This window comes from Gallinula chloropus (assembly GCF_964237585.1).
Source record: "Gallinula chloropus genome assembly, chromosome: 2".
Taxonomy (NCBI): Eukaryota; Metazoa; Chordata; class Aves; order Gruiformes; family Rallidae; genus Gallinula; species Gallinula chloropus.
Genome location: NC_140086.1, coordinates 32,291,026 through 32,363,114, shown reverse-complemented (window position 1 = coordinate 32,363,114; position 72,089 = coordinate 32,291,026). Strand labels below are relative to the sequence as shown.

General features: G+C 40.7%; 2 protein-coding genes across 2 annotated transcripts in view; one reads left to right on the top strand and one right to left on the bottom strand.

Annotated features, from left to right (window-relative positions):
* Nucleotides 1-18,206: 18,206 nt before the first annotated feature.
* ZC2HC1A (zinc finger C2HC-type containing 1A) lies at nt 18,207-55,604 on the top strand. Its single transcript, XM_084279877.1, has 10 exons — nt 18,207-18,236; nt 31,955-32,028; nt 33,318-33,434; nt 33,646-33,781; nt 35,748-35,896; nt 36,882-36,984; nt 37,875-37,983; nt 47,717-47,836; nt 54,603-54,710; nt 55,367-55,604. Exons 1-10 carry the CDS (start codon nt 18,221-18,223, stop codon nt 55,551-55,553), a joined length of 1,119 nt encoding a protein of 372 aa, XP_084136003.1. The 5' UTR covers nt 18,207-18,220; the 3' UTR covers nt 55,554-55,604.
* Nucleotides 55,605-68,355: 12,751 nt separating this feature from the next.
* IL7 (interleukin 7) overlaps nt 68,356-72,089 on the bottom strand; it is a gene marked incomplete at both ends in the record, with an annotated part of 9,421 nt that continues 5,687 nt past the window's right edge. The window contains 3 exons of the mRNA XM_084260592.1: nt 68,356-68,508; nt 69,923-70,075; nt 70,863-70,949. Of these exons, the coding sequence (XP_084116718.1) occupies nt 68,356-68,508; nt 69,923-70,075; nt 70,863-70,949 (393 nt within the window). The remainder of the gene's footprint in view (nt 68,509-69,922; nt 70,076-70,862; nt 70,950-72,089) is intronic.

Sequence of the window (72,089 nt, the reverse complement as noted above, 5' to 3'; positions counted from 1 at the left end):
CCGGATGAGGCTTTTTTCATAATCTGGAGGCATACTAACAAAATCAATTTATTCCACTACTCAGACAGAGTAATAGGTTTTGACCACTTAAGATTTTAATTAGTTCAGAGCAGTGAAAGGCTCCTTTTCTTACTACTTGTTGCTTCAACCATTGCAGTTCATCAATAAAATGGCTGTATCTATAGCTATGCCTATTTTTATTTATATCTATATCTACATATAATCCTATGAATTATAGCTATATGGAGATATACTATAGCTATATGGAGATATATAGCTATATGGAGATATACAGCTATGATGATACAGATACATAGATAGATATTATAGGTATATATTGCATATTCCATATTCTGTATCTTTATAATCTAAAATGAATAGAACAGTACAGTTTACCCAAGCAGAACAATCACTTGACTCCCCAACTACAACCACATGGCAATTCAGTCATTTTTTCAGTTTCAACAACAGGAAAAGCAGAACAATTTTTCATGAGCATTATAATACCTGACTAGTCCAGGCAGGCTGACATTATGTTTGTCTTTGTTCAAATAGATGAACTATTTAATTCAAAGCTGTTTGCTTGATCACATGGCCATTATGGAGATGTAATGGCACGTTAGCATTTATGTTCCAATAAAGATATTACACCAAGCCTTTTGCAGATACATTACAGGAAAAGTAAGCAATTTTATCTTGAAAGCTTTCATGCTGTACTTTGACAGCCTGGGCTTTGAAATCTGTGATTTCTATGAACCAGTCTGTCAGGCTGCATCACAAGGAAGTACAAACTCACTGTACACAGTGAAGGTGCAGCACATAACCTTGAAGCTTCACACATGAAAAAGGTTAGCCCTTCCTTTCAGTTATCATCTTTTAGCCATAAGCTGATATCTTCACTCACCCTTACTAGAAAGCTGAAATAAATGTTGGAGGGGAGGGGTTTTGCACAGACATTGCTTTTGACTAAGCTCATTTAGTGTTTCTGAGTATGACAGCCACTGAATATGAGACTACCAAGGCCAGAACTGCCTCTTCAAAGCTTCATTCTTCCAGAAAGTTGTGTTCCTCCGCTTACAAACAGGTTTTCATCACTTTTGCCAGCTGATCTTTTAAAGTCAAAACTCAAAACCTTAAAAAAGGGACCTAAATATAGCTCAGGGTCTAGGTTCTGTTTCCCTTTGGGGTTGAAGGTGATATCTCTTCCTCCTTGTTGAAAGCCAGAAAAACTTTGGGGATTTTATTCTTTAAAAGGAAAGTATCTCAAACATACCTGAAATGGCCACAATCATGACAGTACCCTGTGGCTTTATCTAACATTTTTAGTCTTCCCAGGTATTGTAGTTTTACATGGCAGGGTTCTGGTGGAGAAGGGGGGCTGTAGGGGCGGCTTTTGCAAGAAGCAGCCAGAAGCTCTCTGCAGGCCCCAGAGAGCAAACACCAGCCGGCTCAAGGCTGGACCCACCACTGACCAAGGCCGAGCCCATCACCAATGGTCACAGCATCTCTGTAAATCACATTTAAGAGGAAAAAAAATGAAAGCAGATGCTTTTTGCCACCAGGGAAGGGAGTGAGGAGATGTAAGAAACTGTGCAGACACCAAGGCCAGTGAAGAAAGGGAGGAGGAGGCACTGCATGCGCCTGAAAGAGAGATTCCCCTCTCGCCCATGGAGAAGACCATCATGGAGTAGGTTTTACCCCTGCAGCCCATGAGAGATGATGGGGAGCAGAGATCCCACCTGCAGCTCATGGAGAGACCCCACACTGGAGTGGGTAGAGACATATGGAAGATGCTGTGACCCATATTGGAGCAAGCTCCTGGCAGGACCTGCAGCCTGTGGAGAGAAGGACCCACAGTGGAACAGGTTTGCTGAGGGGACTTGTGACTTGGGGGGACACCAGGCTAGAGCAGTCTGGGCCTGAGAGAGTGAGACACGTACATTCTATGGCTTCATCCCTTAGAAGTGACCCACACTGGAGCACTTGATGAAGAGCTGAAGCCCCATGGGAAAGGAAACATGTTGGAGAAGTTTGTGGAGGACTGTCTCCTGTGGGTGGAAGCAGGGGAAGAGTGTGAGGAATGTGTGTGTGTGTGTGTGTGTGTGTGTGTGTGTGTGTGTGCCACAAAAAGGAAAACAACTCATGAAGAACTGACCAAAACCCCCATCCCCATCTCCCCTCTGAGACACCTTGGGGGCAAGAAGGGAGAGAAATTATGAATAAAGTTAAGTCCCTGAAGAAGCGGGGAGGTGTTTTAAGACATGGTTGCACTTCTCATTTTCCTACTCTGTTTTCAGTGTGTGTGTGTCGCATATGGTTGGGGTTTTTTAATTCCGTGTTGAGTCTGTTCTGCCCATGGCGCTGATTGCGGAATGATCTCTCCATGTACTTATCTCGACTCCTAAGCCTCTCAATATATATTTTCTCCCCTGTCCAGCTGAAAAGGGGAGTAATAGAGCAACTTTGGTGGGCATCTGGCCTCCAGCCAGAGTTAAACCACCACACAAAGATTTATCAAAGGATATAACAACAGCGCCTGTTTCCCCAACAGTCTGAAAATTAAAGCTTTGATCCCTGACATCAAAGGTTCAGCATAAATAACATCCTTTGTCTAAGGCTTTGAATCTCCATCATCTACCTTCTAGCCAAGAAAGTATTCTGGTGTGGAGACTCTCAAGCCTTCCTTTTAAAGTGTTTCCTCACTGTGTAAAAATAAATTAAAGGCCTTACCTTCTCCCAGGTGAAAGAATGCCCCAACCATTAGACAGTTTACAATGGGTCCAAAACTTTGATTGTTTTCTTTAAGGAAAAATAGTAGGATTGATAAACTCATCTTCAAAGGAAACTACTCAAAGGGATTTACATGCTTAATAAGAGCAGTCAAGCCAAAGAAAAGAAAGGTACCCCCAAGCCCAAAGGGAGAGATTTACATCCTTGACAAGCAGGTTGCAAACACTGCCTTGTGCTATTCTTTACAGGCTTTTGTACAGGCACATGACTTCCGTAGAACTCATTTCTATGCCCATAACCCAGAGGAGTCTAGGCAATCTCAAAGGATGGATAATTGCAATAGTTTCATCCTCCTTATGAACACAGTCCAACATTTATTAACTCTCTTCAGCTCTCACAGGAGAGATCACAAGTCACGACTGATCTGAAATCTAGATGAGACCAACATTTTCCCTCCAAGAAGAATAACACTTCCTTAAATTATAGCTGTGAGTTAACCACTGCTTACCCATCCTACAGGTCTTTGCCTTTAGAACACAACCTGTCTTTTCCATGTCTGAAGTTGCTAGTTCATAAAAAATCCCAAACCATCCTTTATCAAGAGACACATACAAATGGATGAATATGATTTTGGGGCAGAGGAAAAAAAAAAAGAAATCTACAAAATTACTTGAGTTAGTCCTTTCCTGACCTGAGGAGCTGCTTTTACGTTATTCTGGACAAGTATCTTGAGAAGACTTTTAAAAATAAAGACCTATTCTTCACTATGAAAACATACTTGAAACAAGTAGAAAAAAAACAATACAGTTTATACAGCTGTTTAACAGAAAATTTACCTGGTATACACAGAAATAAGGATATATATATGACAGAAAAATATACCATAAACCTGCAACTATGACTCGAGAAACTGATGGTCAGACACTGAAATGGAGCAGTCATCTGAAGAAAGGCAAATCGCAAGTGGGAGTTTTCCCTTGATTCCATCTCTCTATAATACATTTTCCCTGAGTAGATGTGAGACTGCAAATTCAGTTCCTGTGATGTAAACCTACAGTAGCAATGCTGAAGCCAATATTACACTCATTTATAGGCTTTGAGAGCAGGAGTCAACTGTACCCTATAATTTCTGCATCAAGCCCATGCTGTAAATCAGCTTCATATTTCAGCAGATGTAAATCTCTGTATAGGTATATTTATTTCTAGGGTGTGTTTGCCAGATAATTTCTTGTTCAGGTCCACCAGAGGGGTTCCAGCACTGGACTGGAGTTCCCTTAATGCAAAATGTCTTTATCCTAAAAAAATTAACCTTAATGAATTCTGGCAAAGATATTTCAGAGTTTGGTTCTTTCTTTGAGCATTATGAATACAATATTTTTACTGCTTATAGCGTTAGATCTGCATGGCACTATCTGAGAATAGAAGAGTTCAGAAGACCAATGAATTGGAAACATAAATAAAAAAACAACCCTTCAAAAAAAAACTTCATTATTTTTATCCCACTTATATTTATTTGCCCTTCAGCTTTAAGACTGAGCTTTGAGCTTTCAGGTGTCATGAAGAGGGAATAACAATTACAACAATAACAACAGCAATGCAGAATTATAAGTACAGATTATTGAGTTGATATTTTTTTTATCATAGCTTGAGTTTGCAAAACTTCCTCACAAAATTGTCACTCACCCAAATAGAAACATAGTGTCAAGGGCAAAAAAGAAAATAAATCCCTGCATGCCTACAATTAATGCATGGCAAGTAATTAATGTATGTATCAGCAACAGACATCTTCTATATGCTTCCAAGTTTCATCCTCAGGACATATCCACCCTGGTGACTGACATACCCATGACCCCAGTTGATGCCACCTCTATACTTCACCCTCAACTTTTGTATACCGGGAGGGGGAAAAAGCTTTTCTACCTGAGACATGGTGCATTTTGGAACTTATTAGCTATATTTGCTGAGGTCAAGTGCTGTTTTCAGTACACCTGAATTTCTCATTGCACAAAACAGAGGCTTTTTAGGCCAGCAGATGCGATTACCTCCTAATGGAAATTATTACAGTGAGTGGGAATAATGAACTGATACACACAAAATTTTTACTTCCCTGTGGGGCAGAGGGGAACAAGGGCATGAACCTGGGTTGTCCAATTTAGATGTTCAGTTCTGTATTCTTGGAAGGTTAATCCCACGCTTACGAGACCCTACAGACCAGATGCTTTCTAAGATATGATGTCTGGTACATTGTGGAACATTTTCTTCTCCACTCAAAGTATGGAAAGAGAAAAATAACTTGGTCAACACAATGCACTGACCATTTAAACATAATTATACATGTGAGATCTGTTGGGTGAATTCCTCATGGTTTAAATGCTTTCCAAGAGTTGACAGAGGGTGTTTGGAAATGAAAACATTTACAAGAGCAGAGAACACACTAGACAGTCAGGCAGCATGCACAGAGATTTCAAAAACCTGATGTTCACCATGCTTCTGGTTCAATTTACAGCAGTATTTTTAAGAGTAGGGTAGGTCAGATTTCTTCTGCGAGGAAATGTCTTACTGGTTGAGTGGATACCTTTCCTCAGACTTTCCCAGCTGGTTCTTCTTTTTGAAGTTTTCCATTAGCAACTCCAGTTCTAGAGATGCTGAGTTTTATCTTCAGTCCTGCCGGCCACAGACAGTGTTACCTTTCTGCTCCAGCTGGGACCAGACCCCTCCAACAGCACGTGGGCTCTTGGCTTTCCATGGCAGCGCAGCAGACTGAAGCATCTTCCAAGACTTGTACAGTCATGTTAGAATTTTCTTTTCCTATATACTCATAGATGAATTTTCTTTCTTTTGCACTTCAGCTGAGCTATATAGAGTGAGAGTTTCAGAAAGTCATTTGTAGTTATCTTGCGTGTAGTGACATAGCAGATGGATGCCCATTAAGGCAATCACGGATTATGACAGTCTCTTCTTCCTCTTTTCTAAGAAAAGCATTTATTTTCAAGGTTCTCTTGACAGTATTGCATTAACTTAAAAAGCTTCTCCAGTAAATCAGTGCTCTGTACCCAAACCAATGAATGACTTATACTTCTGGAGGGGTAGCACTGCTGGTCAGGGAGAATGTCTTTTCAGGACAGAGGCTCTCAGGCACCAGAGGACTCCACCCATTACTGCAGCAGCAGAGACTTTGCTGTTACCACCTGTAAGGTTCCATTTGGAATGGGGCACCGCAGAGAGAGTTCTGATCTCCTCACACATCCTGACCTAACAAACTTGGAAGGACTGACTAATGAAAAAGCTATAATAGATTATTACAGGTACAATAATTGCAAATGGTGGTATGTGCTTTTCAGCACCCCTTAGTGAGATTTTGATAGAGAATGATAAAACTAAGTAATTAAGTCTTACTTGCTAATTAATGTAGTAACAGAAGACTCTGTAGCAATCCTTTCCTGTTTTACTAAAAAGTTCTGGAGTGAATGCCTTTGTTGTTTAATATAATAGTATAATAGCTTGCATAAGAAGGAAAATGAGCACTGTTTCAGGGCCAGCATTAATATTTTCAAAACAGTATTTGAACACATCACTGTGTGTCACCCTCTACTACTACTTAGTTTTCTAACTGACCTGAACCTTCATAAGTTCAGGAATTAATCTTTGAATACAGCACAAGGCATTATTGCACAACTCCCTCAGGCAAAATCTGCTTTGAAATGAAGGAGAGGCTTGCATCATAACTATAAGAAAGAATAATGCAAAAAACTGTAAGAATGTGAGGTCAGATCTTAGGCTGATGGTTTTGGATGCACATACTGAACACATGAAAGGATAAAAGAGAGCATTAACATCTACTAATAACACAGGGTAACATTTTTTCTATACCAATTATGTGGGTGTAACCTCCTTTAGCCAGAATGACAAGCACTGAGGTCAACATCTTTTAAAAACCAACACTATTCTTTTAGTTATTATTAAGTAAGAGGAAAAAAAAATCACATCTTGCAAAATTAAAGGCAGAGCCAAATACTAGATCAATAGTCTCATTCACCTCTTTAGAAAGTGAAAATAAAAAAATCCTCTAACAAATACATTTACCAAACTCCATAGCATCTCTGCATCAGTCACAATAGATATATAAACATATTTGGTTCCTTTATACAGGGCTAAAAAAATGCCATTAAAAAAAGAAAAGCATTTATAGGTATCTTTTTCTGCCTTGTAGTAGATAGATGAATAACCATAAACAGAATGATTAAAAGATAAAACTAGTATTTCTCACCTACTCTCTGGCATGGAGAAAAATCTACATCCTCTTATTATTAATATTCCTGAAATTATGGAGCTGCTGTGAGAAAAAGGCAGAACAATCTCGCTGTGTTGTTCTTATATTCGATGACAGTGCCTGCCCATATTGTGTCACTTAGCATTGCTTCATAGTTGGACAGTACTTTTCAATCTTTATTATTTAGTGTCCACCTGGACCAGCGAGTTCTTCCATTCACTGGTCATTTCCACTGGGCATTTAAAAGAACTGGAGTTAAAAGTGAACACTGGAAATGGAAGAATCTGGCTTTCTATAAATGAACCCAAAATAGTTTCCTTGCCAAGTCCTAGAATCAGGTCCTCTTGCACAGTTCCCTACACCTGTAGAAGACCTTGTTTCTGTCAAAGTAGCTCCCCATACAATTATTGAGAGCAGAATAAGGATATCACTCATCTGTAACACAGCAGAAAACAAATTCAGCCACTCTGCTGGTTTTGTACTATTTCAATGGCCTGCAGGACTCATGGACATTTCACAGCTAAACAACCTCTTCTGTTAAAATAGTGTTTCCTCAAACTAGAAACAGATGGGGTTTTAGAGCTGCAAACACAAACCTTGTGATGGGACCTGGAAAGAAATAAGTTCTCTTACACAAATTGGCCTGCATCAGGAACAGGGTGGCCAGCAGAAGTAGGGAAGTGATCCTTCCCCTGTTCCCAGAGCTGGTGAGGCCGCACCTGGAATACTGTGTTCAGTTTTGGGCCCCTCAATACAAGAAGGACATTGAGATGCTGGAGTGTGTCTAGAGAAGGGCTACAAAGCTGCTGAAGGGTTTAGAAGATAGATCTTATGAGGAACAGCTGAGGGAGCTGGGATTGTTTAGTCTGGAGAAAAGGAGCCTGAGGGGAGACCTCATCACTCTTGACAACTACCTAAAAGGTGGTTGTTGTGAAGTTGGGTTTGGTCTCTTCTCCCTGGTAGCTAGTGACAGGACAAGGAGAAATGGCCTGAAGTTGCATTAGGGAAGTTTAGGTTGGATATTAGGAAAAATTTCTTTACTGAAAGGGTTGTTAGATATTGAAACAGGCTGCCCAGGGAGGTAGTTGAGTCACCATCCCTGGAGGTGTTTAAAGGAAGAGCTGATGTACTTAGTGACATGGTCTAGTGTTGGGACTGGATAGATGGTTGGACTAGATGATCTTGAAGGTGTTTTCCAACTGAAACCATTCTATGATTCTAAGAAAGGGGAGAATTTGCCTTGAAACATGTGCATATGCTATTTCAACAGCAAGTGCAGGTGTCTGGATTCACAGTGCAAATAGGATCAATGCAGAGATCCTCTAAAATACTGTATCCAGTAGAATGCTGCATGCAGATCCCTATCTCCATAGATATGAAACAGGGACCTCAGCCCTTCTGCCAGAACTGAAAAATGTTACATGCAAAAATTGCTAGAGAGTAATTGTATATCACTGGCAAGAAAAAAACAAAGGATGTCAGTAGCAGCATTTGCTTCTAATTTTTGTTTCTGTTTATAGCAAAAATAATACTCATTTTGATAGAAATTACCAGATGTTTATGCATCAAGCAGATTAACTGAACTGGCTTATACACAGCTATAGGATAAAACACACAAAAGACGACTGATTAAAATAATGGATGATTAAACACATAGAATCATAGACTTAAAGAATCACAGACTGTGTTGGGCTGGAGGGGACCTCAAAAATCATCTAGTTCCAACCCCCTGCCATGGGCAGGGACACCCTCCACTAGACCAGGGTGCCCAAAGCCCCATCCAACCTGGGCTTGAACATTGCCAGTGAGGGGGCAGCCACAGTTTGTCTGGGCAGCCTGTGCCAGGGCCTCACCACCCTCACAGTAAAGAATTTATTACTTATATCTAATCCTAATATATCCTTTTCCAGTTTAAAACCATTACCCCTCACCCTATCATTACATGCCCTTGCAAACCATCCCTCTCCAGCTCTCAATCAACTGATGAAAACTGCACTTGAGACTTCTATGGAGGATTTATAGGGGATCACAAAACCAGGAAGACATAAAATGGTAGTTCAAATCCAGGGTCCAAGTTCTAAAACATTCAAGGTCTCAATGTAGGAAAACTGAAAAACCTAAGAGAAATCTACTAGTTCATAATACATTGTAGTTCTAACATGGAAATACTAGTGCAGACCCTGCCAGGAGCTGTACTAAACTTAGATGTTTGGAATGAGTTACAGAATCACAGAATGGCTGAGGTGGGAAGGAACCTCTGGAGGTCATCTGGTCCAACCTTCTGATCACAAAGAGGCACCAATAGCCAGTTGCCAAGGACTGCGTCCACGTGGCCTTCCAAGATCTCCAAAGACAGAGATTCCACAGCTTCTCTGGATAACCTGTGCTCAGTCACCCTCACTGGGAAAAAAGTGTTTCCTGATGTTCCAAGGTAACCTCCTGTGTTTCAGTGTGTGCCCATTGCCTCTGGTCCTTTCATTGGGTACCACTGAGAAGATCTCAGCTGAGTCTTCTTTGGCCCTTCCCTTCAGCTATTTCTACACATTGATGAGATGCCCAGAACCTTCTCTTCTCAAGGCTGAAAAATCCCAACTTTCTCAGCTTCTCTTCATAGGAAAGGCCCCTTCATGTCCCAATATGCCCAGTATGGCCATGTCTCTCCTGTACGGTGGTGTCCAGAACTGGACTCATCATTCCAGATGTGGCCTCCCCAGTGCTGAGCAGAGCAACAGGATTACCTCCCTTGACCTGCTGGCAGTGATTTGTCTAATGCAGCCCAAGACATCACTCATCTTCTTTGCCTCAAGGGCAAATGTACCAAGCCTTGAGGTAACCTGAAGCTGTAGGTCTGGTCAGTAGGGAGGGTATGTCTACGCTTAAATATGGGCTAAAGGATGAATTCAGCAGGTACACAGATTGCTGACTTGTGAGACACAAATCAGGCTTGCTTTGCAGTGACTCAGCCACGATGCCCTAAGGAAAACTCTGTCTGTCTGCGTACGCTGCATTTAGTCACATTTTATCTGAAGTGTAAATAGCCTTTCCTCCCAAAGCCTGGCTCAGCAGCCTCCACTTGGCCCAACTGCATACAGTGGTTTGTGTCTGACACCGCCCAGGCATAAGAACCCTGGGTACTCTGAGGTGCCCAAGAATCTCCTTTTACAAGGTCTAATCACATTTGTGTGTAGCTTTAGCTTAGGGATGTAGGGGAAAGGAGGTACAAGCAGTCAGATCTCTACTGACCGCTCTCCTGAATTTTGTTTGTGGTGTATAAATTGTGTGCAAGGGATAATACAGACATACCCATCCAAGACAGGTCAGAGATGTAAATAAGGAGCTGTCCTCATTTGGTTCTGCTTACAATACAGAAATCAGTGAGGGGAACAACAACCAGAGGGAAGCGATAACCTGGAACAGAAACTGAGGTGGCAGGAGTTCTTCTTGTAAGCAAAGCTTTGGGGACAAAAGCTTTAAAGTTTGGACAGAGGGCATAGGAAATAGCATAATTTGAAAGATTTAGAGAAAGTCAACCCAACAGTGACTGATTTTAGCATATTCAGAGGAGTAATAGAATTCAGTAAGGCTGAACCACTGTTTGCAAGATACCACTAAGCAATGTTTTCCTGTTCTACTGCTAATGAATATAGGCCCACAAAAAGCAAGAATTTCATTCTGATGGAAAACGGTTTTATTGGTCTTGAGACCAGAGGGAGGCAGCTGAAACCGCAGGAAAAAGAGTGTTATGTTGTGAACGTTTCAGGAGTGTAACAAGGCAGTATCCCAGAGCTGTAAAACCCTTGTGCTGGCTTAGTACCAGGTGGATGCACACAAAAATCACGCTCAAAAATGCAAATTTTGGCTTGAAGCTCAGTTTGATTTCCTTGTTTCTCCTTTTCAACGAATGAGTTCTCCAAAAGTATTTAAAGAAAAATCAAAGGAAGGAACCTATAAGGAGGGGGAAAACCAGCAGCACCTGCCAGCAAAACACCTACTTTTTGCTCTCACTACTGCTTAGGGTTGACCTCTGTGTAACTCCCATGTATTTTAATTCACAATACTCGACACCATCTGATACATTTAAGACCTAAATGCCCATCTCAAATGGACAGAAAAAGCTACTAAACAGAACACTTAAAACCCATTCGTGGGTTAAAGACCAAGAAGAGAAACAAAAGAGATGTGGTCCATTTTATCTTAACCTTATTTTACATATTATTTGTTGAGAAAATACAATTGAACCCTATGTAAAATCAACAGATTCTTCAAAAATATCATGGAAGTGGTATAAGGAAAACAAAACCAAAACAACCTGAAACACATACTGCAATCACAAAAAGCACTGTAATCAACATGGAATGCTGTCTTCTCAAAATCTCCCTTGGTACCCAGTATTAAATGAAAGCCAAGCTCACACGTTTTAAGTCTTTATTTTGCAAGTATTTAGCTTTCCTTATATGAAAGGAAGATGATTGTGACTAAGAGTCAGGGGACGTAATGTCAGCTCTTCATTCTGCTTGTGATTCTTTGTGTGATTTCACTTCCCTTTTCCATGTCTTACACTGGCAGTGTTGGTGACAGTTTGAGATCAAAAGATGTCCTTAGTTGCCAGTAATAGCTTCTGTATCCAAATGGGTTATTTTAGACTGAGCACCTTAGAGCAAAGGACTGCTTAATTCAAGCTTTGAGTTCAAAGTGTTTCTCATACTACTGGATAAAACCAGAAACTTCCACTCAATTTGTTTTAAGACCAGGTATGTAAATCTTTTAAATCAATATGAAATTTCCCAGTTAACCAAAGAAGTGATTGAAACATTCAGCTATGTCCAATCACATACTCTCTGCCAAATCAAATAATCAAAGGGTTTTGCACTTCTGAATTCCACAGCTGGATCAAGTAACACAGTATTTAAGAATATATTGTGAGAATTACTCAGAGCTAGCACATGAATTTCTGGTTGCTATGATTAAAATGGAAGTATGCTACAGCCCAGCGGTTCATTAGTTCAGTGTGATGCCATCAGTATGACAGGCCCATTGCTCAAAGTGAAACCCTCGACTAGTATGTCTGTGTTTCTTGTTGGAGCCTATGAATATTGGGTGACTTTTTATAAAGATGTGGAAAAAAAAACTTCACGCCAGATGGTAAATCCAAATTAAAAAACCAAATGCAATGTTGTATGAGTTCTTCATAATAGAACTTAGAGTAATTGTTCAAGTCACTCATGAGCAACTATTCATCACTGTGAATGATGTTTTACAATCTAGCCTGTGCCAAGTGAGTCTAGACTGTTCCATAAGTATTCACATCAATCTGGAAGCATCTGTGGAGTTGTATCATGGTGAAATTATTTTTTCTCCAAATATCTATCTACATAGCAAGCCAATGTGTACAGAGAAAGCCATCTCAGAGTTGCTCAGACTGAGAGCTACCTCATTTACCATAATAACTTTCAGTTTGTTGGCCACATTCAGCATACCAATCTGTACCTAGAACTACGTTTACTGCAGTACCCTATTGTATTGGGAGTTAGAGAAGATGAAGAGCCAATTTTCATGCTGCACCACACACAGATGGAATCGCTGATATTTCTTTATGCTAGAAAAAAGCATGGACCATGCGGATATCTGGCATTCAGGGGGAAAATAAAATCACATATCATGAGTCAGAGGGAATTCTCACCGTGGCTGTGCAGTGCTGGTAAGAGAAGATAAAGGGAGAAAAAGCAAAAAAACACATATGGACTGAGGTGGTGGCTTTGGAAGGAAAAATACTAAGATGCAATCACTGGGAGATATCTACAATTAGAACAGTCCCGAAGAATTAATTGATTGGCTCTTTTTGTTTAACTTAAGTAAAGCACATCCAACGTAGCACTTTGATCAGAGAAAAAGAAATGCGAATCTTAAACTAGAAGAAGCTCTAATGTTTTCCTTCTTTGCTATGTAAAATATGCACTGTATTATGTAAAAATGTTTTAAGAAGGAATTTTACCCTCATATTCCTAAGTACATATTCCCAAAAAGAACTGCAAATGTGCAAATTTAGTCCCATATCACAAGGTGGTAAGGGATGATATGCACTGTCTAGGTTTTTGTCCAAGAACAGAAGAATCACAAGATCACATTCTGGGACACAAAACAGCAAGAAGCTGCATACCTTGAGTGGTAAATAAAAAAGGAAACTGGTATGTCAAAATATTTTAAACAAAATCTAAGTTCAGTCAATAAATTCTATTCAATAAATTCTACAGTTTAATACAACCTTTTCCTCCACATAGGGAAGAAAAACACTACAAAATGACAAGTTATTATAAATATAGATTAAATTGTAATGACATTTAATTTTTCAATTAAAGGGGAAAAAAATATCTCCTAAAAGGGTGAAACCATCTCATCCAATCCACAGGACCATAGCACATATGTATAATTTTAATTTTAATTAGCATTTCACCATCTGTGTGGTCAGTTTGTTTGTACAATACATAGATGCAAGCAATTTTTACATGCCTAACTGGCAAAGTCCTTCTTCTATAGGGAAAAGAAACACATGAATTGCTTTGTGGAACTCCCTCATATAAAATGGCTTCACAAAATCAGCTTTGTAGCACTGCTTTGTTTCTCTGTAATCTCTCAGCTCTGGTTTCTGTCATGCCTTAGAAAACAAAGTATGTCCTAAACCAACAAGCTGAAGGGTGTAAGTGTGTTGGAAATGAAACACAGCCAGTGCAGGGGATTTACTAAACATTGCTGTTTGGCTTACATATCCTGTACTCCAACTTTCCCACTCAATAGTAGTTTTCAGAACTACCCTGCCAGCAGAACTGTGAAAACCAACACCCCAGCATCTGAAGCTGTTATGTGGGCTGCAAATGCCAATAGGCAGAGGTAAGAAAGCAGCACAGGTACTACATGATGCAGTACTACATTAACTGTGTCTCTAGTCAGGACTTGGAAGCAGAATGTATAGAAAAACTTACATGAATTGTGAAATTTGAAGGTTCAGCATAAAAAAAAAAAGCAGTCAGACAAGACTAGAATTTCATGCTCAATGCATACATTTGGAATTACTGAATTGGTCTTGTGAAGGTGCAGCTGGGGCAGTGAGGGGGTGATACACATGCAACCCTGTTGTAAAAGAGATAATGTAAGCAATTATGTAAAATGTAAGAATATAGAAGTAAAGATCTTAATAACCCTCCAGGTTCTTCAGTCCTGAAACAATCTTAAAGTTCTAGCAGTTTAGCATTTTCCACAGCTGCTATTTTGGTCCAGTCTCTAAATATCCATCTACCTGGGCGAGCAAAATGTCAGGATTTATTGAAAACGCAAGGGAGAAGAAAAGGTAACGTGCAACACACTGCATTTCTGTCAGACTGAAAAGCAACAAACAGGATTGCCTGCTTTTCTCATTCCATCTCTTTTATTCTGAAATGGCTGCTACAAAATCATGAAAGGACTTTTAAAGAATTTTAAAACCTTGCTTCTGTAAGACTCGTGTAATGAACCTAATACGGTTTCATATAGCACCTTAGAGACAACCCAATGCGATCCTGCACACTGGGCTGTATTTTAAATGCTGGGCTTCTGTGCTTCTGGATCAGAAAAAGATTAGGCATTTAAATGGGCATGAGATATTAAAAATAATAATAATAATCAGAGTTCAGGAAGGATATTTAACCGAAGTGGGAGATTAGTAACCTGCAATCTATTGCAAATTTTCAAACCTATTGCTGGAGAAAAACTCCTTATTTTGTCATTGTGTCCAACGGGCTGAGCTGAAGTAACTCCTGACTGTTCTTAAAAACAACACAATCAAGGGAGGTGTCCGTTCTGCCTTTCCCAAAGACTCCGGCTACGCAGTCTGATTTTGATGCAGGCATCCTTCCCTGTGCTGGCACAGCTGCTCACATAGCCAGAAAGATGCACTGATCAGCCAGGGGTGTGTTGGAGCTACCAAGTCCCCAGACTGCCTGAACACATGAACATCTGGGCCAACATAACGAGGAAGAGAAGAATGTCAGACTGAAGAGCAGGGAAACCATGGTCATCAGAGAAGGAGAAACAGTTTTGGTGGCGATGATGGTTTACTGATTAAGAACGTATGGCTTCACTCCAGCAGTAGAGTGTCCAGTAGAAAAAATTGTCTTTCTTTTGTTGCTTGCTACACAATTAAAGAATTACAGCCTTAGATAAAGTCACAGTCCCTGGCCGCCTCCTATTACTGGCTACTTGGCTTGAGAAAATATATCTAACAGCATGCACGGCATCCTAGAATTTGAACTACTCTTTTATCTGTGTTTTGGGCATTATTACATCACTTCCAGTTCAGACTCAGTTTTATAAATTGAGTAATTCAAGTTTGGAGAGATCAAAAACTGTTCACTCCAGCGCTGCTCACCACTTTTTGTAGAGGTCTTGTTCTGTCTAATTTGGGAGTCCCACAGCAAACAAAGCTATGAAAGTGTACTGAAAAAAAAACCCCTGGGTTGCTAAGAAGATTGATAGTGAAATCACACTGCTCTGATCCTGAATATAAATTGGCACTATTGCCCACATAAGAACAAAAGGCACTCTTGTAGTAATTCAACTGAGGAATTATTTTAGTAGGAGAGTAATGATTCTTGTCTGTAGTCCTCAATTAGTGTTAATTGTAAGAAAAGGCTTATTAGGAATATTTAAATTTTAAAGTCCCCCCTGTGCAAGCATATCTGAAATCCCAGAAGGTAGTTACAGTGCAAAGTGTATTAATTAAAACACCACTTTGGGAAATCCTTCTTTAATGTTCATTATTAACATGAAAGATAGTGAACAGGTTTGGATTTCCTATAAAGTTTTTAGTCACCATGACGGGGATTCAAATGATGAAGAAGAGCATTAGAAATGTTAATGAAATTCTGATCATTTTACAGGACTCAGTCCTTTCACAAGGCTTCTGCCCCAAAGGAAGGATTTGCACAGCTTCGCGAAGGCCCCGGGCAATGTACTGCCAAACTCTGGATCCCAGAGTCACTTTCTACAGTGATTCTAAAGTGAAGATTCTGAAATCAAAGTGTTCAAAGTGTAATAGTCTTTGGAGGCAAAAATTCCTATCATCATTGCTGCCTCTGCAAAACAACTGATATGGAAAAGGAGCTAAATATATATGGGTGCCTGCAAGCTTACCATCACATAGCACATGTAACCTAAGATGCATTAGCAGAAATATCCCCAGCAGAGCTGAAGAACTTTAAGTGATGCAGTTAAGATCACCTCTGATGGACAGTTTAAGATTCTGATCATAGATGAAATATGAACTCAGTTATGTCCTGCCCCAGTTTTTTAACAAAAATAACCATGAGTTTCAAAGAGAAACAATGAACTGGACAACACAAAAAAAATGGTCATCTAAAATGAAACCCTTCACTAAACTGAGAACATAAAAGTAACATTTATGCATATGGGTTTTTTTATAAAGGATTTGCCTGCTGAGACATTAAATGATCCTAGGCCTCTGGTTTTGATTTTGCAGTCCAAAACACCAGGCAAGGAAGTAAAGTTCTGATACGCTACCCTAATGGTGAGTCAAACAGCAAATGCCTGCTAGCTATGGGCTCATTAAAGTTTCATGTCAAAGACTTAATGGATAATTTGCAAAGTTTAGGACTCTGCAACATGGTGGCAAACTAGTTCCTTCAGGCACGGCCTGTAATTTTATAAGCATAAACTCTACAGATCAAAAGCAAATCTGAAATCTATTTTTAGCATGGCTCCAAACCACCCAGAAAAAATTGCTGCTAGAATTACCATAAATGTATTCTAGCTTTTGGTCTCAAAGGATGATTTCCATCATATATTAATCACAGTTTACATGATGGCTGTTTGGCATGAAGCATCTGGATCTGTTTGTCCCGTGCTAAGGGGGTGCAGAGAAGACGTCATCACAACCTCCAATTCACTTTAGGTTTTATCTATTTGTTTTGCTTTCTTTGAATTGCATTCTCAGATGTGCCATGATTAGAACAGTAACTGTGATTCTATGGACAAGCAAATCTGAATCAACCAACTTGTCTAGAATAAAAAGATAAATTATTTGCATGAGCCTGTAAAGACAGTAGTAATTTATGTAAAATTTACTGTGGTTTATACAGAAAAAACCTTTTTGTTGCTCATTGCATATTGCCACAAGAAAGACAAAGAGTTTAAATCAATTCTAAAATCACATCTTGAAGAAAAAAAAAAAATTCCTGCAATGGTTTTGTAGCTAAAGAAGTGGGGAGGCCTTGTAAAAGGAACAGAAGAATTTCAATATGTATTGGGCATTATTCATACTCAGTAGTTACCTGCAATTTAGTAGTAGCATTTTCCAAAACCAACCCTGTCACCCTGTAGCAGGAGATACTCGTAGATAGTAACTTGGTATTAGCATCGCTTTTGGTTTGGAAAACAACAGGAGGGAAAAAAAAGGGGAGGAACCCATTGCCTGCGATTATTTTCAGGACCTGAACCTGAAAACCATTTTTTTGGTGTGTTCTTCCTGCGATTGTCCGTAGCCTTCCTGCAAGCACGGGGCCGCCCATCCCCGCCTCATACCCCGCTGCCCCCCCGCACCCCGCCGTCCCGCCCGCAGGTGCCCCTCCCAGCCCGTGCCCAGGGGGTTTTTCCTTCCCCGCGCTTCACTGCGGCCCTCCTTCATGAGCAAGCGCTGCCCTCGGAGGGGAAAGATCCTGATGGCAGCATTAACGCTAGCGTTATAGCCCGCAGGTCACGTCAGGCTGGGGCAGGGCAGGGCTAAGCCTGGTTTTCGCTCTGTCCCGGTGCCCCCCTCCCTTGGGGACAGCGGCCGAGCGGGGCGCGGCCGAGGGGCGGCGGCACCACCGGGGCCTGGCGGGGCGGAGCGGGACTCGGGCCTCTCCGCCACGGGCGGCTGCTGGCGGCAGCGTCGGGTTTCGCGGCTGGGAAGGCGGGGTGGGGTGGAGCAGAGCGGAGGGGCCGGGAACCGGAGGACAGAGGCTGAGCCATCTGGGGAGAAGGCTCGGAGGCGAGCTGGACAACATCGCCAGCGCAGGCACTGCCCACAGGACAAGCCCGCCCGCCCCGGGGCTGGGGCTGTGGCCGTGAGGGGCCGCCCGGGCCCGCCTTCCCGCGCCGCCCAGCCAATGGGAGCGGTGGTTGTTAGCGGGCCGGGAGGTGGCGGCGTTGCCACAGCAGCAGCGGGGATAGTGGTGGCGGCTGGGGTGCGCTATGGAGGGGCTGGAAGGTGAGGGGTAGTGGTGTGTGTATGTGGGGGGAGAGGGGGGTTTCTTTCTTCGCCGAGGCAGCGAGAGCCTGGGGCGAGCCGGGAAAGGCCGAGTCGGGTCGCGCCTTTGTGCTGTGGCGGGGCGTGCTTGGGCGGTGGCGGCGGGAGCGGCGGTGGCCCGGGCGCCGCCTTTCCCGTTCTGGAGGCCCTCTGAGGCGGTGCGGTGGTCTCGCCCCGCTCCGCGGCCGGGAGTCCTGGAGGCCGGCAGGCCTGAAGTGAGGGAGTGCTGCAGAAGGGAAGCGGCGTGCTTTTGGGGTGGGAGGCGGAGGGCCCCAGCGCGGAGACCCGCCGGCCTGGGGGTGCCGCCGGGTGTGAGGCGGGCGGGGTAGCAGGCGCGGCGGGCAGGGCCGGCCTGGCCTCGCTCCGCTTTGTCTTAGGCGCTGCTGGGCTCTCCCGAACGAGCTGCGGGGTTGGGGGCTTTCCCCGCCGTCCCCTTCCTGCCGCAGCCGAACTGGGATGGCGGTGAGCCGGTTCGCTGCTCTGGCGCAGGCGGCGGGTGCCCTGGGCTGGGGACGGCGTTTTTGCCAGGCAGCGGTTTTTTGCAGACAGACGGCTAAGGTGGGTGTTGGTTAGAATACGCCTGTAATGCTGCAGAAACGTCCAGTGCATTGAAGGCTAGGTACCTATTTGCTGATAGAGTATGTGCAACTTCATTCTGTGCCAGTTGTGCCAATGAAAATATCATCACACTCCAGAGTATCCATCCTATTACAGCTTGTTATCTGAGCATTTTGGTAGGCCTGTCATTACTGTATTTTGCAAGCTGCTTTAACCATATTACTTAAGCAAGAGATACAGACCTGTTCTGAGTAACTATCACAAAACAGCCATTAAGTCTTCCATGCTCTGCTTGACCAGAGGTAACCTGACTGCTTAAAAAGGGGTGAGCACAAACTAGTCTTTGGTCGTTTTCCCTTCTGGCACATTTGGTGAAGGGAAGTAATTCTAACTGAATACCCACCTTCTGTTGATAGTATACAGTCATCAGACACTGTTCTTATACCTAGATACTTTGTCATGACTATAAATTTGGACAATGTGATTTGACATTAAAATCCCAAGAGTTTCTCTTTTATTTGATTTACTCATCTTTAAATTTGAAAGGTGATGTTGAGTGGCATAGCAGATAATGCTGTATCAGGCGCTCCTGACTGATGGCAGTTCTGTGCTAATCATGTGTTGGCTGTTCAGAAGGGGAAACCTTGCTTTAATATTGAGCCAGCTATATGTTTGATTGTGGTTGGGACTGCATATCATCAGCAGTCCGTCCATCAATTGATTTGGCTGTGAGCTAACTTAGCAAGGCCAGCTATGCCAGCTGTGTTGTATAAGCTCTAGCAGCTTTATAACAGAGGGTGGGAAGAAAGCAGATCTATAGACAATTGCAGAAGCCTGAAAAATGGTGTCATTCTTGCAGTAGAATTTTTTCAACTTTGTTAAAATGGTTTACATTTTGTGTTTTGGTGGTGGGAGGAAGAACTACTATATCATAGGTGAAATCTCATGCTTGTGAAACATTTCTTGAAAGTACTTTTAAAAGTTAGAGCTTATCAAAGCATTTTTCCATGATGTGAAATATTCCTTCTGAACAGTCCTTCTGAACACTCAAGATGAATTTTAGAATAGCACAGGTAGTAAGCTATTTCAAAAACTTCAAACATTCCTGCTTTGTGAACACTCATATCTCATAATGTTATCTAGCATTCTGGAATGCTAAAGTTCTTAAAAATATAGTAGTTTTCATTTTTGTGGGTCACTCTGTGCTATGTTTTTTTTTTTCTCTAAACAAATTGACACAACATAAAATACTTCCCTTTTTGCTTCAACACAGAAGCAAGTAGTTTTGCTTTTATTTACAGGTTTTCAGTTTAAGCTGTCTCTCTTGTTGCACATGGGGTTAAGCTCAGGTGAAGTTTTTGTAGAAAGATGCCTTCAAGACAGAGAAAATATAAGCAAAAGCTGTACCAGCAATAAATTATTTCTTTGGGTATTGTGCTTTTTCCAGTCATTGTTCCATTGGCAACTCAAAATGTTGCTGGTTGCCATTTTACATTACAGTTGTGTTTAGAAGCACAGTTGCAGAGTCATATCTATCTGACGTGGAAGTATGGGCTGCTTCTGAAATCTGGCTCAGCCTGCTCCCTCTCTGTGTTTGTGCTTGGCAAAATAATTTCCCAGAGCTGATTTCTACAGCAAGTCCTGGCAGTTGTGTGTGTGAGGGATGTGGCTGTGGTGGAGGGCAGGAGTTTCTTTTGGCAGCAGTCTGCTGGTGTGTTTTTATGACTGTGGAAGACCCCTCCCCAGGCTCAGAACACTTGGCCTGGACTTTCTGCCCTCAGAAGCTGGTGCTTTGCTTTTCTGAAGGTCAGCATTATAGATGCAAGATCTGGTTTATTTCTGTTTATTTAAGTATGCTATTAATAAAATAAGAAAGTCCACCCAGTTTATAATGATGCGTCCTGTAATGTGGAGAGTTGTGTGTGTATTAGTTGGCTTGTGAACCTGCATTAGTGGCATTTAAAAGGCTAAATAACATTTCCAGTCTCGCAGTTGCATTTTCTCGCTATGTGCAAGTTTAAATGGTCAGTGAAATGGCAGAGTAGGTTTCTGTGTGACTTAGAAGTTTCTTCTAAAATTTGCTTATGTTGCTTTTAGTAAGTTTGTTGCTTTATTTTATTTGCATATGAGTATTGTTATACTACTATATTGAAACTTAAAGACAAATTTATAGCTTTGGAGTTTTGTAAAAGACATCAGTGTGTATTTACAGTGACAAGTAACAAATGTTATGGCAAACCTGAAGTCAGTAGCTCCGTGTTTGTTACTTTGTAGCCTGTGGTGCTCTTTTTATATTTTCATTTAATTTACTGGTGAAAATACATAGAGCATTACAGCCTCTGTGCCTGAAAATGAGTGATTGCTAAAACGAGTTTGAAACACCTTTCCTGAGTAGTCCAGCGTGTGCTGACTCAGTACCTTTTTTGATGGCGTAGCGTGTGTTGGTTGCTTTCACTGCTGGATAGCAAGCAAAAAGCTGTCACTTGGGCACGTTTGTTGCTCGCTGTTTTGCTAGAAGGAGATGGAGGAGGGGATCCAAGCTCTGAATTCCTGACTTCATTTAAGCCGGAGCAGTCCAATGGTGGCGTTTGATCTGCTTCTCTCCGGTCTGTTGCTTTTTCTGGGAGGATGCCGGCAACAGCTGCTTGAGCCGACTAAATGCCGCTTCCCACACTTGTTCACAGCCCATCCCAGCGGGTCGGGACGGCCGCTGCCTATGGAGTAAAGGGCAGAGGGGCAGCTGTGTGCGAGGGCAAAAGCCCCGCCCTCTGTGGAAGGTAATGCAGCGCTTATCCAGCCCCAGCCTGCTCCTTCAGCCCTGCTCCAGCAGCCGGGGAAGGCTGGTTGAGGCTGGCAGGGGATGGATGACTGCTTGCTCAGGAAATAGCCTGCAGTCTCAAACCAAGAGCTTTCCCTTGTGGATGCCAAGTAGAGACTACTGTGATTAAGCATGTAGACTCTGAGCAGCCTGGGTGTGCCCTGGAGGTGTCCTAAGAATAAGGCTGTCTGTATACCATATTCTGCTGAGCTCTGTGCTGTAGTAGCATTTGTCTCTGGACCCTTCACTGTCACTGTTAATGTCAGAGACACCCTGCTCCACCCAAAACGCTGCATGCGTTCTAATTTGAGGCTTTATATTAGTAATGTGACTGTTGAAAGCAAGCACTTACGCTTGCTTTGACAGAATTTCTAAACAAGCTAGTGCCTAATCTTATTTTTTTCCCTTAATAGTGTAGAATTTTAATTTTTTTAAAACAAACATTAAGATTAACGTGTTTTTCCCTTTGGTGTTCATCTTTGTCTTGCCTCGCTGGATGCATGCAGCAGTTTCCTTACTTTGGCAGCCATTTTCTTAAGCTCCATTTGAGAGAGGCACCTGCCTTTTTGGAACACTTAAGCTTTTATTGTTTCTCTTTTTTAGTTATCTATCCAACAGAAGGAAGAGTTAATTTTACAGTACTGGTCTTAAATCAGCAACTTGGAAACTATTAAAGATTGAAATGCAAAACTAATATTAATGTGTGTTCTTTTTAAGAAGTTGTTTGTATCTGATCACCATTAGAACCCAATGATAAATACGACTTTGCATTCAGCTGCTGTATTTCACTACACATGCTTGCACCTCTATTACATGATCTAATTTTGATATTTAATTCACTATAACTGTGGTCAGTGTATTTAATTTTTCTAAGGCTTATAGGGATTTCTATTTTGTTAATGTTTATGTTTTGGGGAAGATAATTAAAGGAAAAATTCTGAAATTTAAGTTCAGGTTGATAATGATAGTGCAAGTACGTTATCAGAGTAAGTTTCACCTTTAAAGAAAAGGTAGTAATATTTGTAGGCAGGAGTTTAAGTGTTTCAGATTAGTTCCTTCATCCTAAGACTAACAGGCTTTACACGCTTTCTGTAGAATTCTTGCATTTTTTTCTTAAGCTGCAGAAACTAGGTTATTGTAGTAATTGAATTCCGTTGGTTGAATATAGTGGGAAGATGAGTACATTTTACTTGTGCACACCACCTCCCCCACCACCCCCCACCCCTCCCATGATGTGGTTATTGTCAAAAGCAGTTGTTGCATTTCAGTAAAATCAAGTTCCATGAGCATGTTTAAACAGTTGACTGGAGCGGGGGAGGATTTGACTTACTTTTTAAATTCCAGGTGGGGTGCAAACTAGGAATCAATATATTATAAATTAAGTTTATTATCAGAATTGTTTTAACACATTTTATCGTTAGCCAAGTTATATTCTGATAACAAGCAAACTTGGATTGGGATTGCTCTGTCCACTTACGTTTAGGTAAAAGAGTGTACAAGTCCAGAATTGCTTTGGGGGCCTCTGGTACAAGGCAGTCTTGGTTTAAGGCTAATGTGAGAAGAGTGGTCTTCACTTTACTGCTTACGTTCATGATGCCTGTAACCTTACATAGGAGAATAGTGAGATTACGATGCCAAAGCACAGTTGTGTAACATGTACATAGATTTTGCAGGTCACATGCTTTTTAGTGGCTTCAGTTGATCTTAAAGCTCATTAATAGAAGACCAGATAACGTATCTGGAAGTCAGGTCAATCAAATAGTGCTGCTTATTTGCCTTTGGTTTTGTTGTGTTTCCATACACATTACAGGGGAAACTCTCATAGATTTTTCTGAGTAGCCATCACGTTTGAGTGCCTCCCTAAAGTGCCTGCACATTAACACTCACAGTATGGGAGCAAGTGGGTGGAATTGGAGGTCTGCATGCAGTTGCAGGGATATGGTCTTGTTGGGATGGTGTGTAGGTGGTAGGACAGCTCACAGCACCAGAGTGTTGCAGTGGATGAATACAGGCTCTTCTGGAAGAACTAGCTGGACAGCAAGGGGGAAAGTTGCCTTTTATGTGGGATTGCAGCAAGAATGCACAGAGCTTTGCTGTGGAGACACCTGGGAGCTTAAGGATCAGGGTTAGCAGGCAGACCAATGAGGGATGTGTTGTGGGTGTTTCCTACAAACCACCTGATCAAGTTGAGGCCTCCCTCAGACAATTGAAAGGAGCCTCATTCACAGGTTCTGGTCCTCATGAGGGACTTTAACCACCCAGTACCTGCTGAAGGGACAATATCAGTAAGGCACAAGCAATCCAGGAGGCTTCTGGTACTTGTTGATGACAAATTCCTGATGCAAAAGGTTGAAGAGCTGACATGGGGAAGTTCTCCCGCTGGACTTCACACCTGCGAATGTGTGAGATGTGAAGGTCTGGGCAGCCTTATCTACAGTGACCATGGGGTGATGGAATTCAAGATTCTGAAGGGGAAAGGCTGGTCAAATAGCAGGATCTCAGCCTTAGACTTCAGGAGAGCAGGCTTTGAGTTACTTAGGGATCTGCGTGGAAGAATCCTTTGAGGTATGGCCCTAGAGAGGAGTCCAAGAGAGCTGGTCATTTTTAAGCATATGCAGGGTAAAATAGGTATATTTTCACTTCAAAATTGCATTCTCATGAGGAAGGGTGGAAAGAAGGACAAACAGTTACAGAAAAAGGGAGTATACTGCAATGTGAGTTCTGTGTGTGCTTCCATTGCAATCATTGTTGAATGCATGGTATTCATTTTTCAGTCACAAAATAACTTCAGAGTCCTCCTCTGGGTTGTCATTTTCAGGCAGTGGGGCTCTCCGTGCTGTGTTACTCTCAGTGAAGTAGTGTGCAGTTCACCATCATCAGTCTCATGTTCTATGCAGTAACAGTAGTTTTGGTAAATATAATGCACTGAAATTGACAGACTGAAAAGCTGATGTGGAAACACGTAGGAAAGTCTGAAGCTTTTCCTCTTGAAGGAATGGAAGCTGTGCTGCTTTTTTGTTATCTTTTGGAAGTAGATGTGACAGGTTTATCTAAGATTAGACTACATTGTCAGTAGAGAAGTAGGAAAGAATTCATGAGGCTTTCCCCTACAATTAAGGGTGGGTAGAAAAAAGCAGATTGGTTTGCTATTTGTTGTAAAATTTTGAATTACCTAATTGTATAAAAATTTCAAAGTATATGAAGAGTTGAATACTAAGAGACAGAGCTTACTATGATTTTCCTCTTTCTTTCTCGAACTCTTCCTACAAACTGCTAGTAGCATAGGCAAGAGCAGATTTGCTTGGGGGTGTAAGTTATGCACATTGTCATTTTTCAAGCAGACTTTACCCCAGTATGTCAAGTATTGCCTATTGTTAAGCAGTGTGGTGAATTGCCTGACTTTAATTTGCATTTCAGAATTCCTTTTGGCAAAACAACGAAAACTTGCAAAATTTACACCATTACTGGGGTACCTTTTTAGTTAATGTGTTGATTAAAAAATACCTCACAGTACTGATTACTGGACATATGTTGGAGACCGACAGTCCTCAAAGAACTGGATGCTGTGGCTTGATGATACAGATTTCAATTAATGTAGGGAACGCACTATTTTTATTTCTTTTTTTTACCTGAAGTATGTGTGTAGATCTCTAGGTCTGGGGTCTTTTACACAACTGCTTCCTTTTTACTAGCGCTTGCCATCTTGTTTACTATGCCCATGACTGTCAGATCGAACTTGTATGTATTGATGCGTGCACACATTGTACTGAGAGAGGTAAATCTGCAGACTGACAGATCACACTTCCCGCTGTAATCAGCTGCTGTATTTAAACAACAGAGAAAAAAAAAAAAACAAACAAAAAAAAACCCCAGTTGTTGTCTGGAAATCTGGGATTCAAGGAAGTCTGAACTCTTCTGTAAGAGCACAGAAAGCACTGTGCTACACCTGGAGACCGACTGTCAGACTTCGAGGTTCACATCAACTTTACAGCTAAACTTCAAGAACAGGAAGTATGGGTACATGGACTGGGACCATGTTAAGAAGGAATGTGTGCAATATCTTATTCTTTTGTGGGTAGTAAACATAATTTGGAAGGTGGTTGTGCTCTGGAGGTAGCTGGAGGAGAAAGCTCTGACCAGGACAGTTTAGAAACACAAGTGGTCAGATTATTGTAGTGCTGCTAATAAAACTCCCAATCTAACTGTTTCGTTAAGATACCCAGCATCTTTCTAGGTGGAACTCCGTGGTTTTGTGTGACACCTGCTCTCAGGCAGAATAGAGAGTGTAAAAGCTGTATATCATAGTTTTGGCTTCACTTCAACCAAAATACTGCTTCTTCCTATGGTATTCACAATCGTTTTGAACATACCTCTCTTTACCCTAAGTGTATTTAGATTAGATAAACAGCAGTAATTATGGCTGTCCTTTTCAGAGTTAACTGTATTCATTCATGTTTAATACAGGCTTGTAAGCCACTGGAGATTAGTAGCATTAAAGATGGTAAAAGGAAAAAGAACTGTTGCTGATGTATCTTGGGTCTTCTGTGGTTGTATAACCAAAGTGAGGGCAATCCCTGAGTTGTTGCTGGACTGAAAGAAGACTGGAGAAAATTGCTGTGACACCATCTTACTACTAATTTCTATTCTCTGACTCATATGCCAAGTAAATCCTTATTCTGTTTCTTGATTTGAGTGTTTCCTGGTTTGTGGGGTTTTTTTACCTTCTCCCCCCTGCTTAATACATCCCAATTTAATAACCCGTTCCTGTTACATTTTGAGGCAAAAAGTCAGTCTTTTTAGGGAATCCCAAAGTTTTCAACTGAGATTTTGCTTTGATTTGTTCTGCTTTGATTTTATCAAACTGAAATCAATCAAGCAAAGTTGGGAGGGGTTTTTTTCCATTTTTGTTTCATTTTATAGTCATGCTGGAAAACTACAGCCAAAATAATTGAGTTATTTAATTGAAAAAAAAATTATCCTGTTTATTGCTCGTGTTAGAAATACTGACTCCTTACATTACTACTAAAAAATGTCTAAGGATTCATCTCCCTGTAGATTGTGTGTTTGTCGTTTGTTGCGCAGAAGCTATGTAAACAACAAGTATACTTAGTTATTATGCACAAGTGGCTTTTTAAAAACAAGCAAACAAACAAAACCCTCCTTTCCAACTTTCAGAATTTTATTCACGTGTTTTATTTTAGAATTATCTGCTTTCATGTTGATTACAGTGCTAACCCTTCTGTAAGGGCAGACTCATTAGCTCCTAGAGAAAAATGTTAAGATTTTGTGGGTTTGTGGTGAGGTTTTGGGGGTTTTGGGGTAGGTTTTGGTTTATTGGTGTTCTGTTTGTTTGATTGGAGGATGTGTGTATGTTTACATTACAGGAAAAGAAATTCTCAGAGGAATGAAATTGAAGAATTAAGAAACTGAAGGGATATATATGCAAATATAAAGGGCTGTAGGCTTCCCATTTTCAAGAGAACTTAAGGAACTTCAATTTTTTAAAATAACTTCCTTTTGTGGTTTGAGTCAGGGATTTGTATTGGGAGGGAGAAGGTGTTTGCAGGAGAAATAGCTCTTGGCAAAAGTGATTGAGTGCCTGCCAGCAGTAGAGGAGGGTTAGGAATGCTGGAAGGAAATCCAGCTCTGTGACTGTAGCTGCAGTAAATGCTAATTGGCATTTGTTAAGCATTGGTATGTCGTATGTAAATACTGCTGGATCAGGTGAGCATCCATCGAGTCTGCTGCTTTTAAAGGTGAATTTAAGCACAAGCTTGAATTCCATAGCTCAGTGAACAGAAGAATATGGTAGAAAGCGTAGCATTTCTTCTTTCACTAAGGCAGGTATTTGAAGGAATTCTTCTCTCAGTCAAATCCTTAATTTTGTACTACACCCTTGATTTCAAGATCATGAAGTCTGATTTATCTCAGCTAATTTCTTAGACATAAACAGTGTCATTTTGAATTTGTGTAAAATGCCTTTCTTGTTCCTGCAAAACTGAGGGGTTTATTTGAGCAATGGGATAAAAGGAAATTGAATTCTTTAGCGGAAGTGAGTTTGCCATTGGGTCTGTTAGCATTATTAAGAGCACTGAGAACACTGAAGAATAAAGTAAGGAAACAAACAAAATCTGTGCATACCTTGTATTTTTGAGTGGGGGAACTGAGAAAAGCTTACAACTGCTGTTGCTTACCCATGTAGAAAATGGTAAGAGCTGGTTCCAGCCATCTTTAGCTATGTATGACCAGAGTACGCGTTATTAGCTGTGATTAACATCATGCTCAGGCTTGTGGATTAACAAAAAACCAAAACAAACCAACAAAAAGGCCTATGAAAAAAAAACAAAATCAGATATGATTGTATAGGATAGTGATTAAAAAATACAATTAACAGCAAAAAATAAGTTCCTAGTAAATGTTGATAACGTGCAAGTATAATTCAGATGCAAGAATAGAAGAAAAACAAGATTTATCTGCGGGTTTTCTGTCCTAGAATCATAGAATCATAGAATGGCATGGGTTGGGAGGGACCCCAGAGAGAGGATCATAGAGTTCTAACCCTCCTGCCACAGGTAGGGCCACCAACCTCCAGGCCTGGATCTAGACAAGGTTGCCCAGGGCCCCATCCAACCTGTCTTTCCTACTTACGTACATCAAACACATACATGCATTTACATGACACATAAGGAAGCTTGATTATGACTTCAGTTGTAAAATTCAGTTAGTGTAAGTACAGTCATGCTATACTGTGACAAGGGCCTGTTCATGTCTATGTGGACCAGGTACCTAAATTAAAGATAGGAAAATAAATGTTTTAAACTGCAGAACACTTTTCACATTCTCAAATTGGATTGTGCTCTGTAGCATCTTAATACAATTCATACATTTTATGTAGTTTCATACTGGTGATGAATTTAATTCAAATTATTAAAAAAGGCAGAAATAGACCTAATAGTTTGTATTAGAAGTCTCACTGAATTTTAATCTTTACAATTGGAAAAAAAAGGTTTTCAGTGGGAACCATGGCTGCCTGAATCTATATTTGTTTGTCATGAAAGATTTTTTTAAATTACCCATTTTCTTTATGACTGTTGGTATGACTCCTACTACTGGAGTGTTAGGATAGAAGGATACAGGTTCTTAAAGAAGGACAGGCAGGGCAGGTGAGAAGGGGGTTTTGCTCTATATGTTAATATCCAACTGGAGTGCATGGAGCTCCACCTGGGCATGGATGAGGATCTGAACAAGAGCCTGTGGGTTAGGATCAGAGGGAGTGCAGGGGACACCATAGTGGGTGTCTGCTATAGGCCGCCTGACCAGGGGGACTGAGAGGACGTGGCCCTCTATAGACAGATAGATAGGAAAAGCCTGACTTTCACAGGCCTCGGTCCTTATGGGGGACTTCAGTCACTCCTCATATCTGTTGCAGGGACAACACAGCTGAGCACAAGTGATCTAGGAGGTTCCTGGAATCTGTTGGTGATAACTTCTTCCTCTAGGCAATGGAGGAGCTGACAAGGAGAGGTGCCATGCTGGACCTTGTCCTCACCAACAAGGGGGGCTGGTGGAGGATTTGAGGATCAAGGGCAGTCTTGGATGCAGTGGCCATGAAGTGGTGAAGTTCCAAATCCTCAGGGTATCAAGGAGGGTGCACAGCAAGCTTGCTACCCTGGATTTCAGGAGAGCAGACTTTGCCCTCTTCAGGGAACTGCTGGGTGAAGTACAATGGGACAAAGACCTAGAGGGAAGAGGGGCCCAAGGTAGCTGACTAGTATTCAGGGGTCACCTCCTCTGAGCCCAGGAGCAGTGTGTCCCAATAAAGAGGAAATTAGGCAAAAACATCAAGGCCTGCATACATCCATGCAGTAAGGAGACCCTTACTCAAACAAAAAAAGAAGGCCTAGGAAGGGTGGAAGGAAGGACAGATATCCTGGGAAGAATTCAGGGAAACTGAGCAGTCAGGGGTCAGATTAGAAAAACTATGTCTGTGTTAGAGATAAATCTGGCCAGGGATCTAAAGGGAAACAAGAAGTTTTGAGAGGTATGTCAATGAGAAAAGGATGATGAGAGAAAATATGGGCCCTCTATGGAACGGAACAGGTGACCTTGTTACCCAGGATATGAAGAAGGCTGAAGTACTTAATGACTTTTTTTGCCTCAGTCTTCCCTGGCAAGAGCTCTAGTCACATCAGCCAAGTCACGGAGGGTGAAGGCAGGGACTGGGAGTATGAGGAACTGCCCACTACAGGAGATGAGATTCAGGAACACTTAAGGAACCTGAAGGTGTACAAGTCCATGGGACCTGATGAGGTGCATCTGTGTGTCCTGAAGGAACTGATGGATGCAGTGGCCAAGCTCCTGTCCATCGTATTTGAAAGGTCCTTTCAGGCCGGTGACTTCCCCACTGACAGGAAAAGGGGAAATATAACCCCTATTTTTAAAAAAGGGAAACAGGAAAACCCAGAGAACTAAAGACCAGTCAATCTCACCTCTGTGCCTGGTGAGATCATGGAGCACATCCTCCTGGAGGCTGTGCTCAGGCTCATGGAGAATAAGGAGGTGATTGGTGACAGCCAACATGGCTTCACTAAGGGCAAATTGTGCCTGACAAATCTGGTGGCCTTTTATGATGGAGTAACAGAGATGGTAGACAAGGGAAGGAAGACAGATACCATCTTCCTGGATTTGTGCAAGGCCTTTGACACTGTCCAGCACAACATCCTTCACCAATGACAAGCTCAACATGAGCTGGCAGTGTGCACTAGCAGCTCAGAAGGCCAATCATGTACTGAGTTGCATCAAGAACACCTGGAGTCCAGCTCTGGGGACCCCACTACAGGAAAGACATAGAACTGTTGGAGTGAGTCCAGAGGAGGGCCATGAAGATGATCAAGGGGCTGGAGCACCTCTCCCATGAAGACAGGCTGCGAGAGTTGGGCTTGTTCAGCCTGGAGAAGAGAAGGCTGTGGGGGTAACCTAATTGTGGCATACCAATACTTAAAGGAGTCCTATAGCAAAGTGGGAGAGGGACTGTTCAGCAGGGAATATAATGATAGGACAAGGGGTAATGGCTTCAAGCTGAAAGAGGGTAGGTTTAGTTTAGGTGTGCAGAAAAAATTCTTTACTGTGAGAGTGGTGAGGCACTGGCACAGGTTGCCCAGAAAACTTGTGGAAGCCCCATCCCTGGAGGCATTTCAATCCGGGTTAGATGGGGCTTTGTGCAACCTGGTCTAGTGAAAGTGTCCCTGCCCATGGCAAGGGGTTGGAACTTGATGATCTTTAAGGTCCCTTCCAACCCAAAGCATTCTATGATTCCCTGTGTTTAGATGGAATTTTTTTTTCCACTGAGAAGCTAGCAATGAATCCCAGTCATGAACATTGATGTGTTTGTAACTTCTTTAGTTTAAGCCACTAGTTTGCCTAAAATGCACATCAATTCAAAGTGGTTTGTTTTAACTTCATATAAATAGAAGAAGCTGTATTGTCTCCAATAGTCAGACTGAATACAGAGAAAGCAACTAGTGATTCTCAAACTTAATACAAATTTACTGCCTCTTTGTTGGTGTATAGGTGATATAAAATATCCCTGTATCTCTGGTACAGTACTAAATATACTGCCTGTTACTGGCATGTTTTTCATCTCTACCATAACTCTACTACATAATGTGTACTATAGAATATATTTACTTGCATAGGCCTGGATGCCCTGATTTGTTGGTCTTTTCTGGTTCTGTGAATATGTAAAGTGTAGCATTTACACTTTTCTTACTAATGTTGAATAGCAACAGCAGAAATGCTTTTGTAAACTGTCAGTAATAATATGAATAGAATATGTAGCAAAAATAGTAGTAAAGATTTTTTTTTCTTACAAGAGAAAGTGAAATAGTTTACCTTAGTAGAGGAAAATAAGTCATGGGGTGTGACTTCTACTTGATGCTGTCTCATACAAGGGCACAGAAGTACCCACTAAATATTATTCTTGGTGTTTATATAGTGAGTCTGTCATTTGCATGCTGACATATAGGCATCTCTTTAAGGTGCAGAGTTTCATACTAGAAATTATCAGAACTGATGTTGATATGTTAATGGAGCTGACTGTTTCCAAAAGTGCATAAGGACTTTGAGTATCATCATTTCCTTTATGATCTGCACAGTCTCTGCACTGTTCAAAAAATACACTTCTACTGTTACATTTGTTATTGCTAAGTATATGCAGTTAGAAATCTAAGAAAACGCTTCTAGCACAAATTGAAACACATTTTCTTACAGAAGTATGCTTGTTGTGTTTTGTGTCTTTTTTAAGGTGAGGATACAGTGCAAACTGGAGATCTCTTGCCATGTAGGATTTGTGGAAGGACTTTCTTTCCAGCAGCACTGGTAAGTAGTATGAGCACTGTTGCCTTTTAGATCTGATAAGCTGAGATAAGAGTTAAGTGGTGATCACTATAGTAAAGTAACGTAGATCTAGATGCTTGGTTTGGGGGGGAGGATGTTGGTTCCCCTGCTGCCCTCTCCCCCAAATAATTACCAGTTAAAATTGTCTCAGTTTTGAAGCTCCCTAGAAGGATATTAGTTTAATTTCAGTATCCCATCAATTTCTGAAATTGCCTGCTTCTAAAATTAGTTTATCTAAGGTCACAGAATCATTCCTTACCTCTCAAGAAGTAAGCCCCAGCATTATGAAGTCTCAGAAAGTAAATGAAGTGTTGTGTTAGCCATCTTCAAAACACTGTGTTTTACAGTCTTAATAGAATTGGTCTTTCCTTATATATGAAACAGGTTTCAGACACTTCTTATTTGCCTTGTCACTCAATGCAAATGCTGCCTACCTACCATCACTTTTTTTCTTTTCAAGGAGCAAGTACAGATGCCTCCTACTTTTCTCCCTCGTTGCCAAAGTTTTTGTGACTCTGTATATGCATTCATGAACTCCTGTACCTCCGCTCTAAAAGTGTAGCATTAACGTATGAGTAAAAGCAGTCTGATCTTACTCATCAGGAGTTGGGCCTTGTTTGCTTGATTGGCATATTAAGAAAGGAGGAAATAACATGTTAATAACTTGTGTTTTCAAAACTGTTATTGGTTATCCCCAGCAGATAACTGAGCACCACCAGCTGCTCACTCACCCCTCTCCCTCCAAGGAGATGGGGAGGAGAATGAAAAAAAACCCCAACCAAACATATTGGTTGAGATAAAGGCAGTTTAAAAGGATAACAAAGGAAGAGAAGCATAATAATATACACAAAACAAAATGTACAAAATGCTCATCACTTGTGGAAAAAAACCCCAACAAACACCTGATGCCCTGTCTGTATCGAAGCATCAATCCCACCTCCTGGCTGTTCTCCCCAGTTATATAGGGAGTGTGATGGTGTTTGGCGAGGAATATCGCTTTGGCCGGTCTGGGTCAGCTGTCCTGGCTGTGCTCTCCCAGCTTCTTGTGCCCCTGGTGGGGCGTAGGAAGCTGGAAAGTCCTTGACTTAGTGTAGGGACTGCAACAACTGCAACTGTTGTTTCATTGTGTTATCAATGTTATACTCATACTAAATCCAAACCACAGCACTATGCCAGCTACTGAAAAGAAAATTAACTCTGTCCCTGCTGAAATCAGGGCAAAGCCTAAGTTTAAATTCTGTATTCTCCTTTTGTTTTTCTTTGGTTTGTAGAAAAAGCATGGACCTATTTGCCAAAAAACTTCTGCCAAGAAGAGGAAGACATTCGATTCTAGCCGACAGAGGGCAGAAGGGACTGACATCCCCACAGTAAAACCTCTTAAGCCACGGGTATGTATAATTTAATCGGCATATGAACATTTTAAGCCAACTGTGTATGCATCCTAATAAAGCTAATTTCTGCTGGCAATTTCTGATCACTAGATCAGCTAGGATGTGGAAGTGTTCTAACTATAATGTTGTGTACTAAAATAAGGCATGTACTTAGTTTGAAGTAACAGCTTCAGACATAAAGGGAATTTTTTTTTTTTTGGCTTCTTAGCCAGAACCACCCAAAAAACCTTCCAACTGGAGACGAAAGCATGAGGAATTTATAGCAACTATACGAGCAGCCAAAGGACTCAATCTTAAAGATGGTGGAAAACTCCCTCCACCACCTCCTCCATCATATGACCCTGGTATGTAAAAAATCAAGTTCTTTAGAGATTTTTCTTTAAACTTAATTTGTAAGAATTTTAATTGAAAGGAAGTTCATAGAATACAGTATTCACAAGTTCTTAAAGATGGCTATCTGATAATCCCTATGTAAATACTGCTTTGTGATTGTGGGCCTGGCTGACCAACTTGCAGCTTTCTACTCTCTTATAAACATAGGCTAGACACATGGTTTCAAGACCTTGTTTCTGTTCACAACAGTGAAACTGCTCAGAGCAGACTACCTTTGAATTAGCTGTCAATGCTGGACACCCACAACCTATTTATGTTGTAGGGATGCACATTGGCGATGTTCTTCAAATGTAGCGTCTCCAATTTCTTGTTTCATGTATGCAGTGTATACTCTAGTGTGCATGTGATCCTTCCTCAAGGAGGGTATTTATGTTTTGGGTATGAGACGTGGGATTTGTATTAATGAGGGAATAACAATCCCTGGGTACCTTCAGAATGAAGACTGGGTGAAGCATTGAGGCAGTCTGATACTAGCAAGAAGAAAATAGACTTTTCAGTTAACTTCTGAGATGCAGTAATAGGTTGGAGAGAATAAATTTATCTGACTTAGCCTAAGAGCTAAACCATTTGATTAGCTCACTGCCTATTTTCAGAAATACTGGGAAAAACTGCAAAAATCATCTGCTTGCTTCTGCCTGTCTGTGGTCAAGTGAGGTTGTGAGTCTTCCCTACCTTGTTTGTCTACAGGAAACATAGTAGTGTTAGGATTTCAATTGTGCCTTCATAGTGAAGTTCTGTTATTCAGCATTCAGTACACTCTATCTTGAAATGCCATATGCATTTTAAAGTAAAGTAAAACCAATAGCTAGTGCTGTGCACAGGAAACATAAGGCTTGATTATGGCAAGGATCATTAGTAATCTAGTTGTATAGGCTCTGAATTATAAGCAGAAGAGCCCAGAAGTAAATCTAGCTTGGATAGCAACTAAAATGGTGCTCCCTTGATTCTGGAGACTGCAAATGAATTTGAGAAGAAAGAAGTAACTATTCAGTGTGTGTAAAAGCAGATAGGAGGTAAAGGGAAGGGAAAGATACTGTTCATCTCTTTCTCTTTGTTGTAGGTTTTTTTTTTTTTTTTACTTTTTCAAGCTTAGTATTAGTATTACTTTTTATAGTCCCCTGGCTTCATCATGCTGCAATAAGTAAGACTTAGAAGGAGGGAACCAGGAGTGAACAGATATGAATTAACCAATGGATTCTCTTCCCTCAAATGGAACAGAACAAAAATAGAGCAGGGACAGCTACCCTTGCTCCTTTTCCACTTTATGTGTAAAAGAGAGGGAGAATGCATGGTATTTTTGTGTGTATCCATCTTCTCCTGCTCAGCTCTGTCTTTAGCATACCTATTTTTGCCTAGCTGTTAATATTGTAAATGAAGACAGTTCTGTATTAATATTTTCTACTTAATTGCGTGCTTTGAGCTTGCAAACAAGCAGTATTGCTGGTTTTTTTGAAATACTGTTCCAACTTTTCCTTAGAAGTGTAGAACAGCTTCAGGATATTGAGGACTTTAAGTGCATTGAACTTGACTGCATGTGTGTACTGCCCACTACCTTTGATTACTTTCTATTTTATAAGCTTACATTGAATCTTAACAGTTTTTCTGCACAGTGCAAACAGTATTTCCACATAGCCAGGTTTCTGACTGGTGGTAAGCATTTTCAAAAGGATGAGGATACAGTCCCTGATTCTTCAAAGAATGTATGTATGTACACTAATCCTACAGTCTGATTCATTTACTTTAGTGGGCTTTGAAAGTATTCTGTGGGAACTAAGCTGTGCCCCAGGTAGAAGTGTTTTTTTCTTATTTTGTAGGGGCTTCCATAGCTACTTTATTTTGCTGCTGTTATCTTATTTAGTCTTTAAATTAAAAAAAATCTAACACATTACTAATATTAGGTTTTTCTGTTTTTTCAAGATTACATTCAGTGTCCATATTGTCAGAGAAGATTTAATGAAAATGCAGCTGATAGACACATCAATTTCTGTAAGGAGCAAGCAGCACGTATTACTAACAAGGGGAAACTGGCAGCTGATACCAAAGGGAAGCTTCCTACTCGAACACAGGTAAATTACAACATTTTTCTTAATTTGTAACGTCAACATCAAACTTGTTAAATAGTGTGTTGCTTCTAAATGGAATTAACTCTTTTATTCTGTAACTTTAGTATTTTTGCTAGATTGAAATTAGACACCAAGTATGGGAGAGGTTTTTGCTTTCTTATGAGAGTTGCAGAGATCCATAAATCAGGTGGCAGCACTTGCAAAGTCAAAAACTGTCATAAATGTAATACAGAGATTTATGAAAATTACAGATCAGGGTAGCAGCTGGAAGTAAGGTGCAGTGTTTGTAAAGAGAGTTGAATTTTGGTGTGCAAGTCTTCTGAATCCAATTCAAGACTATTCTTTAAGTGGACAAATAAAGGTATGTAGCTAGAGGACAACTGTCATCAATATTTTGGCTAATTAGAGGCTTAAAGGAACTCTGGCACATTAGGGTAAGAGCTGCAGTAGTTAACGTATGATTGAAACAAATGAAGGATTAAAGTGGACTTGTGCATTCATTTGGTAGTAATGCTCTCTTTCCTGGTAACTGTTAGGAGTTAAACAGACACAAGCAGTTACCTAGTGGTTCTTGCACGGTATTCTGAATCAGTGCTGAAACAGGTCCAGAGCACACAGATGACAGTAAGATCTGAAAGACAGACTGCCCATGAGTATTCTTTCTAAAATTAACTGGCAATGAGCTGATAATGTTAAGTTTGCCATACAGCTATGAAAAGATACGAGAAAAGCTATAGAAAAGCAGAACATATGCAAGGACATACATGTAAACAAAACCACTGAGTAAAGATAAATAATGTTTCCTACCAGTGTCATCTGTATGTATAAGAAAGCAGACTACCAGAAACCATTTGCATGATCCCATACCAGAAACAGGTTACTTAGCAGGCAATAATTGTTTTCCCACAGCACCTGAGATAACTGCCTCTCATGTTACATAGATAGTTTGATTTAATTGCTTAAATTTCTAGGTTGTATTTTGTTACAGTACAAACCTGCTGCTGTTAAGAAGATGCCTTCTGTAGGATCAACACCACCATCATCATCATCACGCTTACCACAGCCAAGTGGTGTTAGCAAAACTGTTGTAGGTATGAAATGAATTTTACAAATTTCCCATTTCCTTTCTAAATTTAAGTTCTCAAACTGTACAGTAAAAGCAACATAATTTTATCAGCTGGAAGGAATTGTAAAGGGTTGCACACTGACTTAATCTAAGTAAAAAAAAAAAAAATTGTAGGAGGAGCTCCATATTAACAGTTTTTCATAATACAGGGGTTTTTAATAATTTTTTCCTTGTGCCCTGATTTATTTATTTTTTTACTTGCATATATAATGGCTATGTACATTAATGTTGAAATTGATATAGTGGTTAGTAAAAATTCATTTAAAGTGAAGTTGGAAAGGGCACTGGTTGGCATCTATCCAACAAGACTCTTGAGCACATAGGATCCTCTTGTGGTTTATCTATCAGGTCAAATTAGAGTTTTTTTAAGTTGAATTTGCAAAATCGTTATGTGTGATTATGCACTTTGCATAATCATATCTAGTACTGATCTCTCACCTGAGATCTTTCTGGGGCTTAATTCTGTAGCTAAATTGTATGCTGTATTGATCAGGATATGGTAAAAATTCATAGTTAAGACATGTATACTATAATTATGCAAACACTGGTGTTGTCTGATTTCAGATATCATCAGATATCAAACATGATATTTTAGACTTCTTTTCTTTCCTTTTTTCCAAAGAAAGTAATTGAGATTCAGTGGTTTTTACTGTAATAGAATAGTTTCAGTTGTTTCCAGAAATTTACAGAAGCTATGTATGCTTGCTTTTTCATAGAATCTTGACACTTGCTCTTATCTTGATATTTCTAAAACGCATTTTGAATTTTACTCTTAAAAATCTGTAATGAGTTGTATCATTCCAACAGCAAATTCTTCTGTTTTCTTATATTTCCACACTTCCTTCAAACTCTAAGGTGCCTCTTCAAGTAAGGCATTATCTTCATCTGGATCAAGTGGGAGCAAAATTCAGACACTGTCACCAGCTCATAAAAACTCATTGGGAATGGTGAACCTACAAGCAGGGTAAGTTCCCATTTAATGTTCTCATTTATGCTTTATTTCATATTTATGTTGTACTTATTCTGTAAGTCTCTGTGGTCTGTTTCATGTGCATTTTTTTCTGTAAGCTTCTATAGTTCAGTGTTTAGAATTGCTTCTCTATTTATAAACATAATTAATGTTTAAGGAACGTCAGAGTAGGTAAGGATGCATTTTCTAATATTAAAATAATTACAAAGGATGTAAAGTGATAAAACTATATATAAAGTATGAACAAGTTATAGAATATGAAGAAGTGGTTGGAACCATAATTATTTTTTAATATATAAAAATGAAAATACTTTAAAAAGGATAAAATATCAGGCATAATTTCCTGCAATTTGTGTGGAAAAAAGAGAGAGGCGTATGCCATAGACCACAGGCCAGTTGTGATAGGATGTTCACTGTTAGCACAAAACGATAGTTTCCCTCTTCCTTTTCCTGTCTTAAAATACTCAAGAAACAACAAATGTATGAACACAAATAAGGCAACATAAACCATTTCTCTACAACAGCAACAAGCAGCTGTATTGTAGATATGTTATAAATATCATTAGTGATCAAAGAAGACTTCTTCCTATAAATCGGGTTGGATAGTGGCTATATAAGGTGAAGAAAAACAGCAGCTTCATTTTGTGAGTAAGGACATTCAGAAAGAACTCATGGGCATGTACAGCTTTATTAATTACACAAAACCCGTGATTTTTAGTTTTTCACTTTTAAATCTTACAAGTTATGCACAGGTATGAATTGCAGCTCTGTCACACCTCCTTCCTAATACTAATACCATGTAGCATGAGGATGCAGTTCTCTCCCTCCTTGCTCTACCCACTCATGCAAAGTCTTTAGACATAAGACTGGAGGCAAAATTCATGAGGTTGTTAACAATTCCACCACATCCACCCCCTAGTCCAGTCTCCTAATAGTCTTTTGTGGGGAAGCCAGCCTCACTGCTGTTTGTAGGCATCTATCCTTCTGCTGTTAGAAAATCCCAACCTCTGTTAATCACTGATTTATCACACTTTTCCATTTTTCCTCCCAGCCCCTCCTGATCCGTTTTCTTCTGCTGCAAGTTGCACTAGGGGAGGTTCAGGATAGAAATTAGGAGAAATTCCTTCTCAGAAAGAATGGTTAGGCATTGGAACGGGTTGCCAGGGAGGTGGTGGAGTCACCATCCCTCAGGGTGTTTACGGAAAGATTGGATGAGGTACTTAGGGACATGGTTTAGTTAGTAATATAGGTGGTAGGGAGATGGCTGGACTAGATGATCTTGGAGGTCTTTTCCAACCTTAATGATTCTGTGATGAAGATTACCCCGACCCAGGTGCAGGACTTTTCACTTGTTCTTGTTGAACCTCATGAGGTTCACAGGAGCTCACTTCTCCAGGTCCCTCTGGATGACATCCTGTCTTTCTGGCATGTCAGCTGCACCATTCAGCTTGGTGTCATGTGCAAACTTGCTGAGGGTGGACTCAACTTCATCGTCAGTGTCATTGATGAAGATACTAAATAATACCCGTCCCAGTACGGACCCTGAGAGGCACCACTTGTCACAGATCTCCATTTGGACATTGAGCAATTGATGACTACTCTGTGGATGTGACTATCCAGCTAATTCCTTATCCACCTAACAGTCCACTCATCAAATCCATCTCTCTCCAGTTGAGAGAGAAGGATGTTGTGGGGGACTGTGTCAAAGGCTTTACAGAAGTCCAGATAGATTATGTCCATCACCCTTCCTGTGTCCAGTGAAGTGGTCACACTGTCATAGAAAGCCAGCAGGTTGGTCAGGCAGGGCCTGCCCTGGTGAAGCCACGCTGACTGTCTTGAATCACCGTCCTGTCTTCCGTGTACCTTAGCACAGCTTCTAGAAGGATCTGTTCCTTGATCTTCCCAGGCACAGAGGTGAGGCTGACAGGTCAGTAGTTCCCCAGGCCATCACCAGGGACTTCCCCTGACAGACATGACTTTTCATCTATGATGGAGAATGGCTTGGCAGCCACGTCAGCCAATTCCCTGGGGACTCTGGGATGCATCTCATCAGGTCCCATTGACTTGTATATGTTCAGGTTCTTCAAGTGGTCATGAACCTGATCCTCCCCTACAGCAGGAGGGGCATTACACCCTTGTGCCCCATCTTGCTGCCCACTGACCCAGTAGGAGTGAGGAGAGCTGTTGCTAGTGAAGACTGAGGCAAAGAAGTTGTTGAGTACCTCAGCAACCTTGTCTGTTATTCTCCTTGTCTGTTATTACAAGGTCACCATTTTCATTCATCAGGGCGGGTATGTGTTTCTTCCACCTTCTTTGTGTTACTCTTTGCATCCCTTGCCAAGTTCAGCTTCAGCTGCACCTTGGCTTTCCTGACCCCATCTCTACACAACTGGGCAGAATCTCTATATTCTTCCCAGGTTACCTGTCCCTGCTTGCACTGCTTGTGCAGTTGCCTCTTGCTTGTTAGTTTGACCAGCAGGTGTCAACTCAACCATTCTGGTCTCTTCCTTTCCCTGTCTGATTTCCTACATCTGAGAACTGAGAGCTCTTGTGCTCTATGGAAAGCATCCTTAAAGATCTGCCAGTTCTGTTCTGCTCCCTCATCCCTAAGGACTGTTTCCCAAGCTCTTCAGGGATTTAATCCAAGGATTAAATCCCTGAAGAGATGGAATTTTGCTTTCCTAAAATTGAGTGTCCTAACTACACTCCTTGGCTGTCCCATATCTCTCCGGACCTTAAACTCTACCAATGTGTGATTGCTGCATCCCAGGCTGCCTCCAATCTTGATGTCACTGACAAGCTCACACACATTGGTGACTATCAGGGCTAGTATTGCATCCCCTCAAGTAGGGATGTCTATTACCTGGGCGAAGAAGTTATCTTTGATGCCTTCTGGGAGTCTCCTGGATTGTCTACAGCTTGCTGTGCTACTTTTCCAACAGGTGTCAGGGTGGTTGAAGTCCCCCAGTAGGGCAAGAGCTCTCAAGCTTGAAGCCTCCTGTAGCTGGAGAAATAAGGCTTCAAGCCTTCATTTAAGGGCCTTGATCAGGTGGCACCTTGATTAGGTGGCCTGTAGTAGACAGCAACCACAGTGTTCTCTTTGTTGCCTCTGTCTCTAGTCCATAGGCCTTTGACTTGCTTGTGGCTATTCTTCAGGGACAGCTCTTCACACTCTTACCTATTTCCTGATATAGAGGGCAATGCCACCACCCCTCCTTCCCAGCCTGTCCCTTCTGAACAGCATGTAGCCATTGATAGCCACACTCCAGTGATGGGATTCATCACAGCAAGTTTCAATAATGGCAGTGAGGTCATAGCTTCCTAGTAGCACAATAGCTTCCAACTTCTGTTTGTTGGCCAAGCTGCATGTCTTCATGTAGAGGTTCTTGATTTGGGCTGTTAGCCATGTTACCTTCTTAGTGGAATACCCCTTATTTCCCTTAAGATGTTCCATAGAATTTTCCTTGCTGGCCTCTGTTACAAGAGCAGCATTTCCAGAATGCCCCAGGGGGACAGGTGGAAGGCCATAGTGTGTCCTCCTGCACTCTGTCACCGGCAAGCCTGGTATATTCCCTTTCCCCCTTCAGATCTAGTTTAAAGCCCTGTCTATGAACCCTGCAAACTCCTGGGCAAAGACCTTCTTTCCTCTGTGAGAATGGTGGGTCCCATGTGATGCCTGTAAGCCTGGTACCATGTAGACCATCCTATTGTCAAAAGCCACGGAGCCATGTATTAGTGGATCGGTTACGCCTGTTCCATCCATTGTCACTGCCTGCAACTGGAAGGAGGGAGAAAAATCACCCACATTCCCTCACTAGCCGGCCCAGGGACCTGAAGTCCCTCTTGATCACCCTTCGACTATGTACTGCAGCCTTGTCACCCCCCATGAGGAAGAGCAGTAGCGGATAGTATTCAGAGGGCCATAGCAGACTAGAAAGTTTCCTAGTGATGTCCCTAACAGTGGCTCCTGTGTGACAGCAGACCTCCCTATGAGTAGGGTCTGCCCTGCATATTGGTTCCTCTGTTCCCCTTAGCAGACAGTCTTCTATCACTATGACTTGTCTTTTACTTCTTGCTGCATATGTAGTAATTCAGAGGGTCTTGACCCCTCCTCTGGTGTAGACAAATCAGCACCCACATTGTCCTTTGCCTGGTCCTCCACAGTTAGAGACTCATATCTATGGTTAAGAGGCATTGTGCAAGGAGGAGGTTTGTTTGCCACCCTGTTTGCGGAGGCATGTGCAAGGAGAGGAGGTTTGCTGCCCCGTTTGCAGACTAGCTTCCACTCACTGTTTCCCTTAAAATCCCTGCCTGTGTCCTGATGGGGGAATGGTACCAATTCTTGCTCTGCTGACCTGCACGGCGAAGACCTTTGTTTGCTTTGTATGACTTCAGCTTTGCTGTTCCTGCTGCTCTCTTCCTGTATTTTCTCAGAATTGTTAAATCTGGATAGTGATCTAGGTCATTGTGAGAGATAAGAACCTTAATCAATCATTAAGTTATGGGTGTGTCATAGATAATTGGGATGTAATCAGAGATGTTAATATTTCAGAAGCAACCAATGGATGGGGTGCGAGAATAAAGGAAAGAGTCATCTTGTGTAGTTATGGAAAATGTCATTAATTAATGTGAGCAAAAGGAAATAATTTTTATAAGAAGCAAGGAGGATTAGGTCATATATGCATAGCACGATTACAAGGGAATGTTACCACAGGCAGAGAGGTGGATTGGTATGTGAAACTTTGATCAGTGCAAGAGAGGAATGGTGATGTGGGGAAGAAAGAAGAGGTGGAAATGCTGGTTACAGAATGGCGTCCTTTCCCTGGGAAAAGGAAGTAATGGAATTTAAAACAATGTGGAGAAGGCACATCATGACTGAGGTGCAGTAGTTCAATTAACATACACTGATGAATGTCAAACAAGTAGATCTGCAAACCACAGTAAAATAAGTCAGCGGAAATAATTTAAAGGTGTGTTTCTGACCTCAGTGATGAATCCCAGCTAATTGGGAAAGTCTTTTTCCTGTTAATAGATTTTCTGATTGCTGTTTATAGTGGTTTGTGACGGGGTGTGGGGTTTGGTCTTCCCTTCTTAACAAGGAAGTTTAATTTTACCAGTCAGTTGCTCACCAGAGTTACTACCTTATAGTCTGTAGTTTTCTATTTCTCTTCTGAAGCTTGTAATGTGACCAAACCAAATAGCAGTTCATATATGGAGAGATGTTTCCATGGGTTCTCTGTGCTCACATATGCTGTTAACTGCAAATAGATGACTTCTGATTGGCATAGCTCTCAGATAATCATCTCTGCTGAGAGGCAGTGAATGTTAGTTTGGCTCATAACCTCACTTAATTGCCTACAGAATTTCCATGTTTTTAGACTATGGGTGTGATGGGTGTGTTTCTGCCTCCAGTCATCACTTCTCAGTTCTGAAGAAATGCATGTGTTCTTCTTGTCTTTGCCAAACAGTCCACATGATTTCTTGGGGGCTGAACTAACCGGTCTTGTCAGATGGCAGCTTCTCTCTACCGGAGATCTAGCAACTCTTTCTTTTGGCTACTTTGCATTCAGTTCTGAGAAACAGTTTGTCAGGAGTTACATTGAAGCAAAGAGGTGGAGGAGCAGCTAAAACATGGAAGTGTTAGGTGCCTTATATTTTCTCAACCTCAGATTGCTCACTTAATTATCTCACCCTCAGCATTTGGGTGTGAGGAGGAAATATATAGGGTTCTGCTGAAATCCTACAAAATTGTATCACATCAAGGACAATGATAGTCAACATCCTAAGCCAGAGAGTAAGAATAGTTAATATTGTGGTAACACAGGTTTTAAATGCCCAAACATCTTATAATTTAAGCTATATCTAATTGCAGTAGAATTATTTTATGAAATAAAAGCACTTTTAAAATTTTATAAAAATCACCTTCATTAGAATGAAACAATATGTATTGCTTCTGCTAGATTTATGATTTAACTAGTAAAATGACAAACCATGGCATGAGGTCTGGGATTCTGTTGTACCTAAAGCAGGCAGTGCTCATGCTGTAAGATCATGCCCTTCCTTCTGAGTTGTTAGTGAACTAATTTACTAAGCACAGTGTTTAGTGAACTAATTTACTAAGCACAGTGTTTGTACATGTATTAAGGACAGTCTTTCAAATGGAGCATTAAAGAAATCATGTGGGTTTTTAAATATTTTTTTTGTTATTATTTTTCCCCTCGTGGCAAATATTTAAGAGCCTACATTCTTTTTTGATCAAGTAAAATTCCAGTTTTTACTGTAAGAAACAAGCTCCAGTAGTTTTCCCTAAGGCTATCTGTGACTATTTTTTTTTTTTAATTTTTGCATATTAATTAAATGAAACCTTCCATTTTTTCTAGATTGTTGTAATTCCAGTTTTGGCAGAGAGATACTGAGGCTTAATAGTAGAATTGCGATTCTATTGTGCAATACCAAGGATTAATTATATGTATATTGGAGGGGTAGAAATTTAATAAGGCGCTTCTGCTTTCTGTACAATCACGGTACCTGTTCTCTGTGATGGACATGCAAAGGGACAAGAAAAGACTAGCTGCTGGCTAATATAACTGCCAAAAGTGATTCAAGTATACAGGCGTGCAGATTCCCTCTTGGTCTTTAGGTGGCACTCTTGAACTGCTGCCTGAAACTATTGAGGCACATGAAGCTGCCTGGTGCGTTCGTATTCACCACCAAGGCTAAGACCAACTGAGCCTCTGAGGTGTTCAGTTCTGTAAAGGGAAGATTCTTGAACTTTATATGAAGTTCAACTTAAGTATTGCACTACAAGTTTTTATTTTGTATGAGCAGAAATGCAACCTAATTTTATGAACCCCCTTATTTTAAGTCATTTTTGCTATAATATTTCTTTTTTTCAATCTGAATTCTCCTCTCAGAGTAGTCCACACTACAGCATCATCAACGTAAGATAAGTTAGTGTTAGGCTTACTTTGTACATGTAGATTGCAATATGTCAGTTGAGCTCTGCTGTTAAAGTTTTCTTTTAATGCCTGGACAGAGTGAGAGCAAAGCCAGTTATGCTACACTTCCATCAGTGCTTACAAGGGCACCGTTTCTGAGTCCTAGAGAAGCAGTGAGAGCACAAGAGTAGCATGTGACTCTACTGTAGTCATTAGAGAGCCTTCATTCACTTGCATGAAAATAGGATTTAATCTTTTTGGCATTGAAGAACTGAGAAAAGGAAAAATAATTCTACAGAAGTTGTAGTTAGGCTTAGGTTTTGATGGTGAATCATATTAAGATACAAAGATTGATACGTAAAGAGTACAGAGTTTAGCACTATCTTGTATTTCTTGGGGGTAAGGCAGTCCTAGCAACCTGTCAGAAGTAATTGAGCTTGAGGAGAAAAATGGGTAGGTGGTTCTTCCTATCCTAAGGCTAAGCAAACGGGCTAAATCCACCCCCACATGCAAACTGTTTTGCCTAGCAGAATTTGACACTGCTGTTGGTGGCTAGCCAGGGATCTTTTGCATGTACAGATTAACTGTCTGTGAATGTTTCATTTATGGATATTATTTGATTATTTTAATGGGACTTGGAAAATTATGTGATTTTTTCAGTATGGAAAATGAAGCTATAGAAATTACTTCGTAATTTTTATTATATTTTGGGGTTAAAGCATACTATTTAATGTTAAGCCTATCAAAGTTATGCCTTCTGGGAATCTTGTCTCTTAGTGACACATACAGCTGGAATGCAATATGTGTAGTATACCTAAAATGTGCTGTCAGTTTGGGGGGTTTTTTGGGTTTAAGTGTAGAAAAATACTGTAGTTCTTTATTGGGGTAGTGTCATGCTTCAAGATTATAGTCTTTGATACTCTGTGAAGTTCTGTAGTTTACAAATTATGTTGAGAAATTGCTAAGGGCTCAGAAAAGAGCTAAGAAAATCATGGTGGGTTGGAATATGTGTCTTGCAATGTCAAGAACCTCAGTCTTACTTCTCAGTCCTTGGGAATATGTGAAAAGACTATATTTGTTCGAACAGGAATTGATTAAGCATTTTCTGAGCTGATTTGTTTGAACTAGAAAATTGTTTGGAAGGAGGGGTGGGAAGAGGAGCTCTAGGGGGACTTATTTTATAAGCCTACATAATTCGAGGCTTAAATTGTCAAAACTAACATTTTGGTGTTCCCTGCTGACTTTGTTGAATTAATATCATTTAGCATTGTTAATTTTATTTTAATTTTTCGTAAGGGGGGATTTCCTTTGATGCTTTACAGATGTAACATGGATTGTATGTTTCACACCAGAAGCTTCCCAAAAGAACCCCAGATTATGTTGTAAACTGTATAGGTTCTGTGCTTTGATGTTACTGCAGGAGGAGTATGAAAATCAATGTGATGGGGGTGTTGGGAGATACACCAGAGCCTTTTTAAAAATAATAAAAAATATGTTGAAAATACTATGCTTCCTTGATAGTGGTTAGCTGTTAAGTAAAATTTCTGGCATTGTAGTTTATAAGGCTGTATGACAAGAATTAGAAAACCACACAGTAATTTTAAGAAAGCATTTCTTTCTGTGTCAGGGTGTTTTATTGGTTTTGCTGTTCATTTTTTTTCCCATGACATCCATTTAGGGGCAGGAACTTTACAGAAGAGTTCATTTTCAGCTACCCAAACATTTCCATCAGTCTTGCTTGGTATCTTTATAGGTTTTAGGGTTTTTTAAATATCAGAAAGATCAATAAAAATATTCTGTCATCATTTTCCAATTTAGGCTTAAGTTGCTAGGCTTTTTTGAGAATAAGAAACTTTTGTTACATTATTGTGGTAGGAGTGGAGATATAGTGGGCTTTTGGCAGGTATGACTGTATGGTGTAAGATGATAAAAATGAAGAACTTTAAGACCTACATTTTCTAATAGAAATTGTGACATTTCAAAAGCTGCAGTTCTCCTTATGATGATGCGTGGGAAGGAGGGATGGTGGTGTGTTTTATGGTTTGGTTTTGGGTGGTGTTTTGGTTTGGGTTTTTTTTAAATTAATGTTTTTAAAATTAGATTTTTGTTCTTTTTGGTTTGGAAATGTTATCTGTAATAGTAAAAAAGTTGTAAAGGTTTGCCTGTGCGTGTAGTACTGTCTCTTGTGAGTGGGGTTTTTGATCTTAAAGTCATTTTTCTTTCAGGCTTTCCTCTTTTCTCATCTCCATTTAAAAAAAAAAAAAAAAAAAGCTTGTTATTCTCTGTAAGCACAATGTTCAGCCTTTACAGGAAAAAAAAACCTTCCTTGGTAATTCTTAAGGAGGCTTGTGTTTACATCTGTTGTTTTCTAACATCTTAATAAGGATACTATGACTCGTAATTTCGAGCTCCCTTTTCTAGATGTGATATAATTGATATGAAAGCTATTCTTAAAAGAAAAAAAGCCAAATGTGAGTGCATTGTGCAGATTGTGAGGATAGCTGGCACTCATTTTTTTGTTTAGTTTTAAAGGTGTTGGTTTTTTTTTAAATGTATTATAAACCAAGTGCAATTATAAGTCTGTGACGTCCTCTTCTCTCTAAAGTAAGATCAACTGGGGTTTTTTTCTGGATTATTAATTGTCTGATTTGTACATTTTTTTAATCAATTCTCTTTGGGAATATAAGTATTTAATTGCAAGTACTTCTTTAAGGTGTTTGTTTTATTACTATTAGTTAAATAGCAATCTAGCAATCTCCTTATGAGTACCCCTTTATATATTTTAGTAGTAAGATGGACAAGTTAGGCCCACCACTGCGAACTGGAAGAGGTGTGCAAAGGTTTTATGACATTGATACAAAAAGAGACAGTATCATCAAAAGACCAAATGAGTTGTTGCCTATACAGAAGTAAGTATTACAAATCAGTGTGATTTATCTGTTTTCCAGAAATGTTCCTCCAAAGCACTGAAATCATGAAAGTGTAGCCTTGACAGACATCTACTGCCCAGTACGTTTTCAATGTAAATATTGTGGGAGAAGAACATATAATAGAATTAATTACATTAAATAATAATATTAATTTTAACATTTAATATTATTCATTAATAATACTTTAATAAATACATTAATTAAATGTAATGTAACTTGATTCTATGATAATTAGTATAGCTAAATAGCTTCATAGTAGGAAAAAAAGGTAAAGACTTTTCTCAGATTCTGTTTTTTTTGTCACTGACTGAACTAAGAGTAATGAACTTCTATCTTTGTAAAATTGATTTAACACTGAATTTACCTGATGTAAAGGTGAAATAAGCATTTAAACCTGATAACTGTACAAATATCTTCATTGTAGGCAAATGTTCTATGACTAAATAATTTTATTCTCCTAAAGTAAAATATTATATCTGTCTCCTACTTCAGTAGGATAGCTGCAGTGGTCCATGAATGTAAGCAAAGCAGACTTTGTAATGAAAGGTAAAGTCTAACTTACCTGATGTGAAGACTTCTGAATATTCAGCAAGCTGAGGTCTAAGGTCTAAGTATGGAAGAAAGCATATTCCAATATTTTAAAGAAGGACTAGATACTATATTGTAGTTAACTCTGTGCTTATAATTTGGAAGATGACAAAATCAAATGGGCTCATTTTTCATAAACAATGCCTTAAAGGTATATGGCAAAAGAGAAATTAAAAATTAATTATGTGGCACATACACAGAATGTAATGCTTTAAATAGTTGAAATGTTTCTAAATTTCTTAAAGCCATCTTAGTTTTGTAACCAACATATCTTTGAGGCGGTGCCAGAATACTAGAATTTGGGTTTCTATTTGAAGAAGCAAAGGAAATGAAGGAAGGGGAAGCTGCTCTTAGAGAAGCAGATTTATTTGTGTTCGTTGTATGCTTCACTAGATGTAGAAATCCTGTGAACCTTCAAAAACTAGGTCATTTTTTCATTTTGTAATACACTACTAAGATGTTGAAAAATTGGCATAGTGATTTCCTAACCATGCAAAAACCCCTATCCATAGAGCAATGAGTTGATTTTTTTTTTTCTTCTTGAACTTTTTTTAAGAGTATAGGTACTTACTCTGCTCTACATAGCATGACTCTTGTTCTTAATCAAATCTCCTCTGGGTTTGCAAATTAAAATCTGCCTTCCTTGCAGGAGGTTACTCAATCTGTTATCCGTCACCAGCCCTGGATGAATGAATGCAAATAGCTACTAACAGTTGTTAAATTCAGTACAGCACTGTGGATCACTACATTTTATGGCAAATATTTCTGGACTTTGGCCTGCATGCCACTAGTCATAAGGAACTTATTTATGATTTAGCACAGAACTATGAGCAGTTGTGGGTGACAGGGACATCTGTCAAGAATATCTGAAAATGCCCTGTCTCTGAAGAAAGCCTGGTATTTCAATATTTTTAGAGCAAAACTTTTTTTTCAATCTTAATTTTTCAAGCAGTGGTAATTCAACTAGATATACAACATGAGCTGCTTTAGGAATCAATCCTAAATCAATCTTATTTTAAAAAAAAAGCCTTTTTATTTTTTTAATTGACACTGGATAATAAATGTCTTTAAAGGTCTGTCCATTTTTTAAAGAGTTTAAGATGGCATTGGTGCACAGCCTCATCTGCTCTCTGACATGATACAACTTAAAACAGGGATTTACATACTTCTACAAAACCAAAACAAAAAAACCCAAAAAAATAAATCAAACGAATAGAAAAGCATCAGAACTGGACAACTAGATAGAAGTGGCAGAGGTTGGGCGGATTGGGAGAGACCAGGCTGAGGTGACAAAAGTTGAGCTAATCAAGAATGTCTGACTTTTTTGGAAAGTATCTTTCCCTGAAGATCAGATTGCAACTTAAGGATGCAATTTCAAGATTTGTCATCAAATATACATGAAACTTGACACTAGTTAGGTGTCTAGATGTGGGATGAAGAAGTTTGTAGACAGTGGCAGCCTGCAACATCTATTGATTTACTCATCAAAATGGTAGAAATCATTGCAGTTAATTCTATGGCTAATTAAAGTTTCTAGTCTGAAAATAGATTTTTTTTTTCTTGAAAAATAATTGGGGGTAAAATTCTACAGAAGTTATGTAGAAAGGTATGTTTAAATTTCAGAATTAAGTTGTCCTGTATGTTTAAATTTCAGAATTAAGTTGTCCTATCAAACTGGTGGTTTGACCCTGGCTGGAGGCCAGATGCCCACCAAAGCTGCTCTATCACTCCCCTTTTCAGCTGGACAGGGGAGAAAATACATATTGAGAGGCTTAGGAGACGAGATAATGACAGGGAGAGATCATCCCGTAATCAATGTCATGGGCAAAACAGACTCAACATGGAATAAAGGAAAGACAATTCTCTAATTTATCACACTGCACACTCAGTGACACCAGAGTCGGGTAGCAAGAAGTGCGACCAGATCTTAAAGCACCTCCCCCTCCCCTTCCCTTCTTAGCAGACTGCCCTTTAGTCATGATTTCACTCCCTTCTTTCCTCCCATTGTGGCATAGGGAGGGGCAAGGAATGGGGATTTCAGTCAGTTCCTCACGAGTTGTTTTCCTTCTTAGCTGGGAGGGTATTCCTCACACCCTTCCCCTGCTGCAGGGGAGTGTCCACCCATGGGAGACTCCTCCACAAACTTCTCCAACGTGAGTCCTTTCCCATGGGGCTTCAGCTCTTCAACTGCCTCAGTGTGGCTCCATTCCATAGGGTGCTGACCTTCAGGCCCAGACTGCTCCAGACTGGTTGCCCACAGAGTCACAAGTCCCCCAGCAAACCTGCTCTGGCAAGGGTCAGTCTCTCCACAGGCTGCAGGTTTTGCTGCCAGGAGCTTGCTCCAATGTGGGCTTCCCAACAGGGTCACAGCGCCCTTTGAGTGTTTCCACCTGCTCCAGCATGGGGTCCTCCACAGGCTTAGATGGGATCTCTGCTCCCAATCATCATCTGTGGGCTGCAGGGGGACAGCCTGCTTCACCATGGTCTTTCATGTGCTGCAGAGGAATCTTCCTCCCCGGCACCTGGGGCACCTTATCCCCCCACTTCCCTGACCTTGGTGCCTGTACAGTTTCTCACATCATCTCACTCCATTCTCTGGCCGCAAAAAGCGGCTGCTTGTGTTTCTTCTTCTTAAATGTGATTCCCAGAGGTGCTGTGACTGTTGCTGATGGGCTGGGCCTTGGTCAGCAACGACTCCGGCCTTGAGCCGGCTGGTGTTTGCTCTGTCAGGCCTGCAGAGACCTATCTGCTTCTTGCAGAAGCCACCCCTGCAGCCCTCCTTCTCCACCAGAACCCTGCCACACAAAACTACAACACAAACCTTTAATCAATAATGTTCTATCTGTCCGTGGAACTCTGCCTCCCTCAATAGATGAGATGAACAGTGCACTTTTAGTATGCCTTATCAGTATTTTATTTTTTATTCCCCTGGTTCAGTCAGTGGCCTGTGTGCTGTATAAATCATGTTTTTAAGACATAAATTTCTGGGAAATTTCTTTGGTATGCACCTAGTATTAAAGTATCAGGTAAATTTTTACAGTACCTGGTGGGATGAGGGTATAATATGCATGTTTTACAGAAGTGAACAGTTGAAATACAAGAAAGAATAATGGACAATTTTTCATGTTAAATTCTTTCAAGTATCTATTTCTCCTAGCATTTCATTAAAAATTATTCTTTCAAAGTACATCCCAAAGAGACTTTAGTTTAAGAAATTAATGCTCTTAGTTTTGAAAAAGTAGTATGTTGATCCCAAGTTGAAAATCCAGAGAAAACTGTCAGTAATAATTCTGAAAAAAATGTTTTAAATTACTTGTAGTTGTGTATACAGAATTGAGACACAGTTATGTTCTATGCAACATCATCTTATCATCCCTCATGATTGATACCATTTCTGTGTCTACAGATGAACTTTTCTTTATACTTTTTTTTTCCAGCCTCTATAACAAGTAAAGTAACAGTCCAGTATGTTGGGTTTTTTTTTTTTTTTACTATTAAGCTCTAATGAATTTTACTCCATTACAAGGAAAGGCCTCTCCTCAATGTGAAATGCGATGGGTGATATAACACACAACAGAGTATTTGACTTCTGTACTGTTGTGTGTACTTGTAATAGCGTGATTTATGTCACACTTAAAACATTCATCCTGGAATTCTGTAACATTTGAAAAGACTGATATAAATCTTTAATTGGATTTAATTCTAATATAACTGAACTCAGTGTTTTTCATGTTGCACAGTATTATTTTTACATGAAACCATCTTTTAAGTATCACTAAATAAGAGGGCAAGTAGGAAAACTAACAGAGAAGATTGGTGCCCAGTAAACCAGAACCTTTGACGGTTCCACTCCACCTGTGGCACGTATGAGCAGTTCTTGATAAATTTGAATACTGTAGTTAGATGTAATTTCACTTTATTTAATCTTAAATTTAGTTTATGTTTTCCACTTTTGTGCTTAATCATTTGAGCACTTTTCCACTGAGGTGTTTAAGTGATGGAAGTTACTGAAATCCATCTTTAGCCTACAGTCCAAATGTGCAGGAAGAAATGTTTTATGGAACATGTCTAAAATTCAGGCATTATTACATTGTTCCTCAGTTGTGTCAATGCTGTATTTGAAGTTCCTGTAATTGACTGTATCCTTATATATACTTTGAAAAACCAACCAAAATTAAGTTATTTATATTTCTGAAAGGAGCATTTAGGTTCCTCTGAAGGGATGGGGGGAAAAAAGCCACTCAAGCTGTTGTTACTAACTGGTTCTTGGTGATGAATTTTTAAACAGAGTAATTTATTTATTTATTTATTTATTTATTTATTTATTATCCATGAGCCACTCCCAACTTAAATATCTTTTATGAATCAGTGTTCAATGAAAACAGAAAAACTTGGTGGGTCATGCACACGCGCATTGTCAGTTACTGAAGTTTTACCAAAGAAGAAGAAATCCCACTTGAGTGGTAATTCTTTTGAGCAGTGACAAAAAATTCTGTCCTTGGTCACCGATGAGAAAAGGACACCCCTTACTATCACTATTTCTTAGTACTATTCAGATTTTTCTGGAGATTCTGATATTTCCCTACTTGTCAAAAGCAAGCAGTGAGGTGTTCTGTATGTTGAGGATGTGCAATTCATTGCGCACTGGCTTCTCATAAAACCCATGAGCCCGGAGGAAAGCAGCTTTCACAGCAGTGTGGTCATGCTATCAAAGACAACTTTAAGAATACTGTGATAGACTAGAAAAAAATTAGGCCCTAATGCCCAGATGGATGGACATTCTTTCCTCACCTCCTTTTATTTATATTTATGCTTTGAACAAGGAGGATCTGTAGCATTTTCATAGAATCATAGAATTATAGGGGTTGGAAGGGACCTCGAGAGATCATCGGGTCCAACCCCCCTGCCAAAGCAGCTCCCTAGGACATATCACTCAGGTGTCCAGACGGGTCTTGAATATCTCCAGTGAAGGAGACTCCACCACCTCCCTGGGCAGCCTGTCCCAGGGCTCTCTCACCCTCACTGTGAAAAAGTTCTTCCGCATGTTGGTGCGGAACTTCCTATGTTCCAACTTGCAGCCATTGCCCCTTGTCCTATCCCCACAGACCACTGAAAAGGGGCTGGCTGATTCCCCCTGCATCCCCTATTTCAGATAATTATAAACTTTAATTAGGCCCCCCCTTAGTCTTCTCTTCTCAAGGCTGAACAGTCCCAACTTAGCCTTTCCTCATAGGGGAGATGCTCCAGGCCCTTAATCATTGTAGCCCTTCTTTGGACTCTCTCCAGGAGATCCCTGTCCTTTTTATACCAAGGAGCCCAGAACTGGACACAACACTCCAGGTGGGGTGTGACCAGGGCAGAGTAGAGGGGGAGGATCACCTCCTTTGACCTTCTGAGAAGTATGCCTCCCAAATAAAGTCTGTGGCTAAGCTGAAGGAGAGTAGTATTAGATTAGTTACAAGGATGAAATTCTTCACTGTGAAGGTGGTGAGACACTGGCACAGGTTGCCCAGAGAAGCTGTGGCTGCCCCCTCCCTGGCAGTGTCCAACCCAGGCGGGATGGGGCTTTGGCCACCCTGGTGTAGTGGAGGGAGTCCTTTCCCATGGTAGGGTGTGGTAACTAGATGATCTTTGAGATCCTTTCCAGCACAAACTGGTCTGTGATTCTATGAAGGAAAAAAAACCAGTCGCGATTCACTTCATGTTGCTCACAAAGTATTGAGAATATGGTATCCTTTCTACATTCTTTTTAAACTATTAAGTCCTGCAGTCTACTGTGGTTCTATTTCTCCAAAATCCCTGCCAGTCCTAAGAAGTGACTTGTCTGCCAAGCTAGACATTAGAATGTACTAAACAACCAGTAGTGCAGGATCTACTTTTATTTTGGTGTGATAACAAGTGAAACAAACAGGAAGGGACTTGCTGTTTAATTTAGCTTGTCATTATAGGATTTAAGTCATATTCAATCCAAAGCAAGTGAGTCATGCCAAAGCTCTTCTGTCTGCTTTTGGTAAGAAAGAAGTTTTGGGTTTTTTTCTCATACAGTTAATTGATATGTAGATTGTTGAACTTTTTTTAACATATATAACTTGTAAATGCATATTTTTGTGTATGTTTCTGTGTGTATGTAATTCATTAGACATTTATTCTATTTTAGAGGCACAACCAAAGCACGGACATCAACCCCTCCTAGTGTGGCAAGAACCATGAGCACGGGTGCTCTAATAAACAAAAGAAAAACTAGCAATTCTGACATTTACTCAAGGTAGCTTTTAACTTTGTGGGTTTTGTCAGCAACAGAATCTTCATTAAAGGGGAGCATTTTTATGGGAGAAGTTGGGGAAAATATTATTCTATGCAGTTAGTAACTCATTCATGGTCAATATGGTTTGACATGTGTAAGATACTTGATATATTTTGCATATTTATGAACTAACCTGTGTCATTAGCTGTCTTGGCTGTGCATGGAGGACTGTTAGAAACAGCCAAAAACCTCTTAGGAGCTGTTGGAAGAAATGAGGGAAAGGTCTTCCAAATGGGAAGTGAGTGGTTCAGTTGAAACAGAATGAAATATGCATACTCAGCTCACCAAGAAATTCTCTGGTGTATGCTGCTTTAGCCTTTCTTGTTTTGGCAAACTAAGTTTTCTAAGTTTTCAAACACTCTAGTTAATCTAACTCATGAATGAATTATTTCATCCTGCTCCAAAAATAGTGGAATTTTTTGTTTCCTTGCAGGGAAGGGGGGGTATCTAGAGATAAGTAGGGGAGTCTAGGTAGTATGCTACTAAATAAGGAGGAAGTGTAAGCAGGAAAGTAGACAGCAACAGTGGCAGTAATTCACTGCCAGGATTAAAATAATTTTGCATCAAGTTACACTGAACTGAGTTACAGAGAATGTCCTTTTCCTGGGGATTTTCAGGTCTGACAGCAAAACTGGGTATGACAGTGGAGACTGCCCATCCTCAGTCAATGGAGGAAGTTCGAAAAGCAACGAAGGAAATTCACCTCTACATTTATCAAAGTTCTGCCATGAATGTGGAACAAGGTATCCAGTGGAATGGGCGAAGTTCTGCTGCGAGTGTGGAATTCGAAGAATGGTTGTGTGAACGCATTCTTTAAAGTGAAAAGAAAATGAGAAATTGGAAACATCTGCTATGTACTGCTGCATGGAAAGCTAGAGCACTCCTTCCAGTGTGACTTCATGCTGCAAAAATGCTGAAACATCATATTGCAATTTTCCGAGTGCAATCTTCTGGTTACACAGTTATTTATAAGCAAATATATACTGTATATAATAGCAGGTACTTAAAACTAGGCCATTCAAGGAAATAACCTTTAATCTCTGTTGGAAATACTTAAAATTAAGGTTAAAATGTATTACGTAACTTAGGTAGAAATGGTTCAACGTTATTTTTCTTGTAATTCCTACTAGATAAAGGATTATTTAAATCACTTATGCAGGATGATATTTACCCATAGGGAACTAGCCATGAAGAACTTGGGCTTCTAAAGTTTCTCAGTGGAATCATTTCCTTCATATATGACAGTAACTTAGATGCTGTGTGCTAAGTGAAAGCAACATGAGTTGCTCCCTATAAATTCCTGGTTAAAAGTTCTAAAAGACTGGATCCCTTTAAACTATTTTAATAATATCCTAATTGGACTTTCCAGTTACTTCCTAGGATCTTTTTTTGAAGAATTGAAGTAGAAACACTATCTGGAAATTCGGTTCACATACTAAATAGCAAGATTTATGTTTGTGGCTTTCCATGTTCTGTTTTCCAATAAGTTTTTATGCTTTTATAAGTAGAAATACGATATTTTCATTTTATTAAATTCCTTTTATTCAGAAATCCTTGTCATCTCCCATGCTCTACCATGTCTAGCATATCTATAAAGTTCCATGCTTTTTGTCTTTCAAGGCCTGCAATGAACAATGAGTAATGGGTAGTTATGCCCGTGACCCATGCCCCAGGGTAGGGTCTGGTCTCTTCCCTTGACCAAACCAAACCTTGACCCAACCAAAATCACCTTTCTCTCTTTCCTGGTGGAAGCAGTCTTGAGGCACGGAGTTGACTTCCTCACCCTTGGCACCCCTTTAGGGAGGTTGTCCCCTACCCTCCCATTTGCCTCCTCTTCAACTCCCAGCACCTCAAACCTATTGCTTAGGGGGACCTAGGGAACCAAGGTAGGGGAGGGAGGAGGTTTTCCCATGGCGCCGAGCCGTGACTATGTTCCAACCCTCTCCATGTTTCTGGTCTCCACCTTGTCACCATTCTGCCTGATAGGGCTGGGGGTCTATAATTTTGGGGGATATCTCCCTGATGACTTTCCCTCTGTCGTGCCAATCAATCAATCAATCTCCCTCTTGGACTCCCTAATGTTTCTCAGGTTCTCCACCTCTTCCTTGAGCTCTGCCCCCATGCTGAGCACATCTCCCACCTGCTCACACCGCTCACAGGTGGAACAGCTGCCACCATCCGCAGGAGCAGGCTCAGGCACTCCTTGCAGCCGCAGACTTGCACGGCCTCACTCCTGGGCAGGCCCTCGGTCTGGGTCGCCACGCTCTTTATGGGGCGAGCCCTGTCTGGTGGAGACCACGGTAATCTGTGGTCTCAGAAACTGCCAGTAGTGAGACAGTCCCCGGGTAATGAGAGACAGACCCTGCCCACCGGCCACACGAGCAGCAGCGCCAGCGGTGTGCACGCGCTGACCTCCCCTCTGTGTGTCAGTGACGTAGCCGCCCTCCCTGAGGCTTTTTCAAGGCTGCCATCGCCCTGGCAACGCCAACGCCATGCCAGCCTCTGTCGCGACAGAGCTACGAGTGCTGCCAGGTGGCTCCCTTGGCAAGGGACCCACCCGAAGCCCCCTGTACCTCAAGGTCTGTCACTGCGGCTCTGGCTGTGCCGGCTCCAAGCAGCTGACCTGGCGGGCTGAGGCATTTTGTCACGTTTTCATTAGTTACTAACCAGTGCATCTCCCTGTCTGCACAGTTACTATGGCTAACAGCCCTATCATATGCAATTTGTAAAAACATTTCCTCTTAAGCCATGAATATGAGAAATTATGACAGTACAAAATTATAAAAACATGAAAGTATTAACATAATAAAACCACACTATCTTGAACAATTAACGTCTTACATTTCTTTAAAATTAATTTTGCATGCCGACCTCTCTCTCTGTCCGGTGGGCAGCGACAACAGATAAGTGACTGTTGATGGTACCACTGGGTAATGTGTATGTGTTTGAGCCTGTGATAAAGATAAGCAGGCAACGAAAATCCAAAACAACTATGCAGTTTATTACTGTAAAGTGAGACTGTCGTGAGACGTAGTATGACTCTGCTTTATCAGCTGTTCTTGTTCCTGAATGACACACATTTCTAAAGTCTTCGATGTTGCAAACAGTCAATTGTATCCCACAGGTTGTCAGCTCAGATCATTGTAATGCCATCTCAGTGGAATGGCATTTGAGAAATAGTAGACTTGTTTTCACAATGACCCTGCTGAATATGGAATATGGAGAAACAATTTTTTTATATTTAAAGAAAGAAATAAACTGTTAAGGGAGATGAACACTGAGTTTTGAATCTTTAGGGACATTATGTGTGTCAGGAAGTTCCCACATTTAATTTATGGATGACCTAGGTCCAAATCCTCTTGCCCTAGTCTTCCCCCCTGCCTTTATACCTTGATTTTCAGGGGAGGATACATACACTGAAAGGAGAATGTTCCTAACTGCCTCAAGAATTAAAATATGTACAGTTGAGAAGATAAAGCCTCTAGATAAAGCATACACTGCTGTTTCACTACACTGATGATTCTAAACTCAGCTTGTGTCACCTCCAGGTGCCTTGTTGACATATATTTAACTTGGAAGTCTAAATTCCTTAGAGTTCCTGTGTAAAATTAGGATAATTACTCCATTTAGCATGTCTCTGCAGCTTTCTGTCTGTGTGTATGTATGTAGTGTGTGCGTGTGAGCACAGGCGTGTATTTTCTGAGAACTCATAGGTTACACAAATGTAAAAATTGGCTTTGATAAAGCAGTGTTGATACAAAACATGACTGAAACTACTGGGGATTGTGAAGCCTCAGTAGCATAATGTAGTTACCACGCAATTTATTGATGTGATAATTGTAATGATTTCTATGCTAATGTCTAGCACTAGGACAAGCATTGTTTTACTGTCTGCCACTCTATCTTCTTAATGTGCTTCCATTCAGTTAAAAAGAAGAGACAACAAAAATTTGAAAAAAGGTAAAATTCCACCTAAAGAAACAAGGAAAAGGCTGGTTTTGAGGTCTTTTGAGGATGTTTGCAATCCCATTCTGCTTTTGTGGATATCTGTTACCCAAGGGACAGCACTGTGCCAGAAGGGAGTGCAGGATCATTGCAACTGCATTGATACAAGTGCAATGGAATTAGGAAATAATGCCAGCTTCACTAATAAAAATGACACAGCACAAAGATTAATCTTTAGATGTATCTTACACAGGTTTATATTTATGCATGATACTCACACCCTAGGTAGGTTCAGAACAGAAATCGAAATGCATAGCAACTTACGTGTATGGCTATATGGATAACTATAGCCTCAGTCTTAGACACGACGCCAGGGCAGCAGGCAGGGGGGGGTGCTTTACCACCCTCTCAGCTTGCACCTATGAAATGAACATTTAGGCAGAATTTTTCAGATTTGCCAAAGAGACTCCAAGAGCCCTTAACCTCCCCAGCTGGGACTGAAAAGCTCAACCCAAACGGATGGTTCCTTGGCCAGGAAGGAGGTGATTTGCAGGGACCTCTCCGGGTGGGGAGCTCTCCATGGTGCTCCGCTGCTCACACTCTTTCCGCAGCACCCAGGAAAGAAAGTTCACAGGCTTGTAACTTCACCACGTGTTTTAAAACTTGACCCAATCTTCATGTGTCAAGGAAGTTCTCTGTCATCTGAGAAAGACTAGCTCCTAATTCACCATTGCAGCTGAGAGCTGGTGCCTGAAACGCGGTCTGCAAAGTGAACGGTTTCATGATGCACGCTTACCAAATCAGTGGAAGGAGGTATGACTGCAGTAGTTTAAATGGTAACAAACAAGGTGTGTAGCAGCACACACTGATGTAGGCTATGTAATTAGTCTGAGCATAAAATGAAATAGTATTGTCTATATATTGCGAAGTTCTCAAGAAGTGCTAGTTTCCATCATATAGGCTTTGTATATGTGCAAAGAACAAACTTGTTACAAGGTTTTTTTAATCTCAACTGACAAATTTGTGTTTCATAAAAACATTTTTTGCAACTTTAATTCTTTTCAGTTTGTCTAAGCTATGAATAATTGTTTGGGTTGTATGACAGGGTAGAGTTTTCATCTTCGGTGAAATTGGTTTTGGTGACTCTGGTGAAAACAGTTTTATTGCCTTCCAAGTACAGTTCATTCCAGCTTGTGATGGTTTTGTTGTGCTTTTTAATATTTTTTTAGGTCACTGTGTAAAGTTTGAGTTACCTAATTGTGTTATTGGAAGAAATGTTAGGTAAAAGATTCTTTAGCCATACTCAGTAGTTACTTAGCTGATATTTTCTTTCCAATATTCACAATAAAAGAGATTACTCTTACATACTAGTTCAGGGTTGTTGGCGTTTTAATTATTAAGATGCAGAATGCACATTTCTGGAGGATCCTACTTAGCCCCATTTCATCTTGCCAGAAAATACTTTATTCAGGTTTTCTCTTAATTAGTGTTTCTTCTTGAGTCAGCAGATCAAATACTCAGTTTAATATAGCTGAATATTGAACTTGAGTTCTAAGTAATGTCGCGTGGTTTACCGTAGTTCTACAGTTGTATTTAGGTTTCTGGCAGAAGCGGGAATGGATTTGGGTCTGATCTGTAAAGTGCTGAGTATTTGGTGACTGTTACAATACCTGCTTTACATGATTGCTCTAGCTTTTGATGTTCATCCTTTATATGTAACTTAGTGTGTATATTCATAAGTTTATTTATTGATGTTCTGTGTTTTTAAATGAAGCGTTCCTGCGTTTGAGGTGATTAATTTTGTCAGCATTGTGTTTATTATGTTTGCCTTGCCCCTCAGTACATTGAATATTTTTGTTTGTGACCATCCAATGTTTTTTTTTTTTTCAGGATTCCTGGGTTTGTTTGCATCTTATTTGGTATATATATATATTTTTTTCTTTTTAAATTTTGAAGTTTCAGTTCTGTTTTAATTAATAAATGTAAATCACCACCTAATGCTAATTTTCCACTTGTTAACAATAAAGCAAATATGCCAATAAAACTCTTCGTGATGCACACATTTTGTAGTCAAATGTGAAATTGTCTTAAACAAGGTAGCACAGGGATATGTAACATCATTTCAACCTGACAAATACTGTGATGTATTTGGTCTCAAGTGTGCCAGACCTGATGTGAGGACCATCCACTGTCTCCTCATAGTGCTTGGGAGACAACCATTTAGTATTCCTTTCAAAGGACAGGGGGTTTTAATTGACTTGTGAGGTGATATTCAGATTCCTCAATCACCTTGCAAAATACTATATACCAGATATTGGTATCAGTGTGATCCACGGGTAGGAATTTAACTGTCTTCTTTTCCCTAACTATGTGGAGACTTTAGTTTATGTGGAGCCTATCACTATGGTACTTGTAAATAATTCTTTTTTCTTTTAATAAGGCTAAGGCTAAGGTACAATATGTAACCTAAGCTTGATCTGGGTTTGGGATCCTTCATGCAGTTAGAGCACTGTTCTGTTGATGAAAAATTTAAGCAGGATAAAAAGCAGAAGTTATATTTTTCCTGTAAAGTTCACTGCACGAGCAGAAGTTGTAATAAGGTTTTGGGTTCCTTTTTTTTCCTTTCTTTTTTTTCTTTCTTTTTTTTTTTTTTTTTTCTAAATGCAGATGGGTAAAGACCAATTCCTCTTTTCTTTCCTCTTTTTAGAGGAAAGTTTTTCCTCCGGGGCTCTTTTGTTTACTTCACCACACCCACTTCAGTAGGAAGCAGATATATTTTTCCTTCATTCTGGATGAAATTCATTTATCTGCTTGGAGTCGGCAAAATCTCTTGCACAACTGAGATTCCAATGTAGCCTTCCTGTTGACTTCCTCTTTATTTTACTTCCCAAGCCATTGCAATCAGACAGAGGGAAACACACACTCCCCTCAAAAAAAACCTCACCAAAACTAAGCAAACCCCTAAGCAGCTGCTGAATGAAAGCTGTCATAAACCTAACGCCTCTTTACTCAGCACAAGCTGAAGAGATGTAACTAGAGGGAAACATAGAACCAGCCAGGAGAGTTTTACTCCTCCATCCTTAGCTAAAGAACTATAACTGCAAACACCTGTTAAATGGTTTAAAGTGAGATCTGAACGTTGTCTTCCAGTGGCCAGCCTTGATCAGGCTTCCTAAACACCAGAAATTCTTCCTTCTGATTATAAAGTCTGGGTACCTCCTTATTGCTGTTATAACCACACAACACTATCTTGCCCACAAGGGTTAGTCACCCCTTCTGCTTTCTCATAATACTTTGCAACAACAATGCTAAAATTCTTTTTACTAATTAAACACCAAGAGTTGTTTTCTTTTGACACCTTCCCATAAATTCCATTTATTTCTAAACCATGGTTTTGACTTAAATTCATTCTCTATTGTGGCCAAATAAATAAATTCATAAATCAAAGCAGCAGGGGGGAGGTGTGGTGGTGATTCCCAACAATGTTTTCATGCCTTTGTAGCTTCCTGCAGAGCAGTTGATAGCTGTCACGTTTGTAATTTCAGAAGAGATTGGAGGAGGTTCTCAAATAGGAGGAACAAATCAAAAAGCACCAGTCACTGCATTTAGCAGCGAGGCTTTGCATGTATGTGATGACTCAGGAAATCTGGCAATAAGATTCAAAGCAGGCAGGCCGGATACTTGTGAAGGGAAGCAATCAAAAAACTCCCACAGTTTCATAATTACTCCATTTAAAACATAAACTTCTGCCCAGGTCTTTTTCCTGGGGTAGACCTGAAACTGCTTGATTGGCCTCAGGATTTAAGTCGTGAGCTACTGCTAAAGTCGTTTAAGCTGATAGCTTCCAGTTTTGTGGTGGCTAATATGGCATCTGTGTGCTTTTTGTTTAGTTCCAACCGACCTTTCCTTGCCAGGAGGTTATTAGGAAATAAATCTTGACATTCAACTGTTTATAAGTTTCCAAAGAAAGGCAACTGTTCTTCAGCCACAGAGACAAGATTAATCTTTGGTCTGCTGGGACTTCTTTGAGTAGATGGGATTTCCAGAGAAGTCCTTACAATAGCAGATACATTCTCTTATCTGCAGTGTATTAAGAAATCTGTTTCCGTTTCCTATTACATTATTAAAAATATGGCTTGAGTTTGGGTTTCTTTTTTTTTTTTTTCTCCCCACATTTGGAGCTAAAGTTGCAATCTCTTAGAGCTAAAGAGAGTATGTGGAAGTCTCAAGCACAGTTTTACAAAGATACTACTCTTATCATCACCATAAGTGATGGGGTCCTGGGAGCAATGTGTTCCAGGACAGCGTAACAGTATGTGTGTTTTGCTCTTAACCTCTTCCCTCTCCATGAGCAGAAGGGCAGATGGGGTTTCGTGGATGCAGTACAGCAGATCTTATCCCAGTCCCAGGAGATGCACACAGTTCTGTGAAGCACAATCCACTGTTTTTTCAGGTCTTTGTTCTGAATACCAAAAATTTTTCAGAGTAGATCCTGTCACTGGGCACAACTGGAAAGAGTCTGGCCCCATCCTCTTCACATCTGCCGTTTAAATATTTATCAACAAGATCCCCAAATTTCATTTGGTTCCTCTCCACCCAACTCTACCCTGCCTGGGTCTCACTGAACAGCAGCTCAGCCTTCTGGTGCATCTGCCGCTCCTCCCAGTTTTGTATCAACAGACCTTCTGAGGTGCACTCCGTCCCTTCGTCCAGGTCATTGATGAACATGCTGAACAAGACTGGACCCAGTACTGACCCCCGGGGCACGCTTGGAGGCCTCTTGCAGGACTCTGCACCGATTATCACAACCTTCTAGGCTCTGCCATTCAGCGGGTTCTCAATCCACCTCACTGTCCACTCATCTATCCCACACTTCCTAAGCTAGCCTACGAGGAGGTTATAGGAGATAATGTCAAAAGCCTTGCTGAAATTGAGGTAGGCAAGATCAGCCACTGTACCCTCACCCACACAGCCAGTCATGACATCGTAGAAGTTTATCAGATTGGTGAAGCATTATTCCTCCTTGGTGAATCCATGTTGACCACTCATGATAACCTTCTCCTTCACACATGTAGAGATGACCTCCATCACCTAGACATGAGGTCCATCACCTAGAGATGAGCTGTTCCATCACCTACCCAGGGACGGAGGTGAAGCTCACCGGCCTGTAGTTTCTTGGGTCCTCCCTGTGGCCCTTTTTGAAGACCAGAGTGACATTGGCTTTCTGCCAGTCCTCAGGCACCTCATTCAGCAGCAGGCCCACAATTCCCTAGTCTTTCTTTTGCTAATGTACTTGAAGAAGCACTTCTTGTTGTCTCTCAGTCTTTGCTAGATTTAATTCCATGTGGGCCTTAGCCTTCCTCATTGCATCTCTGCTAACTCTGACAATGTTCCTATACTCCTCCCCAGTAGCCAGTCCCTTTTTCCACATTCTATAAACTTCCTTCTTCCCTTAGAGTTGTTCTAGGAGCTACCTTCTCATCCAAGCAGGTCTCCTGCCTCTTTTGCTTGATTAGTTAGAGAGATGCACTGACTCTTGAGCTTGGGGGAAGAGGTGCTTGAACATTGACCAGCTCTCTTGGACCCCATTTGTGGGAAATGGAAGAGTGGCCCTAGAAAAGAGACAGTTATGCTTGTTGGAGGGAAGCCGTGAAAGCAAGAGAAAAGGCAGTAAAGCAGGAGATGGAGGGTCTTGTAGAAATGTAAATTTGTGTGTTGTTTAGCAGGAAGGTGGCACGATGTGCTTTGTAATGTTAAGGAAGCTGCAGACAGAAAGACTCCTGTACATCCAGAGTTCGCCAGGGTGGGATAATCTTTTGTCTAAGAAAGTTGTGGTTAATGAAAAGTACTGAAACCTGGCTTGAGGCTGCTGCCTCGGCCATCGAGAGGGTATGAAGTTTGCTCAGTTGTTACTAAAGTTGTCTTCGATCCACCACAATGTGGGGCACTAAAACGACTCGCTGTCGATCTGGTGGCGAGCTCAGCTGAACTTCGGGACAAATGCCTCAAGGAAGCACTACCAGCACGCTCAGTTACCTTACACAGGTGGAAGGTAAGCAGCTGAGAACTATGGGGATGAATCTAATCAACAAGATTTTGAAGGAACATGGGAAGAAGATGGATAATGAAGAGTTACAACGAATTTTTCTTTGGACTTTTAAAAGTAATCCTTCCACAAACAGTCATAATATTTATCATCCAGAAATCTGGGACAAAGTTGGGGTCAGACTTCAGCACTGTGCCACTAAAATGGCAGCTGGCTTGTTATCCTCCTGGTGGGCCATTTCGAGACCTTAAAGGCGCATGTTGGATCTCAAGCAGTTGAGGGGTAAAAGAAGTCTACACCAGCATCAGCCCCACCACAGATGCCCTCTTCCATAGGCTGTACTGTAAGATCTCCTAATAATTCTGATGCTGATCCATTTGATCCAGAGCAGACAGAGCTCGAAAAAGAGTCCGACTTGTATCCCCCAGACTTTCACAACAAATGGGTGGCTTTAAGAAAGGAAGCAGAGCAGGTGGGGGATATGGACATCTTGGATGCCTTCCTGGTAATATATGCTCCTGAAGAACCACAATGGGATGGTCTTTCTTACAACCTTATAAAACACCTCAGGCGTATGGTAACTGATCATGGACTCGGAGCTCCATTTATCACCCCTTTGATACAGTCTCTTTGTGATAGTTCTGTTTTTACCCCACATGATTTTAAAACCGTGTTTCAGCTTATTATGACTGATCTGCAATACACTATGTGGGAATCAAAAATGAGGCAGCTTGCTAGGTCTCAGGCTGCATAAAATCAGGCGCTGGGTCAGCATCACCCTCTGAGAGTTGTTGATGTGAATTTGTTTATGGGAGAAGGAGATTGTAGCAACTGCGGCTCAAGCCAGAATCCCTCCCAAAGGCTTGTAGGAGGTTAAACAACTTGCACTCTGCACCCTTAAAAGTGTTCTGGAAGCTGGAGGGCAAAGACAACCTTTTGTTCGTATAAAGCAAGAACCAGCAGAGCCAATTACGAAATTTTTGGACAGACTTAATGATGCTTTACAGAAACACGTTGAGAATGAGGCGGTTTGCGGTTATATTTTGGAGCAACTCACAATTGAAAATACTAATTCAGACTGAAAAATCCCAGTGTTGATAATATGATTACCACAGGTATGGATACAGGTTCTAGGCAGCACGAGTTGTCTTTACTTGCCGAGGCGTTTGCGACAGTGTCAGTTCTATTTGGAATTATTTTCTTAACTTTTTTGAAGAACTTCAGTCTCTTCCCACGATGATTTGTGAAGCTCTGGGGGCCCTCAGGCATTTGCTGCTGGCAGAGTTAAAACCAATTGTTTGAGCTGATTGTAAATATTTTTTCTCTTTGGAAGAAAACACTTGTGTGCTTGATAACCCACTGTGATGTATGGCTTAGTTATTCCTGTGGTCAGCGTGGACATTTCCAAAAAAACTGCCCAAAGACAAATGGAGATTAAGTTGGAGCACCAGGTATTTGTCCGCGTTGCCACAAAGGAAGGCATTATGCAAATCAATGTCGATCCAAATTTGGAGTCCATCCCTTTCAATATGCCACACCCTCTGCCTTCTAGAGCCCTAACTCATGGGATTTCCCCAGGTCCTTAAGAGAACAAAGTTGGCTCTCCTGAAGTCCACAGTCATAATCCTATTTACTGCCTTGCTTCTTCCACACAGGATCCTTGAACTCCACCATCTCACGGTCACTGCAGCCAAGTCTGACCTCGACATTCATAACCCCCACCAATCCTTTGTTTCTTAGTACAAAGTCCCCAGCAGCACACCTCACCTCAGTGGTCCCTTCACCACTTGTGTTAAAATGGAAAGGAGCCTTCTGGACTGTGTTCCCCATGAGAACCAGTGCCTACGACTGTGAGGCTACTCCAAGTTGTCTGTAGGCCTCATCAACTTCCTTATCAGTTGGCCTGTAGTAAACACCTACCCCAGTGTCACCCAAACACCATAGCCTGACCCTTAGTTCTTACCCTTAAGCTCTTGACTGGTTCTTCATCCCCTCCTAGGCAGAGCTCGATATATTCCAGTTGCTCTCTCACATAAAGAGTAACTCCATCACCTCGTCTTGCTTGCCTGTCTTTCCTAAAAAGTATGTAACCATCCATTTCAGCATTCCAGTCATGCAAGCTATGCCACTGTATCTCTGTAACTGCAATGAGATCATGGCCCTGTGACTGCACACAGACCTCTAGCTCTTCCTGTTTATTACCTATTCTGTGTGTGCTGGTGCACAGGCATTTCAGAGAGGTAATCAAGCGTGGAGGTTTCCCTGGAGGGGTAAAAGGGGATCTACCTTAGGCATACACACCCTTGAGAAAGTTTGCATTCTGGTTCTTCTCTTGGGAGGCAGCTAAGGAGCATTTGCTGCTCTGGTTGGCCTGGCTTATTCCCCAGTTCGATGCAATGGCATGAGTATTGCCACTTTGGACCCCTCTGTACAAGGCAGATACCTGGTATGGAAGTGTCTATCTAAACCTGCCACCTTGTAAGCAACTAAGAAATAGATACTTTATAATGGGAAGTCCCAAGCAGCTGGAGGTCACATTACTAGCTGTGCTTTTAAGGACTAGTTGTTAAACAAAGCTAAAAATGGAGTAATGACACCCAAAAAAGTCAACAGCCCATTTCCATAGAAGGCAAATATTTTATTACCAAAGGAGTTATAATATCAAAGTAAGAAACTGCAAAAAGAGTTATAAACAACTATAAAAATACTTCTGTTTATCCAAAATTAAATATGAACACTTTATTAGTAAAATGCCAATATATTATTCTCTGAAAATATTCACACATTTTAAGTTGTTTGTCTAACATGTTGAACACGTTATATAAAATAATTGCATATAAGAAATCACAATCTGAAGGTAAGAAATTCTAGCTCCTCCTGCAGCTAACTCCAGGACAACCAAACACATAAGGGTAGTGCTGTTTCCAGTCAGCTGGACAAACTTACATTCAGGCATCTCCTTTTCCACCTTCCAATGGTCTTGCTGCCTTGCCTCTATTTAAGATAGTAGGTGTGTGCTACATCTCTCAAAAATCAGTACCCTTCCTAAGTTTTTTAAAAAGTTAACCTTTTCCCTGGTTTTCCAAACCTAACTGTTTGCATACCCATTTAATACCCACGCTGAAAACATCATTGCATCAGCAGAACAGACCCAAGATCAGCTGCGTGGTTGGTAAATTGTTCCTTTTGGCCCTTGATGCATCTTATATAAAGAAACCAGCTACTCTCCACACTATTTTCTTCACCTGCAGCTTGTAAGATGTTTTTATAAATTGCAGTAGCCACGTAAGTAGATTGCTTCAATACGACGGTACTATAAAGTTACTCAAAAGATCAGAAAATTCAAAGTAGTTTCCAGAGCATGAAGGTGGGACACAAACTTCTGCAGAGTTCTTTGTTTCAAACGCTGGTCTTTTATTTCCACTTCTTGGACTTCAGCAGCTCGGTCTAGCCATTTCCGTTTACTCCGTCTCCAGGAACAAGGTACAGTAGCTTGCCATCAGAACTCTGGCATAAAGCGTTCATATAAGTGAGCAGAGTTACTTGAAGGATGCATATAAAATGCAGAGATACCAAGTAATGCCGCTTCGACAGAAGAGCATGATTCACCTGGAATCACCTGAAAATGATTTTCTCAAATTTATTCCAGCAGGATCGAAGGCGAGAGATATTTTCTTTCAGTTCACAAAATTCTTGGTTACATCTCCTTCTGGACTGTTCAGCTGCTTCTGTATCTGATTTATTGTATGTATTTACCTGCATGCATACCTGAAAAAGAGCAGTTTGTATTGTTAATTGAAAAGTGCTTATTCTTTTCATATAGACATCTTTTAAACCAAACAGATTCCATAATGTCTCAACTATAATGGAGGGGCCTTAGATGATAATTAAGCCAGAAAGCTGGGCTACTCACAAAACGTGCCATGGCAATACATAACCTGCATCACCCTGATGCTCTCACTCTGCCGCCCTTCCCTTCGCTGCTTTATGGATAGCTGAAACCAATGTGTGCAACTCAGAACATGTACACCTTCTGTCAGTGGTTTAAAATTTATCCTTTCTTTGAAGGACTGGAAAAATGAAGCCAATTAAATTGTGAGCCTAAAAAATGTGACCACATGTGTGGTACCTTGAGACTGCTGGAACAAGACAGACCTGTTCCCAAGGGTTGGTGCTGTGTCATAGTGTTCAGGATGTCACCCAGAGACAAGGAGACCATGGTACTTGTCCATATTCAATGATTGTTCATTATTTTTACCAAAAGACTGTTTTAAAATAAAACCAAGCAACCACGAGATAAGGCAGAAGTTTCAAGGGTGACACCCTTTGACTACTATGATTTAACCGTGATACCTTTTGTGGCAAGGGAAATGTTGGATTCAGCACAGGTCTCTAAGCAAAATACAGGCACCAACATTACTTTGAACATCTGGTCCTAGATTCTAAGAGTTTTCATGTTTCAAGGAGAAGAAGGACTTAAATGCAGCCTTCAATCCAACTATTTAAACTGGTCATAAAGAATTATGTCCTTTGGTGCCTGTGGGGAGGCTTTTTGGCATTGGTTAATGTTTTTGTAGTCAACAAGTAACTGTGAGCCACGCTGAAAAGAAGGTTCTGCCTTTGCTGCAGTACTCTCTTGATCTCTGTGCTAGATTTAAGCAACAGATGAAAGAACAGATTCTGCCAGTGACTAAAAATCCAACCATTTTCATATCTAACTGTTCTTGTTGAGTCTGAGCTATTGTGGTTAAAATGGAGATCAAATGGATTATGGAAAGGAGAGAAACTCACACTATTTGTTTGTTTGAACAAACCAAATCAAACATTAATCTTAGGGTAGAACCCCAATGAGAAGTAATAATGATATTATACACAGAGGAGGTTAAATGCCTTCTTTGCACTAGTGTGGTCTTTGTCTTATACTGGAGAATTAACTCGGGTACTTCAGTGCTGAACCAGAGCATAAATCTTTGCTGTAGACTTCCAGATCACTGCCTGTCTTTGTCTCTGCACTGATCTGAATGTCTTATTACAAGACATATGCTCTACAGAGCAAAATTAGTCACGTGCGTATCGTGTGTGATAGCTGTACCTCTGGGCGGTAGGTATGAAAGTCTGTGTTGAAGAGCTCCTAGAATTGTCACATACTCCCAGCAAACTGCAGACCTCCACTACCACTCACCTTTTCTTTTTTATGTCTTTCACATTTGCACTGTAGAACCTGCAACGTCCCACATGAGACCAACGTTGCTTTCCATCTAAAGTCTTTGATGATCTTTCGCTTGTTAAAGAATCTGAGCATATTGCATGCCATACTCTGTAGTGATTCTATTTCCTGAAAAGAGAGAAAGAAAAAAATATGTCCTGAAAGCTCTGAGCACCTTTAATTCTTTATAATACTGGTTTGTTTAAAAAAAAACCACCCCAAACTCCATCAGCTACTGTTAGCTACCTTTGCTTTCACAGTGGCAATCTTTTCCAACAAAACATAGAACTTATCTCACCTACCTGCCATCTCTTCAAAATATTTAAAAGTATCAATCAGTAGTAGTAGTAATAATCATAATGAAAGGATGTTAGGGAGAAATCTCAGCTGCCATGAAATCAGCCAGTCCAGTTAGGAAAACAATGAACGATTTTTGGACTAAGTCCTTTTGTCAAGTCACACTACAATTTGCAGCCACAGCTGGCAAATGTGTGTTCCATCATTTGAGATCTGCCCAAACTTTTCAAGCTTTCAGATTACAAGTGCAAAGTGTAGCCAATATCATTTTCTGTAGAAACATGAAAACAAGGGTTGGGAAATTCTGATGTTTACTTACTTCCATTGGCAAAATAAAGTAAGTTTTCTGTACTGTTTTGGATTAAAAATATGAAACAACCTTTACAGTAGGAAAAAGGAGGTCTTGGATATGAAATTCCTTAAGATTTTTTAAATATCAAATTACTTGACAAATGGTGGAATTCCAAATTCTAAAATGGAACAACCCTGACTATTATGATTTGACTATTAAAAGGTAGTATTGCTCTCTATCACAATATGCTGTTCAGGAACTGGACTGTACAAAGAACCCACCTGAGTCTGTATCCTTTAAAGTAGATTCTGAGAAGTTAAATTTTACCTGAGTATCATTGCAGAAAAACACTTTGCTATTTTCACGTCTTTTATTCTTGCAGCACCTGTCATGATACTCTGCAGATATATTTACCTGTAAAATATAATATAGGTTTTAACATGGACATTATTAATCAAGTGAGCCAAATTTCTCACTAACAACTGGCAAAGTCAACACTGAATTGTTCTGTAGTGTCTCCTCAGGTGTAGCAGGGTCGGTGTACAATTCTGAGCTTTCCTTTGGCAAGCAGGCAAAGAAAACCCCAATCCAGCTACAATCACATAGAATCACAGCATAGATGATGGTGGAAGTATCCTCTGGAACTCATCTGGTCCAGCCCCCTTGCTCAAGCAGGGCCACCTAGATCCAGTTGTCCAGGACCATGTCCAGGTGGCTTCTGAGCAGCTCCAAGGATAAAGACTCCACAACATCTCTGGGAAATGTGTACCAGTGGTCGGTCACCCACACAGTAGAAAAGTTTCTGGGTATTCAGAGGGAACCTGTGTTTCAGTGTGTGCTCATTGCCCCAAGTTCTGTCACTGGGCACCACTGAGAAGAACCTGGCTCCACTCTTTTTGCACCCTCCCTTCAGGTATTTATGGACATTAATAAGATTCCCCACCCCCTGATCCTTCTCTTCTCAAGGCTGAACTGTCCCAGCTCTCTCAGCCTTTGTTGGACAGATATTGCAGTGCCTTAACTATCTTTGTGGCCTTTGCTGGACTCTCTCCAATAGCTTTGTTTTTCTCTCATACTGGGGATCCTAGAACTGGACACCAATCTATTAATTTTAAACCTTCATATCCTATCAACTTACTTGGTTATTTGACATTTTAAAACATACAGGAATATTTAAACCTTACATGGGCATCACCTGCAATGTTTATCAATGTTTGTCTCAATAAATACATGACTCATGCATCTAAACAGATAGTAGCACTCCCTTCATATAGGCACCAACAGATGTCCTAAGCAGTATCACTTGCTTCCTTTCTGTGACTGTATATTTTATCAATATATTCTTTAGTTTTTCTCTTTCTACTTTCATATTTTTCATCACGATGGAACAGGTTGCCCAGAGAGGTGGTAGACGCCCCATCCCTGGAAACATTCAAGGCCATGTTGGATGGGATGCTGAGCTGACTGATCCAGTTGAAGACGTCCCTGCTTATCGGGCAGCAGTTGGACTAGAGGACCTTTAAAGGTCCCTTCCAACCAAATCCATTCTGTCAT

Bases quoted from the DNA above. Each gene is read 5' to 3' on its own strand.
- ZC2HC1A (XM_084279877.1), top strand. The intron at 33,782-35,747 runs GTATGTAAAAAA...TGTTTTTTCAAG, and splicing joins TCCTCCATCATATGACCCTG to ATTACATTCAGTGTCCATAT. The intron at 37,984-47,716 runs GTAAGTTCCCAT...ATATTTTAGTAG, and splicing joins ATGGTGAACCTACAAGCAGG to TAAGATGGACAAGTTAGGCC.